Genomic DNA, 72089 nt, shown 5'->3' with positions numbered 1-72089 from the left:
GTAAGATAAGCGACCCTAGTGGCCGACACAAACACCGGGCCCATCTAGGAGTGGCACTGCAGTGTCACGCAGGATGGCCCTTCCAAAAAACCCTCCCCAAACAGCACATGACGCAAAGAAAAAAAGAGGCGCAATGAGGTAGCTGACTGTGTGAGTAAGATAAGCGACCCTAGTGGCCGACACAAACACCGGGCCCATCTAGGAGTGGCACTGCAGTGTCACGCAGGATGGCCCTTCCAAAAAACCCTCCCCAAACAGCACATGACGCAAAGAAAAATAAAAGAAAAAAGAGGTGCAAGATGGAATTGTCCTTGGGCCCTCCCACCCACCCTTATGTTGTATAAACAGGACATGCACACTTTAACCAACCCATCATTTCAGTGACAGGGTCTGCCACACGACTGTGACTGATATGACGGGTTGGTTTGGACCCCCCCCCAAAAAAAGAAGCAATTAATCTCTCCTTGCACAAACTGGCTCTACAGAGGCAAGATGTCCACCTCATCATCATCCTCCGATATATCACCGTGTACATCCCCCTCCTCACAGATTATCAATTCGTCCCCACTGGAATCCACCATCTCAGCTCCCTGTGTACTTTGTGGAGGCAATTGCTGCTGGTCAATGTCTCCGCGGAGGAATTGATTATAATTCATTTTAATGAACATCATCTTCTCCACATTTTCTGGATGTAACCTCGTACGCCGATTGCTGACAAGGTGAGCGGCGGCACTAAACACTCTTTCGGAGTACACACTTGTGGGAGGGCAACTTAGGTAGAATAAAGCCAGTTTGTGCAAGGGCCTCCAAATTGCCTCTTTTTCCTGCCAGTATAAGTACGGACTGTGTGACGTGCCTACTTGGATGCGGTCACTCATATAATCCTCCACCATTCTTTCAATGTTGAGAGAATCATATGCAGTGACAGTAGACGACATGTCCGTAATCGTTGTCAGGTCCTTCAGTCCGGACCAGATGTCAGCATCAGCAGTCGCTCCAGACTGCCCTGCATCACCGCCAGCGGGTGGGCTCGGAATTCTGAGCCTTTTCCTCGCACCCCCAGTTGCGGGAGAATGTGAAGGAGGAGATGTTGACAGGTCGCGTTCCGCTTGACTTGACAATTTTCTCACCAGCAGGTCTTTCAACCCCAGCAGACTTGTGTCTGCCGGAAAGAGAGATCCAAGGTAGGTTTTAAATCTAGGATCGAGCACGGTGGCCAAAATGTAGTGCTCTGATTTCAACAGATTGACCACCCGTGAATCCTTGTTAAGCGAATTAAGGGCTCCATCCACAAGTCCCACATGCCTAGCGGAATCGCTCCGTGTTAGCTCCTCCTTCAATGTCTCCAGCTTCTTCTGCAAAAGCCTGATGAGGGGAATGACCTGACTCAGGCTGGCAGTGTCTGAACTGACTTCACGTGTGGCAAGTTCAAAGGGCATCAGAACCTTGCACAACGTTGAAATCATTCTCCACTGCACTTGAGACAGGTGCATTCCACCTCCTATATCATGCTCAATTGTATAGGCTTGAATGGCCTTTTGCTGCTCCTCCAACCTCTGAAGCATATAGAGGGTTGAATTCCACCTCGTTACCACTTCTTGCTTCAGATGATGGCAGGGCAGGTTCAGTAGTTTTTGGTGGTGCTCCAGTCTTCTGTACGTGGTGCCTGTACGCCGAAAGTGTCCCGCAATTCTTCTGGCCACCGACAGCATCTCTTGCACGCCCCTGTCGTTTTTAAAAAAATTCTGCACCACCAAATTCAAGGTATGTGCAAAACATGGGACGTACTGGAATTTGCCCATATTTAATGCACACACAATATTGCTGGCGTTGTCCGATGCCACAAATCCACAGGAGAGTCCAATTGGGGTAAGCCATTCTGCGATGATCTTCCTCAGTTGCCGTAAGAGGTTTTTAGCTGTGTGCGTATTCTGGAAAGCGGTGATACAAAGCGTAGCCTGCCTAGGAAAGAGTTGGCGTTTGCGAGATGCTGCTACTGGTGCCGCCGCTGCTGTTCTTGCGGCGGGAGTCCATACATCTACCCAGTGGGCTGTCACAGTCATATAGTCCTGACCCTGCCCTGCTCCACTTGTCCACATGTCCGTGGTTAAGTGGACATTGGGTACAACTGCATTTTTTAGGACACTGGTGAGTCTTTTTCTGACGTCCGTGTACATTCTCGGTATCGCCTGCCTACAGAAGTGGAACCTAGATGGTATTTGGTAACGGGGGCACACTGCCTCAATAAATTGTCTAGTTCCCTGTGAACTAACGGCGGATACCGGACGCACGTCTAACACCAACATAGTTGTCAAGGCCTCAGTTATCCGCTTTGCAGCAGGATGACTGCTGTGATATTTCATCTTCCTCGCAAAGGACTGTTGGACAGTCAATTGCTTACTGGAAGTAGTACAAGTGGGCTTACGACTTCCCCTCTGGGATGACCATCGACTCCCAGCAGCAACAACAGCAGCGCCAGCAGCAGTAGGCGTTACACGCAAGGATGCATCGGAGGAATCCCAGGCAGGAGAGGACTCGTCAGAATTGCCAGTGACATGGCCTGCAGGACTATTGGCATTCCTGGGGAAGGAGGAAATTGACACTGAGGGAGTTGGTGGGGTGGTTTGCGTGAGCTTGGTTACAAGAGGAAGGGATTTACTGGTCAGTGGACTGCTTCCGCTGTCGCCCAAAGTTTTTGAACTTGTCACTGACTTATTATGAATGCGCTGCAGGTGACGTATAAGGGAGGATGTTCCGAGGTGGTTAACGTCCTTACCCCTACTTATTACAGCTTGACAAAGGGAACACACGGCTTGACAAATGTTGTCCGCATTTCTGGTGAAATACTTCCACACCGAAGAGCTGATTTTTTTGGTATTTTCACCAGGCATGTCAACGGCCATATTCCTCCCACGGACAACAGGTGTCTCCCCGGGTGCCTGACTTAAACAAACCACCTCACCATCAGAATCCTCCTGGTCAATTTCCTCCCCAGCGCCAGCAACACCCATATCCTCCTCATCCTGGTGTACTTCAACACTGACATCTTCAATCTGACTATCAGGAACTGGACTGCGGGTGCTCCTTCCAGCACTTGCAGGGGGCGTGCAAATGGTGGAAGGCGCATGCTCTTCACGTCCAGTGTTGGGAAGGTCAGGCATCGCAACCGACACAATTGGACTCTCCTTGTGGATTTGGGATTTCGAAGAACGCACAGTTCTTTGCGGTGCTTTTGCCAGCTTGAGTCTTTTCAGTTTTCTAGCGAGAGGCTGAGTGCTTCCATCCTCATGTGAAGCTGAACCACTAGCCATGAACATAGGCCAGGGCCTCAGCCGTTCCTTGCCACTCCGTGTGGTAAATGGCATATTGGCAAGTTTACGCTTCTCCTCCGACAATTTTATTTTAGGTTTTGGAGTCCTTTTTTTACTGATATTTGGTGTTTTGGATTTGACATGCTCTGTACTATGACATTGGGCATCGGCCTTGGCAGACGACGTTGCTGGCATTTCATCGTCTCGGCCATGACTAGTGGCAGCAGCTTCAGCACGAGGTGGAAGTGGATCTTGATCTTTCCCTAATTTTGGAACCTCAACATTTTTGTTCTCCATATTTTAATAGGCACAACTAAAAGGCACCTCAGGTAAACAATGGAGATGGATGGATACTAGTATACAATTATGGATGTACTGCCGAGTGCCGACACAGAGGTAGCTACAGCCGTGGACTATTGTACTGTACTGTGTCTGCTGCTAATATAGACTGGATGATAATGAGATGTAGTATGTATGTATAAAGAAGAAAGAAAAAAAAACCACGGGTAGGTGGTATACAATTATGGATGGACTGCCGAGTGCCGACACAGAGGTAGCTACAGCCGTGGACTACTGTACTGTGTCTGCTGCTAATATAGACTGGATGATAATGAGATGTAGTATGTATAAAGAAGAGAGAAAAAAAAAACACGGGTAGGTGGTATACAATTATGGATGGACTGCCGAGTGCCGACACAGAGGTAGCTACAGCCGTGGACTACCGTACTGTGTCTGCTGCTAATATAGACTGGTTGATAATGAGATGTAGTATGTATAAAGAAGAAAGAAAAAAAAACCACGGGTAGATGGTATACAATTATGGACGGACTGCCGAGTGCCGACACAGAGGTAGCTACAGCCGTGGACTACCGTACTGTGTCTGCTGCTAATATAGACTGGTTGATAATGAGATGTAGTATGTATAAAGAAGAAAGAAAAAAAAAAACCACGGGTAGGTGGTATACAATTATGGATGGACTGCCGAGTGCCGACACAGAGGTAGCTACAGCCGTGGACTACTGTACTGTGTCTGCTGCTAATATAGACTGGTTGATAAAGAGATGTAGTATGTATGTATAAAGAAGAAAGAAAAAAAAAACACGGGTAGGTGGTATACAATTATGGACGGACTGCCGAGTGCCGACACAGAGGTAGCTACAGCCGTGGACTACCGTACTGTACTGTGTCTGCTGCTAATATAGACTGGTTGATAAAGAGATGTAGTATGTATGTATAAAGAAGAAAGAAAAAAAAACCACGGGTAGGTGGTATACAATTATGGATGGACTGCCGAGTGCCGACACAGAGGTAGCTACAGCCGTGGACTACTGTACTGTGTCTGCTGCTAATATAGACTGGTTGATAAAGAGATGTAGTATGTATGTATAAAGAAGAAAGAAAAAAAAACCACGGGTAGGTGGTATACAATTATGGATGGACTGCCGAGTGCCGACACAGAGGTAGCTACAGACGTGAACTACCGTACTGTGTCTGCTGCGACTGGATGATAAATAATGATATAAAAAATATATATATATCACTACTGCAGCCGGATAGGTATATATTATATAATGACGGACCTGCTGGACACAGTCTGTCAGCAGAATGAGTTTTTTATAGAATAAAAAAAAAAACACCACACAAGTCACACGACGAGTGTTTAACTTTTTCAGGCAATCACAATATAGTATACTACTAACTATACTGGTGGTCAGTGTGGTCAGGTCACTGGTCAGTCACACTGGCAGTGGCACTCCTGCAGCAAAAGTGTGCACTGTTTAATTTTAATAATATGTACTCCTGGCTCCTGCTATAACCTATAACTGGCACTGCTCCCCAGTCTCCCCCACAATTATAAGCTGTGTGAGCACAGTCAGATATATACATAGATGATGCAGCACACTGGGCTGAGCAGTGCACACAGATATGGTATGTGACTGAGTCACTGTGTATCGTTTTTTTCAGGCAGAGTACGGATTATATTAAATAAAACTGCACTGTCTGGTGGTCACTGTGGTCAGTCACTACTAAACTCTGCACTCTCTACAGTACTCCTAAGCTCCAGTAAATCAAGTGTCTCTGTCTCAAATCAATCTCACTCTCTCTCTTCTAATCTAAATGGAGAGGACGCCAGCCACGTCCTCTCCCTATCAATCTCAATGCACGTGTGAAAATGGCGGCGACGCGCGGCTCCTTATATAGAATCCGAGTCTCGCGAGAATCCGACAGCGTCATGATGACGTTCGGGCGCGCTCGGGTTAACCGAGCAAGGCGGGAAGATCCGAGTCGCTCGGACCCGTGAAAAAAAACATGAAGTTCGGGCGGGTTCGGATTCCGAGGAACCGAACCCGCTCATCTCTAGGACATACTCGAGTTTTCCAGATGTTTCCCCTCACTGATTTTTAAAATAGATCTTACCGATTCCCCTCTGGACGGGGAGGTAGTATGCGACGCCATACAAGGGTTGGTTCAGGATCAGGACATTGTCCTGCTGTCCCTGTCATAAGAAAAAAAGAAAAAGCTGTTATTCAGGCTTTTTCGTGCTTCTGAGCCGGACAGCTTGTTTAGAACAATCCCAAAAGGATTTCTACTTAAGAAGTTGAACTACAAGATGGAATCTCTCAGGGCAGGGATCTCCAGCCTGTAAAAGAAGAAAGAGGTTTTAAATGCGGTTTCATACGCATTAAGCTTACCTGGGTTTGCTATTCAGGATTGTCATTGTCATTTCACCGGAGTGATGGCAGATTGGCAGTATGATGTTTTTTCTTCAATAGTAAGAACCATTATTTCTCTGACGTCCTAGTGGATGCTGGGAACTCCGTAAGGACCATGGGGAATAGACGGGCTCCGCAGGAGACTGGGCACTCTAAAAGAAAGATTAGGTACTATCTGGTGTGCACTGGCTCCTCCCTCTATGCCCCTCCTCCAGACCTCAGTTAGATTTCTGTGCCCGGCCGAGCTGGATGCACACTAGGGGCTCTCCTGAGCTCCTAGAAAGAGAGTATATTTTAGGTTTTTTATTTTACAGTGAGACCTGCTGGCAACAGGCTCACTGCAACGAGGGACTAAGGGGAGAAGAAGCGAACCTACCTGCTTGCAGCTAGCTTGGGCTTCTTAGGCTACTGGACACCATTAGCTCCAGAGGGATCGGCCGCAGGACCCGTCCTTGGTGTTCGTTCCCGGAGCCGCGCCGCCGTCCCCCTTACAGAGCCAGAAGCATGAAGATGGTCCGGAAAATCGGCGGCAGAAGACTTCAGTCTTCACCAAGGTAGCGCACAGCACTGCAGCTGTGCGCCATTGCTCCTCTGTACACCTCACACTCCGGTCACTGATGGGTGCAGGGCGCTGGGGGGAGGGGAGGGGGGGCGCCTGAGGCGCTGTGATGAGCGGATTCGGTTTTACTCGGTTTTACTCGGTTCTCAAAACAGAATCTTATTGGCTATCCAAAACACGTGACATCAGTGAGTCAATAAGATTCTGTTTTGAGAACCGAGTAAAACCGAGTAAAACCAAATCCGGCTGGCAAAATAATCACAATATATAGCCCCAGAGGCTATATATGTGATAATTACCCCTGCCAGAATCCATAAAAAAGCGGGAGAAAAGTCCGCCGAAAAAGGGGCGGAGCTATCTCCCTCAGTACACTGGCGCCATTTCTCCCTCACAGCTCCGCTGGAAGGAAGCTCCCTGGCTCTCCCCTGCAGTCTACACTACAGAAAGGGTAAAAAAGAGAGGGGGGACACTAAATTTAGGCGCAGTATAACTTATAGCAGCTATAAGGGGACATAATTCAGTTAGTCCCTGCATTATATAGCGCTCTGGTGTGTGCTGGCATACTCTCTCTCTGTCTCCCCAAAGGGCTTTTGTGGGGTCCTGTCTCCTGTTAAGAGCATTCCCTGTGTGTGTGCGGTGTGTCGGTACGACTGTGTCGACATGTTTGATGAGGAGGCTTATGTGGAGGCAGAGCAGATGCCTATAAATGTGATGTCACCCCCTGCGGGGCAGACACCTGAGTGGATGGACTTATGGAAGGAATTACGTGCAAGTGTCGACTCCTTACATAAAAAATTTGACGACATGCCAAATGCGGGACAGCCGGCTTCTCAGCTCGTGCTTGCCCAGACGACTCAAAGGCCATCAGGGGCTCTAAAGCGCCCACTACCTCAGATGGCAGACACAGATGTCGACACGGATACTGATACCAGTGTCGACGACGAAGAGTCTAATTTAATGTCCACTAGGGCCATTCGTTGCATGATTGAGGCAATGAAAGAGGTATTACACATTTCTGATATAAACCCAGGTGTCACAACTGAGGGCCTGAGCTGACGGGAGGCAGCCTCAGTTGTAGGGGCTGAGATGTACCGGAACCTGGGAGGTTGTATCAGACCCCTGGACATGTAAGTAACATAAATAATAACTGCCCGAAGGCGTGACCACGACAACTTGGATAAAAGTCAATGATGTTTATTATGACAACTCCGCAACACAGCAGCAGTAAAAGAAAACGTAAAAGTCAGCAAAGAATAAATACAGTTCCTGGGTACTACAGGATGGCAGGAGCCACAGGGCACTGGTAGTGTGAGATAGTTCTTATGATCTTCTAGATGGAAAGTCCTTACCAGGCCCGACTGTAGCAATGGAGATAACCCAGGATTGTGCCAGCTGGTGTTCCAGGAAAAGCTGGGTTGCTGAAGATAAAACAGCTGCTGTGGATACTGGCTGGAACCAGACTGTTGTTAGCACGGAGTGGATACTGGCTGGAACCAGTTAAATAATAAATGAACTTGGGAGCGATGAAATATGAACTGAAATGTAGAACTTGAGAGCGGAGAAATAATAATACCGGTGGAGAGTGGTAAAGTGTAGAAAGGACACCGGCCCTTTAAGGGAAGCTGTACTCTGCTGGAAGCTGAGCTGGAAGCAGGTAATGTTGTAGCTGGAAACAGATGAATCCACAATGGATTGGAGAGTCAGGCTACACCGCAGGTGGAATGCTGGTGCGGGTCTCTATGGTGGAAGTCTTGAGACAGGAGCTGGAACCTGGAAGACAATCACAGGAGAGACAAACAGGAACTAGGTTTGACAACCAAAGCACTGACGCCTTCCTTGCTCAGGCACAGTGTATTTATACCTGCAGCAAGGAAGGGATTGGCTAGGCAATTATGCAGATTATCAATACTGAGAACAGATTGGTGGAAATGATCAGCTGACAGAATCCAAGATGGCTGCGCCCATGCAGACACTTGGAGGGAAGTTTGGTTTGTAATCCATGTGGTAATGAAAACAGTAATGGCGGCGCCGGCCACCGGAGACAGGAGGCGCCAGGCTGACAGATGCACATCCAACCACGTGGACACAGCGGAGGCCGCGGCTGACGTAATCGCCACTCAGACACTCTGCATGCAGAAGTTCAGGGACGGCGGCAGAGGCCGCGGGAGACGCCATGCCAGGTGTAATATGGCGTTTACTGTGACAGCGTCCCAGAGTGACAGGAGAGGATACAGGAATGTACACATCAGGATAACAGATGGGATCCGGTCCTGGAGCGCTGAGCCAGCCTTAGGAGGCATCTGATAGGTAAGAAATGGCGTCCAGATACCCGGATCGTGACAGCACCCCCCCCTTTAGGAGTGGCCCCAGGACACTTCTTTGGCTTTTGAGGAAACTTGGAATGGAATCTCCGGACCAAGGCAGGAGCATGGACATCAGAAGCATTGGTCCATGAACGTTCCTCAGGACCATAACCCTTCCAGTCAATAAGATATTGTAGTTGACCGTAACGGTGACGTGAGTCCAGGATCTTGGCCACTTCATACTCAACGCCTCGTTGAGTTTGGACTTTCGGAGTTGGAGGAAGTGAGGAATGAAACCGATTCAAGATCAGCGGTTTCAACAGGGAAACATGGAATGTCCTGGGTATTTTTAAGAAGGGAGGCAACTGGAGTCTGTAAGCAACAGGATTGATGACTTGTTCAATCTTGAAAGGACCGATATAGCGAGGTGCAAACTTCATACTGGGAACTCTTAACCTCAAATTCTTTGTGGATAACCATACCCGATCACCCACCTTGAGAGCAGGAACTGCTCGACGCTTCTTATCCGCAAACTTCTTGTACCTGAACGATGCCTTGAGCAGAGCTGATCGTACGCTCTTCCAGATATTGGCAAACTGATGCAAGGTGATATCCACTGCGGGAACAGAAGTTGCTGGAAGCGGTTGGAACTCAGGGACTTTAGGGTGGAATCCAAAGTTAGTGAAGAATGGTGTTGAAGCAGATGAAGAATGATACTGGTTGTTATGACAGAACTCGGCCCAGGGAAGTAATTGAACCCAGTCATCTTGAGAGGAGGACACATAGATGCGGAGGAAGGCCTCCAAGTCCTGATTCACCCTCTCGGTTTGACCATTGGTCTGAGGATGGTAAGCCGTGGAAAACTTTAGCTTGACTTGGAGGACTTGACATAAACTTCGCCAGAATTTGGCTGTGAATTGAACTCCTCGATCAGAGATAATTTCTTCAGGAAGACCGTGGAGTCGGAAGATCTCTTGTATGAATACTTGAGCCAACTTGGAAGCTGACGGAAGACCGGTGAGAGGAATGAAGTGTGCCATCTTGGTGAACCGGTCAACTACCACCCAGATGGTATTGAACTTGTTGCACATGGGTAAGTCTGTAATGAAATCCATCGACAAGTGGGTCCATGGTCGACGGGGAACGGATAGTGGAACCAGTTGCCCCGCAGGCGACTGGCGGGATACTTTATGTTGGGCACACTTTGGGCAAGATGCAATAAACTCCAAGACGTCCTTTTTCAGAGTTGGCCACCAATAGGACCTAGAGATAAACTCCAGGGTTTTTTGGATACCTGTATGTCCGGCAAAACGGGAAGCATGGGCCCAATGCATGAGCTTCTTCCTTAGCATCGGCTTCACAAAACTTTTCCCTGATGGGGGCGTAGAGTCCATCCCTACCGTGGAGAATGCCAACGGACTTATAATAGGATGCTTGTCTGAAGACTCTGACTCATTTTCTTGCTCCCATGAGCGGGAAAGGGCATCGGCCTTGCGATTCTGAGAGCCCGGACAGAACTGGAGTTTAAAGTCGAACCTGGAAAAGAAAAGTGCCCATCTGGCCTGACGAGGGTTGAGACATTGTGCGCCTTTCAAATATAGAAGGTTCTTGTGGTCTGTAAGGATGGTGATTGAATGAGAAGCTCCCTCCAACAGATATCTCCACTCCTCTAGAGCGAGCTTGATGGCTAGCAACTCCTGGTCGCCAATGGCATAGTTGCGCTCCGCTGGGGAGAACTTCCGTGAGAAGAAACTGCAAGGATGTAAATGGCCATCTTTAGCCCTCTGAGATAACACCGCTCCTACTCCAACGGAGGAGGCATCCACCTCTAGGATGAAAGGAGAGTCGATGTCAGGCTGTTTCAGGACAGGCGCAGAGATGAACCTCTGTTTTAAAAGATGAAAAGCTTGCATGGCTTCTTCAGACCACTTGGACGGGTTAGCACCCTTCTTGGTGAAAGCAGTAATAGGCGCCACAATGGTGGAAAAGTCTCGTATAAACTTTCGGTAATAATTGGCGAACCCTAAGAACCTCTGGACCCCTTTGAGGGTTAAGGGTACCGGCCAATTCTGAATTGCTTGTAGTTTCTCAGGATCCATCTCTAGTCCGGAACCGGACACAATGTACCCTAGAAACGGAATGGACTTGACTTCAAAGACGCATTTCTCTAATTTGCAATAGAGATGATTGACACGGAGACGGAACAGAACCTCCTTTACCCAAAAACGATGTTCCTCTAAATTGTTGGCAAAAATGAGGATATCATCTAGATAGACCACGACATGACGGTATAGAATGTCTCTGAAGATCTCATTGACGAAATGCTGGAAGACAGCTGGAGCATTTCTCAATCCGAAGGGCATGACGAGGTACTCATAATGTCCGTCACGGGTGTTAAATGCGGTCTTCCACTCGTCACCCTCACGGATCCGGATGAGATTGTATGCACCTCGCAAGTCCAGCTTTGTAAAGATGGTAGCTCCGCTAACTCTGTCAAAGAGCTCAGTAATCAGGGGTAAAGGATAACGGTTCTTGATGGTAATGTCGTTCAAACCTCTGTAGTCGATGCACGGCCGCAGACCACCATCTTTCTTTTTTACAAAAAAGAAGCCTGCGCCGGCTGGAGAAGAAGAAGGTCGAATGAACCCCTTTGCTAGGTTCTCTTTAATATATTCCTCCATAGAATGCGTCTCAGGCAGAGACAACGGATAAGTTCGGCCTCGAGGTGGAACCTTCCCTGGAACGAGATCAATCGGACAGTCCCATTCTCTATGAGGAGGAAGGATATCAGCAGAAGCTTTACTGAACACATCCGTGAAATCTTGATATGGAGGAGGTGGAACATCAGACGACCTGGGGGAGGAAGAACAGACAGGCAATACTTTAAACAAACATGTCTCAGCACAGGAGGAACCCCATGCCAGGATTTGCGTAGTCGTCCAATCAATTGTAGGATTGTGAAGACGGAGCCATGGAAGGCCCAGGACCACAGGATGTGTGGCTCTTGGAATCACTAAAAAAGAAATAAGTTCGGAATGAAGAACTCCCACTCTCAGACGAACTGGTAGAGTCCTTAAAGAAATAACTGCATCAAAAATTTTGCTGCCATCCACGGCAGTTAAAGAAATGGACGAAGGAAGTCTCTCGGTGGGTAGGGACCACCGTTTAACATAGGCTTCGGTAATAAAGTTCCCAGCTGCTCCGGAATCAAGGAGGGCAATGACGTTCCGATAACGTTGAGCAACTTGAAGCGAGACTGGGAGATTACAATCTTGAGAAGATGGAGAGGAGATCATTACTCCTAGCCGGCCCTCTCCTTGGCGAGCTAGGATTTGGAGTTTCCCGGACGTTTGGGACAGGCATTAATGGTGTGAGACGGAGCTGCACAATAGAGACAGAGAAACTCGGAGAGACGTCTTCGGCGCTCAGCAGGAGTTAAACGGGAACGGCCAAGTTGCATGGGCTCATCTTTAGATGGTGACAGTTGACGAGGAGGAGGAGCAGAAGATTTTGGAGCAGATGATCTTCCACGCTCAGTTGCTCTCTCTCTGAAACGTAAATCAACTTTCGTGCAGAGTGAGATTAGCTCATCTAACTTAGAAGGTAAGTCTCTGGTAGCTAACTCATCTTTAATACGCTCAGATAAGCCATGCCAGAATGCAGCATACAGGGCCTCGTCGTTCCATGCCAGTTCGGACGCCAGGATCTGGAACTGTATCAGATATTGTCCTACAGTACGTGACCCCTGGCGTAAACGGAGAATCTCGGATGAAGCTGAGGTTACCCGGCCTGGCTCGTCGAAGATGCGCCTGAATGTTGACACGAAGGCAGTGTAGGAAGATAGCAGGGTGTCGGACCTCTCCCATAACGGTGATGCCCAATCAAGGGCTGAGCCACTGAGAAGAGAAATAATGTAGGCAATTTTTGTACGGTCACTGGGAAAATTGCCAGGTTGTAGCTCAAACTGAATCTCACACTGGTTGAGAAATCCCCTGCAGAATCTTGGAGATCCGTCAAATTTTGCTGGCGTTGGAAGATGAAGACGTGGAGCAGAAATGGGTAAGGTGGGTGGGGTTATAGCTGGAGTCACTGTGGTTGACGCACCAGACGCGCCTGATCCACGGAGAGTTGTCTGAATCCCATCCAGCCGAGTAGAGAGATCCTGGAGACAGCGGATGATGTGGCCCTGTGCAGCCTCCTGATGTTCTAGTCGGGCTGCCAGTTCTTGCATCGGCCTGGCCGCTTGATCCTGGTCTCCGGCTGGATTCATTAGGTCAGTGCTTACTGTCACAACTGAGGGCCTGAGCTGACGGGTGGCAGCCTCAGTTGTAGGGGCTGAGATGTACCGGAACCTGGGAGGTTGTATCAGACCCCTGGACATGTAAGTAACATAAATAATAACTGCCCGAAGGCGTGACCACGACAACTTGGATAAAAGTCAATGATGTTTATTATGACAACTCCGCAACACAGCAGCAGTAAAAGAAAACGTAAAAGTCAGCAAAGAATAAATACAGTTCCTGGGTACTACAGGATGGCAGGAGCCACAGGGCACTGGTAGTGTGAGATAGTTCTTATGATCTTCTAGATGGAAAGTCCTTACCAGGCCCGACTGTAGCAATGGAGATAACCCAGGATTGTGCCAGCTGGTGTTCCAGGAAAAGCTGGGTTGCTGAAGATAAAACAGCTGCTGTGGATACTGGCTGGAACCAGACTGTTGTTAGCACGGAGTGGATACTGGCTGGAACCAGTTAAATAATAAATGAACTTGGGAGCGATGAAATATGAACTGAAATGTAGAACTTGAGAGCGGAGAAATAATAATACCGGTGGAGAGTGGTAAAGTGTAGAAAGGACACCGGCCCTTTAAGGGAAGCTGTACTCTGCTGGAAGCTGAGCTGGAAGCAGGTAATGTTGTAGCTGGAAACAGATGAATCCACAATGGATTGGAGAGTCAGGCTACACCGCAGGTGGAATGCTGGTGCGGGTCTCTATGGTGGAAGTCTTGAGACAGGAGCTGGAACCTGGAAGACAATCACAGGAGAGAGACAAACAGGAACTAGGTTTGACAACCAAAGCACTGACGCCTTCCTTGCTCAGGCACAGTGTATTTATACCTGCAGCAAGGAAGGGATTGGCTAGGCAATTATGCAGATTATCAATACTGAGAACAGATTGGTGGAAATGATCAGCTGACAGAATCCAAGATGGCTGCGCCCATGCAGACACTTGGAGGGAAGTTTGGTTTGTAATCCATGTGGTAATGAAAACAGTAATGGCGGCGCCGGCCACCGGAGACAGGAGGCGCCAGGCTGACAGATGCACATCCAACCACGCGGACACAGCGGAGGCCGCGGCTGACGTAATCGCCACTCAGACACTCTGCATGCAGAAGTTCAGGGACGGCGGCGGAGGCCGCGGGAGACGCCATGCCAGGTGTAATATGGCGTTTACTGTGACAGCGTCCCAGAGTGACAGGAGAGGATACAGGAATGTACACATCAGGATAACAGATGGGATCCGGTCCTGGAGCGCTGAGCCAGCCTTAGGAGGCATCTGATGGGTAAGAAATGGCGTCCAGATACCCGGATCGTGACACCAGGTACCTCAAAAAAGGGTATTATGTTTGGGGAGAAAAAACTACCAATAGTTTTTCCCCCATCTGAAGAATTAAATGAAGTGTGTGAAGAAGCGTGGGCTTTCCCCGATAAAAAATTGGTAATTTCTAAAAAGTTACTAATGGCGTTCTCTTTCTCGCCAGAGGATAGGTCACGTTGGGAAACACCCCCTAGGGTGGATAAAGCGCTCACACGTTTGTCAAAAAAGGTGGCACTACCGTCTCCGGATACGGCCGCCCTAAAGGAGCCTGCTGATAGAAAGCAGGAGGCGATCCTGAAGTCTGTATATACACACTCAGGCATTATACTGAGACCAGCTATTGCTTCAGCATGGATGTGCAGTGCTGCTGCTGCATGGTCAGATTCCCTGTCGGAAAATATGACATCCTAGACAGGGACACTATATTGCTAACCGTAGAGCATATAAAAGACTCAGTCTTATACATGAGAGATGCACAGAGGGAGATCTGCCGGCTGGCATCTAGAATAAGTGCATTGACCATTTCTGCTAGGAGAGGCTTATGGACTCGGCAGTGGACAGGGGATGCAGATTCGAAAAGGCACATGGAAGTTTTGCCTTATAAGGGTGAGGAGTTATTCGGGGATGGTCTCTCAGACCTAGTTTCCACAGCAACAGCTGGGAAGTCAGCATTTTTGCCCCATGTCCCCTCACAGCCTAAGAAAGCGCCGTATTATCAGGTACAGTCCTTTCGACCCCAGAAAAACAAGCGGGGAAAAGGCGGGTCCTTTCTGTCTAGAGGCAGAGGTAGCGGAAAAAAGCTGCAACAAACAGCAGGTTCCCAGGAACAAAAGTCCTCCCCCGCTTCTTCCAAGTCCGCCGCACGACGGTGGGGCTCCACAGGCGGAGCCAGGTACGGTGGGGGGCCGCCTCAAAAATTTCAGCGATCAGTGGGCTCGCTCACAGGTGGATCCCTGGATCCTTCAAGTAGTATCTCAGAGGTACAAGCTGGAATTCGAGGCGTCTCCCCCCCGCCGTTTCCTCAAATCTGCCCTGCCGACAACTCCCTCGGGCAGGGAGGCTGTGCTAGAGGCAATTCACAAGCTGTATTCCCAGCAGGTGATAGTCAAGGTGCCCCTACTTCAACAAGGACAGGGTTACTATTCCACACTGTTTGTGGTACCGAAACCGGACGGTTCGGTGAGACCCATTTTAAATTTGAAATCCTTGAACACATACATAAAAAAATTCAAGTTCAAGATGGAATCGCTCAGGGCGGTTATTGCAAGCCTGGACGAGGGGGATTACATGGTATCCCTGGACATCAAGGATGCTTACCTGCATGTCCCCATTTACCATCCTCACCAGGAGTACCTCAGATTTGTGGTACAGGATTGCCATTACCAATTCCAGACACTGCCATTTGGACTGTCCACGGCACCGAGGGTGTTTACCAAGGTAATGGCAGAAATGATGATACTCCTTCGAAAAAAGGGAGTTTTAATTATCCCGTACTTGGACGATCTCCTTATAAAGGCGAGGTCCAAGGAGCAGTTGTTGGTCGGAGTAGCACTATCTCGGGAAGTGCTACAACAGCACGGATGGATTCTAAACATTCCAAAGTCACAGCTGGTTCCTTCCACACGCCTACTGTTCCTGGGGATGGTTCTGGACACAGAACAGAAAAAAGTGTTTCTCCCGCAGGAGAAAGCCAAGGAGCTGTCATCTCTAGTCAGAGACCTCCTGAAACCAAAACAGGTATCGGTGCATCACTGCACACGAGTCCTGGGAAAAATGGTGGCTTCATACGAAGCAATTCCATTCTGCAGGTTCCATGCAAGAACCTTCCAGTGGGACCTCTTGGACAAGTGGTCGGGATCGCATCTTCAGATGCATCGGCTGATAACCCTGTCTCCAAGGACCAGGGTGTCTCTGCTGTGGTGGCTGCAGAGTGCTCATCTTCTAGAGGGCCGCAGATTCGGCATACAGGACTGGGTCCTGGTGACCACGGATGCCAGCCTTCGAGGCTGGGGGGCAGTCACACAGGGAAGAAATTTCCAAGGACTTTGGTCAAGTCAGGAGTCGTCCCTACACATAAATATTCTGGAACTGAGGGCCATTTACAATGCCCTAAGTCAGGCAAGGCCCCTGCTTCAAAACCAGCCGGTACTGATCCAATCAGACAACATCACGGCAGTCGCCCATGTAAACCGACAGGGCGGCACAAGAAGCAGGATGGCGATGGCAGAAGCCACAAGGATTCTCCGATGGGCGGAAAATCACGTCGTAGCACTGTCAGCAGTGTTCATTCCGGGAGTGGACAACTGGGAAGCAGACTTCCTCAGCAGACACGACCTACACCCGGGAGAGTGGGGACTTCATCCAGAAGTCTTCAAACTGTTGGTAAACCGTTGGGAAAGGCCACAGGTGGACATGATGGCGTCCCGCCTCAACAAAAAGCTAAAGAGATATTGCGCCAGGTCAAGGGACCCTCAGGCGATAGCTGTGGACGCTCTAGTGACACCGTGGCTGTACCAGTCGGTTTATGTGTTCCCTCCTCTGCCTCTCATACCAAAGGTACTGAGAATAATAAGAAGGCGAGGAGTAAGAACGATACTCGTGGTTCCGGATTGGCCAAGAAGAGCTTGGTACCCAGAACTTCAAGAAATATCAGAGGACCCATGGCCTCTACCGCTCAGACAGGATCTGCTACAGCAGGGGCCCTGTCTGTTCCAAGACTTACCGCGGCTGCGTTTGACGGCATGGCGGTTGAATTCCGGATCCTAAAGGAAAAGGGCATTCCGGAGGAAGTCATTCCTATGCTGATAAAAGCCAGGAAAGAAGTAACCGCAAACCATTATCACCGTATTTGGTGAAAATATGTTGCGTGGTGTGAGGCCAGGAAGGCCCCTACAGAGGAATTTCAGCTGGGTCGTTTTCTGCACTTCCTACAGTCGGGAGTGACTATGGGCCTAAAATTAGGTTCCATTAAGGTCCAGATTTCGGCTCTGTCGATTTTCTTCCAGAAAGAACTGGCTTCAATGCCTGAAGTTCAGACATTTGTAAAGGGAGTGCTACATATTCAGCCCCCTTTTGTGCCTCCTGTGGCACCTTGGGATCTCAACGTGGTGTTGAGTTTCCTGAAATCACATTGGTTTGAGCCACTTAAAACTGTGGATCTGAAATATCTCACGTGGAAAGTGGTCATGTTATTGGTCTTGGCTTCGGCCAGGCGTGTGTCAGAATTGGCGGCTTTGTCATGTAAAAGCCCTTATCTGATTTTCAATATGGATAGGGCAGAACCAGTTTCTCCCTAAGGTGGTATCAGCTTTTCACTTGAACCAACCTATTGTAGTGCCTGCGGCTACTAGGGACTTGGAAGATTCCAAGTTACTGGACGTAGTCAGGGCCTTGAAAATTTATGTTTCCAGGACGGCTGGAGTCAGGAAAACTGACTCGTTTTTTATCCTGTATGCACCCAACAAACTAGGTGCTCCTGCTTCTAAGCAGACTATTGCTCGCTGGATTTGTAGCACAATTCAGCTGGCGCATTCTGCGGCTGGATTGCCTCATCCTAAATCAGTAAAAGCCCATTCCACGAGGAAAGTGGGCTCTTCTTGGGCGGCTGCCCGAGGGGTCTCGGCTTTACAACTTTGCCGAGTTGCAACTTGGTCAGGGGCAAACACGTTTGCTAAATTCTACAAATTTGATACCCTGGCTGAGGAGGACCTTGAGTTCTCTCATTCGGTGCTGCAGAGTCATCCGCACTCTCCCGCCCGTTTGGGAGCTTTGGTATAATCCCCATGGTCCTTACGGAGTTCCCAGCATCCACTAGGACGTCAGAGAAAATAAGATTTTACTCACCGGTAAATCTATTTCTCGTAGTCCGTAGTGGATGCTGGGCGCCCATCCCAAGTGCGGATTGTCTGCAATACTTGTATATAGTTATTGCCTAACTAAAGGGTTATTGTTGAGCCATCTGTTGAGAGGCTCAGTTATATTTCATACTGTTAACTGGGTATAGTATCACGAGTTATACGGTGTGATTGGTGTGGCTGGTATGAGTCTTACCCGGGATTCAAAATCCTTCCTTATTGTGTCAGCTCTTCCGGGCACAGTATCCTAACTGAGGTCTGGAGGAGGGGCATAGAGGGAGGAGCCAGTGCACACCAGATAGTACCTAATCTTTCTTTTAGAGTGCCCAGTCTCCTGCGGAGCCCGTCTATTCCCCATGGTCCTTACGGAGTTCCCAGCATCCACTACGGACTACGAGAAATAGATTTACCGGTGAGTAAAATCTTATTTATTCTGTAATGGGACGCTCTCCTGCCTACGGCGAGGTCAAGAAACAAGGGGTACAAATCGTTGTTTCTCTCTGAAAGTTCTTCAACACAGGAAATCGCTGTTGATCCCAACGACGCAGATGTAGGAGTTGGGAATAAGATTAGATACTGACCTGTTGAGAATTAGTTTTTTCCTGTGGAAAGAGATTTGAGGATCCAGAGTCGGATCAGATTTGCAACAGTGTTAATCCATCAATACGTTCCGTTGATGAAGAAGATGGTTGCGGCCTATGAGGCCATTCGGTGAGCAGGTCAAATACCAGAGTGGTTTGCGGGACCAGTTGGACACGTGGTCCGAGTCTCACCTGCACGTGCACCGGAAAATAATCCTATTTTCCAGGACCGGGATATCTCTCCTGTGGTGGCTTCACAGTTCTCACCTCCTAGAGGGACGAAGGTTCGGGATCCAGGATTAGATCCTGGTGTCCATGGATACAAGTCTCCGAGGCTGGGGAGCAGTTTTTCCAGGAGAAGAATTTTCAGGGGAAAAGGTCAAGCCGGGAAGCTTGTCTGCAATAAGCATTCTGGAATTAAGAGCTATTTACAACAGAACATCTTCTTCGTGATTTGCCCGTCTTAATTCTGTCGGACGACTTAACAGCGGTGGCATAAGTAAGCCGCTAGGGCGGAACGAGGAGAAAAGCGGCAATGGCAGGCAACGGAGAAATAGACTTCCTCAGCAGACACGATCTCCATCCAGGAGAGTGGGGTCTTCATCAAGAAGTTTTCACAGAAGTAACAAGTTTTTGGGGAATTCCTCAATTAAACATGATGGCGTCAGGATATTGTTCCAGGTCAAGGGACACTCAAGCAATAGCAGGGGACGCCCTTGTGACACCGTGGGTGTTTCAGTCGGTCTATGTGTTCCCTCCACTTTCACTCTTTCCGAAGGTGATAAACATAAGAAGAACAAAGGTTCAGTCGATCCTCATGGTTCCAGTCTAGCCAAAGAGAGCTTGGAATCCAGATCTCCAAGACTTACTCTTGAAAGATTCCTGGCCTCTTCCTCTACGAGAGGACCTGTTACAGCAAGGACTGGACGTGTATCAAGACTTGCCGCGGCTGCATTTGATGGCATGGCGGTTGAACGCCATATCCTAGCCCGAAAGGGTATTTCCGGTGAAGTCATTCCCACATTGCTTCAGGCTAGAAAAGGAGTAACGGCAAAGCTTTAAGGAAGTATGTGTCTTGGTGTGAATCCAAGAAGGCTCCTACGGAACAATTTCAGCTGGGTCGTTTTCTCCATTTTTTGCAAGCAGGTGTGTATGCAGGCCTAAAGTTAGGCTCCATTAAAGTGCAGATTTCGACCTTGTCAATTTTCTTTCAAAAGGAATTGGCCACCCTTTAAGAAGTTCAGACTTTTGTGAAAGGAGTGCTGCACATCCAACCTCCATTTGTGCTCCCAATGGCACCATGGGTCCTTAACGTGGTGTTGCAGTTTCTTATGTCACACTGGTTGGAACCTTTACGAAAGGTTGAGTTAAAATTTCTCACTTGGAAAGTGGTCATGCTATTGGCCCTGGCGTCCGCAAGGCGGGGAAGGAATTAGCGGCTTTGTCTCACAAGGGCCCCTATTTAATCTTCCAGGTGGATAGAGTGGAATTGAGAATTCAGCAACAATTTCTGCCAAAAGTGGTTTCTGCGTTTCACAGGAACCAACCAATTGTGGTACCTGTGCCTACTGAAGCCTTGGCTGATTCGAAGTCTCTCGATGTAGTCAGAGTTTTGAATATTTATGTCGCCTGAACGGCTCAGATTGGGGAACCAGAGGCTCTGTTTGTCCTGCATGCTCCCAACTAAATTGGGGCCCCTGCTTCTAAGCAGACGGTTGCACGCTGGTTCTGGGATACGATTCGGCGTGCTCATTCTACGGCTGGATTGCCGTTACCGAAGTCGGTGAAGGCCCATTCTACCAGGAAGGTGGGCTCTTCTTGGGCGGAGACCCGAGGAGTCTCGACGGTTCAACTTTGCCGAGCTGCTACTTGGTCGGGGTCGAACACGTTTGCTAAGTTCTACAGGTTTGATACCCTGGCTGCTGAGGACCTCATTGTTTGCTCAATCGGTGCTGCAGAGTCGTCCGCACTCTCCCGCCCGGTCTGGAGCTTTGGTATAGACCCCATGGTCCTTTTGGAGTTCCCAGCATCCTCTAGGACGTATGAGAAAAAAGGATTTTAATACCTACCGGTAAATCCTTTTCTCTTAGTCTGTAGAGGATGCTGGGCGCCTGTCCCAGTGCGTACTGGATCTGCAGCTATTGGTTGTGGTGTTTCTTTTCAGTCAAGTCTGTTGCTGACGTTATTCATGCCATGGCATGCGGTATGTTATTATTGGCCGTGTTTACACACAGGTTGTGTTACATTTTCGGTCAGCATATTGCTGTATATTTTTCATGCCGTCGGCTGGTGTTCTATTGAAGGCTACGTTTTGCGGCATGTTCGAGGTGTGAGCTGGTATGACTCTCACCGTGTTGAAACAATAAATTCTTTCCTCTTAATGTCCGTCTCCCTGGGCACAGTTCTCTAACTGGAGTCTGGAGGAGGGGCATAGAGGGAGGAGCCAGTTCACACCCATTCAAAGTCTTATAGTGTGCCCATGTCTCCTGCGGATCCCGGCTATACCCCATGGTCCTTTTGGAGTTCCCAGCTTTCTCTACGGACTAAGAGAAAAGGATTTAACGGTAGGTATTAAAATCCAATTTTTTAGCCTGATCGCTGCGCTGCGAACAAATGCAGCTAGTGATCAACTCGAAATGACCACCATTGCCAAAATAGTGAGTGATCTCCCAGACTCCTAAGAGAGTCACAGCGTCTCCCTGTAGTAGAGATGGCCATCGACCATCGATGATTTGAATTTATCAATGGTATTTGACCGATGTCGAATACTTTTACCATCAATGGGGGAGAACCAGGTGGTTTCCCACCATCAATGGTTCAGTGTTACCAAATTTTTTCCCCCCTTCAAAGTGTCAAGGCACGGAGCTTAGCCCCGCCCATTGACACATGTGAAGCCACACCTCCAGGCTCTAATTTGCCCCATAGTACATTTTACAGTAATGCAGGGGGTGACCATCGATGGGTAAAACCATTGATGGTTCCCTTATGGATGGTTTTACACCATCAAGGTTATCCATTGTTGTACCATCGATGGTGACCATCGATAGATATCCCACCGATGGCCATCCCTATCTTGTAGCTAGTCTGGAGAAATGGTGATTAAAGCCACTACAGCAGAATATTTGGTAGAACACAGGAAGAGTTGTGAGAAGAGCTGGGGCATCCGTAGCTACTTTCTTTTATCATCCAGGAGATTCCCCATGAAAGGCATGGTGTGAATTGCATCATCATATCCCCAACCCCAAAGCATAACGTCGTGGATAACAGCATTATACAGTAATGAGTGGGGACATAAAACAAGATTGAAACAAAACAGATGTATACTCTTGTGGGAGTCCAGGAGAACTCCCAATGTTCCATTGTGTGGTGCTGAATACACCCACGGATAGAATTAGACATGACCCTTGGTACCATGACACTACCCGATTGGCAGCGTTGGGTTACTTTCTCAGTTTTCCCAAAAAATCCTTTTGGCATGTACAGTGTGACGATAGCCCTATCTGAGTCTACTCATTTTTTACTTACACATTTTTTTATTTTTTTATTCAGGCCATGACTTGTCGGTGTAACTCAATGGACTTTCACATTTATTACATCTAAGTAACTTTGATCCATAATCCAGCTATAGATAGTTGAAATAGGTTAGAGTATTATACAGTAGTAATTAAACATGGCCTGTCCCTGGAGGCAAGGAAGAGGCAGGATCCTAATATATAATCAATTACTATGGCTAAAAGGTTTAATTAACGTTCTTCCCTGTGAAACAGCACACGAGACAGACATTGGTAATACACTGCAGAATGTTTATCACAGTTTAAGTGGGGCTCATTTACCAGGCACAAAACAGGGGAGCTACAGGCCAGATTCCTCACTGCAGGAGCTGTACACACACTGATCTGCACAACAAAACCAAACATGATTATTCTCTGCTCCTTAACTGTTGTGTTCTAGTAAAGGACCTCATAAGTCTCCTCTCTGTAACCAGGGACGGATTAAGCCCTGGGGGTGCCCGGGGCACTTAAGACAGGGGGGCCCCGGTGGAAGGTGGGAGATGTCTATTAGATTGTGCATACCTTCCAAGATGTCCAATTTGAGGAGAGACAAAATGCTCTCTACCTGGACTTCTCACTTAATATATGATTGGCACCACCTGTGTTGAAATATTTAATTGATAAGGAAGGTATTTCAACACAGGTGTTGTGCAATCATAAATTAAGAAGGCAGTCCAGGTAGAGAGCATTTTCTCCCTCATGGAATGGGTCATGGTGGAAGGTATAGATTGTGTATATTAAATTTAAACCAATGGTGCACATTAGTTTTAAACTAATAGTTTAATAATGCCTGGGTACTGTTTATACAGTAGCTCCACCTAATTAAATGACAACTATTTAATACAATTTTCTTGTAGTGGAACAAAGACAACTTAAACAACCTTAAAATACACATAGAAATATAAAATAATTTACCTTTTCACATGCAAGAATAGCATCAGCCTCTGTAAAACTTACACACTGGGACAGGACTCAGGAGGACTCTCTGTGTGTGTCTCTATCGCTAGACCCAAATGGTTTAGTTGCATAAAAGTTTACATAGGATTCAGACACCCAGGCAGGGATGAGGAGAAGCTGGGATCCCAGTGTCACTTACAGCTCTCTCCACCCTCCTATCTCTCTTCTGGTCAGAAAGCTCCGTCGGTAGCTCATGAAACATGATATTCCTGTGTCTCTGCCTGCACTGCCTACTGGGGTTCATTCCGACCCGATTGCTCGCTGCAGTTTATCGCAGCGATTGGGTCGGATCTGCGCATGTGACGGCGCCGCAGGACTGTAGCGATTGCCAGGCAGAGGCGGTCACTGGGCGGGCTGGACAGCGGAGCTAAGCCGCCGTTTATGGGGCGTGGTCCGGCCAACGCAGGCATGGCCTGACCATTGGGGGGGGGGGGGGCAGGCCGTGGCGGCTGTGTGACGGTGGTTGAAGAGATGAGACGTCCCATGTGCAGGCTCCATGTGGGCCCCTTCCCATCTGACAGCACATTGCTTCGTGCCAGAGTCTAATGCGCATGTGCAGATCTCTGGGAACGTGGCGTCCTGTACTGTGTTCCTGGAGATGTCCTGGGGATATCTCCACTGTATGCACATACAGTATCACTATCTCCGGGAAAATTGCAGCTGACGGGGTCTCCGGAGAGTTACAGATTGTAGGTCTCCTTTTACATGCGTAACCTGGGAACACCACACTTGCTCTTCCCATTCATTTAGCATTACAGGCCCGCTGGCTGCCACTACTCGCAGTCCAGCAAGTCATAATGTTGCCGTGATGTGCGTACATATGTGCAGGCCCATAGAGAACCACGCTGGGCCCGGTAAAAGGTGAGTATGGCTTAAAGAAAAGGGCGTGCTGATGCCCGTTGGTATTAAATTAACTATATAATAAAATAGGGATGCAATTTCAACATGGGGAAGGGGGGTTAGTAGAGGGTAGAGGACATCCGCTGCCTGCCTTACATTATCAGGAAGTTGGTCCCTCCTCTCCAGTCAGCACCATCTTCCAAGTGATATTTGGAAAGATGATGCTGGGACCACTAGAGAGCAAACATTCAGTACCAGAGTCTTTGCTTTCTATGGGGGTCAATCCGAGTTGATCACTCGCTAGCAGTTTTTAGCAGCCGTGCAAATGCATTGTCGCCGCCCACCTCCCCGGTGTATTTTCGCTTTGCAGATGTTCTAACGCCTGTGCAGCAGAGCGCCTGCAAACACATTTTGTGCAAAACAATACCAGCCCTGGACTTACTCTTCGTGTGCGTTGATTCTAACGTTGGAGGGTTGGCTTTTGACGTCACTGTTAAATCTGTTACTTATATTTCAATAAGAGTTTTTTATGTAACCAGGACACAGGGAGTGTTGCATGCTTCTTTACTGGAGGAACTATATACACCACAGTCACACACCCACCCACCCAGCGTTCGCCCAGCCACACCTGCGTTTTCCCTGGCACTCCTGTGTTTTTCTAAGCACTTCCTGAAAACGGTCAGTTGACACCCAGAAACGCCCCTTTCCTGTCAATCTTCTTGCGGCCGCCAGTGCGAATGAAAACGTTGCTAGAACCTGTGCAAAACCACAAAAGCCTTTGTACCCGTACGTCGTGCGTGCGCATTGCGGTGCCTACGCATGCACAGAAGTGCCAATTTTTAGCCTGATCGCTGCGCTGCGAACAACGGCAGCAAGCGATCAACTCGGAATGACCCCCTATGTGCGGCTCCCTCTTCCCAAAGTAAATCCCCGGGAAGATGGCCCCGCTGACACCGGCAACAGCAGAGCGGCACAGGTATACCTGGGCCCGGGTAATTTGTACCCGTCTCGACGACACTGCAATGCTATAAAAGGACACATCTGTAAGTATAATCATATGGGTGCAGGGGGTGCGGTGTGCTGTCTGTTAGCAGAGCAATCTATTGTAGCAATTGAAAACAGCCGTTTAGAATCCTAACGATGCAGCAATGGACAGTTATTATTATTATTATTATTATTATTATTATTATTATCCTTTATTTATATGGCGCCACAAGGGTTCCGCAGCGCCCAATTACAGAGTACATATGCACATAATCAAAACAGGAAATCAGTGACTTACAGTTGAAGACAATATAGGACAAGTACAGGGCAACTAAGCATAACTACACCAGTAAACATAGAGATAAGTTCCAGGTGGCCAAAAACTGCGGGATCTGGGCAGTTGAGGATTATTAAAGTAAGAAACGTATAAGCACATGAGGGAAGAGGGCCCTACTCGTGAGAGCTTACATTCTAAGGGGAGGGGTAGACAGGCAGGGGTGACACAGATGGGGTACATAGAGAGCATGGAACAGAGGGTTAGGATGAGATTTGGCTGGGTTTGGTAAAGAAATGGGTCTTAAGAGCCCGTTTGAAGTTTTGTAGAGAGGTGGAGAGTCTGAGGGGGAGAGGTAAAGAATTCCAGAGAAAGGGAGCAGCACGTGAAAAATCTTGGAGATAGGAGTGGGAGGAAGTAATCAGAAGACAGGAGAGTCGGCGTGCATTAGCAGAGCGAAGAGGACGGGTGGGAGAGTAAAGGGAGATAAGGTCAGAGATGTAGATGGGAGAGGAGTGGGTGAGAGCTTTGTAAGTGAGTGTGAGAAGTTTGAATTGGATTCTGAAAGGGAAGGGAAGCCAGTGGAGGGCCTGTAGGAGAGGGGAGGTAGACGTAGTGCGTTTGGTGAGGAAGATGAGCCGGGCAGCAGCATTGAGGATAGATTGGAGTGGAGAGAGGTAATTGTCAGGGAGGCCAGTTAGGAGGAGATTACAGTAGTCCAGTCTGGAAATAATCAGTGAGTGAATAATGATCTTAGTGGCATCCTGGGTGAGAAAAGGTCTGATTCTAGAAATGTTCTTGAGATGAAAATGACAGGTTTGTGAGAGGTGCTGAATGTGTGGTTTGAAGGAGAGGGAGGAGTCAAGGATTACGCCAAGACAGCTTACTTGGGGGCTAGGGGAGATAGTCGTGCCATCAATGGATAATGAGATTGTGGGAGGTGAGGCTGTGCGGGAGGGTGGGAAGATGATCAGCTCAGTCTTAGACATGTTGAGTTTAAGAAAGCGCTGAGACATCCAGGAAGAGATAGCAGAAAGACAGTTTGAGGTCCGAGTGAGGAGAGCCGTGGAGAGATCAGGGGAGGAGAGGTAGATTTGAGTGTCATCAGCATAGAGGTGGTATTGGAAGTTAAAAGAACTAATGAGTTCACCTAAAGAGGACGTATAGAGAGAGAAAAGGAGAGGACCAAGAACAGAGCCTTGGGGGACACCAACAGTTAGTGGAAGTGGGGGGGAGATAGCATCATGAGAGGAGACAGAGAAGGAACGATCAGAGAGGTAGGAGGACAGCCAGGAGAGGGCAGTATCACGCAGACCAAGAGAGTGAAGGATTTGCAGAAGGAGAGGGTGGTCCACAGTGTCAAAAGCAGCAGAGAGGTCAAGAAGAATAAGCAGAGAGTAGTGGCCCTTAGATTTGGCTGCATGGAGGTCATTGCAGACTTTTGTGAGGGCAGTTTCAGTGGAGTGGAGAGAACGGAAACCAGACTGGAATGGGTCAAGCACTGAGTGAGAGGAAAGAAAGGCAGTGAGGCGATTATAGACAATACGCTCAAGAAGTTTGGAGGCAAAGGGGAGGAGAGAGATGGGTCGATAGTTGGAGAGAGTGTTAGGATCAAGGGTAGGTTTTTTAAGAATAGGGGAGACAAAAGCATGCTTGAAGGCAGAGGGGACAGTGCCTGATGAAAGGGAGAGATTGAGAAGGTGGGCAAGATGGGAACAGGCAGAAGGAGAGAGGTAGCGGAGGAGGTGGGAGGGGATAGGGTCGAGCGGTGAGGTTGTGGGGGGGGAGGAACGGATGAGGGCCATGACTTCCTGGCCAGATACATGGGAGAAAGATGTCAGAGTTGGTAAGAGGGGAGGGGAAGGGTGGCAAGGGATGGGTGGTGGCTGGTTGCTGGTCTGGTGGGATGTGATATCCTGACGTATGGAGTCAATCTTGGATGTGAAATAAGTGGCAAAGTCAAGAGCAGACAATGAGGAAGGGAGAGGAGGTGGTGGTGGGCAGAGGAGGGAGTTAACAGTGGCAAAGAGGCGCCGGGGGTTGGAAGACTGGGTAGAAATGAAGATTTTGAAGTATGATTGTTTAGCAAGGGAAAGGGCAGTACTGAAGGATGAGAGCATGAATTTGAAATGGAGGAAGTCTGCTTTAGAGCGTGATTTCCTCCACTGTCGCTCGGCAGTACGTGAGCATTTTTGTAGATATCTGGTGCATTTGTTGTGCCAGGGTTGAGGTGTTGATTTGCGAGGGTGAATAGTGGTTGGCGGAGCAACAGAGTCAAGGGCAGAAGTAAGAGATGCATTGTATAGGGATGTGGCTTGTTCAGGGCATGTGAGAGAGAGAAGAGGAGAGAGAAGGGAGTCAAACAGGGAGGATAGGGATGAGGTGTCAATAGCCTCAATGTTACGCTTCGTGGTGGTAGCCTTAGGAGGGAGAGATGGGGAAGCAGAGATAGATAAGTTGAAAGAGAGCAAGTGGTGGTCAGAGAGGGGAAAAGGGGAATTGGAGAAATCAGAAATGTCACAGCGGTGAGTGAAAACCAGATCCAGTGAGCTCCCGTTCACATGGGAGGGTGAGGTGGTCCACTTGGAGAGACCAAGTGAAGAGGTGAGGTTAAGGAGTTTAGAGGCAGGTGATTTTGTGGGGTTATCGATAGGGATGTTGAAATCACCTAGAATAATGGAGGGAATGTCAGAAGAGAGGAAGTGAGGTAGCCAGGAAGCAAAGTTGTCGAGGAATTTGGAGGAAATGCCAGGTGGACGGTAAATGACAGCAACTCGAAGATTAGTAGGTTGGTAGAGGCGTATTGCATGGACCTCAAATGTAGAGAATGTAAGAGAAGGTTCTGGAGGTATAAGTTGGTATGTGTAGCTTGAGGGTAAAAGGATCCCAACACCACCCCCATGGCGACCCCCGGGTCAGGGTGTGTGTGAGAATGTGAGGCCCCCAGCAGAGAGAGCAGCAGGAGAAGTGGTGTCATGAGGAGTAATCCAGGTTTCAGTAATGGCCAGGAGGTGCAGGGAGTTGGAAATGAAAAGTTCAAAACTTTAAGAACTCTGGGGGTAATTCAGACCTGATCGCTAGGCTGCGTTTTCTCACAGCCTGCGGTCAGGTCTGAACTGCGCATACGTGTGCACCGCAATGCGCAGGCGCATCGAACGACTGCACCAGGCATCGGTGCAAAAAAAGCGATCCCACGAGCGATCACAAGGAGATTGACAGGAAGAGGGCATTTGTGGGTGGCAACTGACCATATTCAGAGAGTGATTGGAAAAACGCAAGCATGTCCATGCGTTTGAAGGGAGGGTGCCTGACGTCAATTCCGGTCCTAAACAGCCTGATGTGATCGCAGCGGCTGAGTAAGTCCAGGGCTGCGCAGAGACTGCACAAAATCAGTTTGTGCAGCTCTGCTACACATGCGTTCGCACACTTGCACAGCTAAAATACACTCTCTCAGTAGGCGGCGACTATTCGCAGGACAGCAAAAAACGCTGCCCTGCGATCATGTCTGAATTGCCCCCTCTGTTTGTGGTTAAGAGAGGAATAATGTAATTAGCCATCTCCTTCCAAATAATTGCAGCTGTTTTATCACCTCTCCAAAAGCCTTATGTGAACTATAAGTTAACAATAGCCACAATGTGTTTAGAAATTAATTAACAGTCCATGCATAAAGTCTGGTGTTAGTAGCTTCAAGTGTAAATTACAGTAATAAGCCCGCTATGTCTGATTTAGCATTTAACTCACTGATCTTATAGCTGGTCAGCGGTCATCCTGAAAGTATTCACAGCGCTTCACTTTTTCCACATTTTGTTATGTTCCATCAAAATTCTGCACACAATACCCCATAATGACAACGTGAAAAAAGTTTTTTTTAGATTTTTGCAAATTTTTACAAAATAAAAAAAACTAAGAAATCACATGTACATAAGTATTCACAGCCTTTGCCATTAAGCTCAAAATTGAGCTCGGGTGCATCTTGCTTCCACTGATCATCCTTGAGATGTTCCTACAGCTTAATTGGAGACCACCTGTGGTAAATTCGGTTGATTGGAAAGGCACATACCTGTCTATATAAGGTCCCACACTTGACAGTGCATGTCTGAGAACAAACCAAGCATAAAGTCAAAAGGAATTGTCTGTAGACTTCCGAGACAGGATTGTCTCGAGGCACAAATCTGGGGAAGGGTACAGAAAAATATCTGCTGCTTTGAAGGTCCCAATGAGCACAGTAGCCTCCATCATCCATAAATGGAATAAGTTTGGAACCACAAGCATTCTTCCTAGGGCTGGCCGGCCGTCTACACTGAGTGATCGGGGAAGAAGGCCCTTAGTCAGGGAGGTGACCAAGAAACCAATCGTCACTCTGTCAGAGCTACAGCATTTCTCTGTGGAGAGAGGAGAACCTTCCAGAAGGACAACCATCTCTGCAGCAATCCACCAATCAGGCCTGTATGGTAGAGTGGCCAGACGGAAGCCACTTCTTAGTAAAAAGCACATGGCAGCCCACCTGGAGTTTGCCAAAATGCACCTGAAGGACTCTCAGACCATGAGAAACAAAATTCTCTGGTCTGATGAGACAAAGTTTGAACTCTTTGGAGTGAATGCCAGGCATCATGTTTGGAGGAAACCAGGCACCGCTCATCACAGGCCAATACCATCCCTACAGTGAAGCATGGTGGTGGCAGCATCATGCTGTGGGGATGTTTTTCAGTGGCAGGAACTGGGAGACTAGTCAGGATAGAGGGATAGATGTATGCAGCAATGTACAGAGACATCCTGGATGAAAACCTACTGCAGAGTGTTCTTGACCTCAGACTGGGGCGACGGTTCATCTTTCAGCAGGACAATGACCATAAGCACACAGCCAAGATGTCAAAGGAGTGGCTTAAGGACAACTCTGTGAATGTCCTTGAGTGGCCCAGACTTGAATCCGTTTGAACATCTCTGGAGAGATCTGAAAATGGCTGTGCACCGACGCTTCCCATCCAACTTGATGGAGCTTGAGAGGTGCTGCAAAGAGGAATGTGCGAAACTGCCTAAAGATAGGTGTGCCAAGCTTGAGGCATCATATTTAAAAAGACTTGAGGATGTAATTGCTGCCAAAGGTGCATCAACAAAGAATTGAGCAAAGGCTGTGAATACTTATGTACATGTGATTTCTTAGTTTTTTATTTTTAATAAATTAGCAAAATTCTCAAAAACACTTTTTTCACATTGTCATTATGAGGTATTGTGTGTAGAATTTTGAGGGAAAGAATTAATTTATTCCAGTTTGGAATAAGGCTGTAACATAACAAAATGTGGAAAAAGTGAAGCGCTGTGAATACTTTCTGGATGCACTGTTTATATCCAGCGTAGATAAAGGACTGCGCTTAGCACTTTACCTGATTGGTAAGCTGCTAAGGGGGTAATAAGGGAATCCACATATCCCTTGAAGAATTAATATAAAGCAAAGAAGAAACCTCCCATCGCTAACAATTATCAGGTATTATGCTGACACTAAAGACTGTATTAATTGTACACCATTATGATAAATAGTAGAATTTATTTTATTATGAAACAAAATTTCAGATATTAAACACTCTTTCCAGCAATTAGATTAAATAAAATATATAAAGATATATAAAACAGTGATTCCTAATACCGGTATACTGACATATATCACAAAACAACATATAACATATAGATTTATAAGTGAGACGCCTGGACAAATTATTCACTTATATAGTCTATAAAATGGCAACAGCTTTTTCAATGCCAGATGATATGATTTATATCCATGCAGGGACAAAAAAGAGGTGATATAGTGTTCCAAAGTCTCGGAGTATCCCTTAGTTCTTATATAGGGTAAACTCTATTAATTGTCCTTTAGAAGTGCTTATAGCCACAAAACAGTAGTTGGGAATCACCACTTGTACTTCCTTGCACCATTAGTTAAAAGCATCGGGTGTCCGCCGGCAGACGTAGTGTGGTGCACTGCGACCTTTTAATAGAGTTTACCCTATATTTACCCTATACAGTATATGTCAGTATACTGGTATTAAGAATCACTGTGTTATATATGTTTATTTAATCTAATTGCTGGAAAGAGTGTTTCATATCTGAAATTTTGTCTCTTAATAAAATAAATACTACTATTTATCATAATGGTGTACAATTAATACAGTCTTTAGTGTCAGCATAATACCTGATCATTTTTAGCACTGGAAGGTTTCTTCTTTGTTTTATGTTTATATCCAGCAACCACTACCTCGGGGTCTTGGCAGAGTGTATATACACAGTGGCGGACCTTCATTTTTGGGACCCTGAAGCTTGAACTGTTATGGGGGCCCCTTGGCAACAAGCAACAATAGGGCAACATCCAACTTCGAGGCCCAAATGGCAGAGAATGGGGTGGAGTCCTTGAAATGGGCCAAACAGTGAAACCCTTTCCTGGTTACAGGACCCCCCACCCCACCCCGGCGGACCCTTTAATGTCAACTCAGGGTCGGGAATGAGGCTGAGAGACAGGGGGCAGCATAACTGATTTAAAATCTTTGATCCTGGCAAAACAGCATACAGAGATTTCAAATAACAGGTGTCTGATTGATTACAGCCACATAGTGCTACAAGAGGTGATCATCCCAATCGCCACTGGATACTACCATTGTGGGTCTTTTCACAGATGGAGATGAGAAGGCGTGAACGTGATGAAATGGAGCATTGGTAAATGGGGTGATAATAATAATTTGGTTTTAAATAAAACATATATCTAATTATTTACTTTAGACAGTTGGTTAGGTCTGTGTTTTTGACCTTAACTATTGACAGTTTGGAGGTAGAGAGGGTACAAGATTTTAAATGAGTGGGTACTGTTGTTTCTGAGCATCTGTCATGGAACTCTAATATTGGGTTTATGGTAAGAAAGGCGCTGTTGAGCCTTTCTTACCATAAACCCAATATTAGAGTTCCATGACAGATCCTCAGAAACTATTTTTTATTATGAGTGAATTGCATGCAGCATATTTATCAAAGGTAAATTTGATCAGGTTTTATAGCTGTGTTATTGAAAGTGTGTTATCGTACTGTATCACAGTTTGGTACGGGAATAGTACTAAGGCAGATCGCAGGCTTTTAAGGCAAGTACACACGGGGAGAAGTGATCAGAGATGTATGCTGGGCGATCTAGCAAAGACCGCTCAGCACACATCTCTCCCCCCGCTCAGCACAGCGCGATGTGTGCTGAGCAAGGAGGGGGAGCGGGGGTTCTGCTCATTTCACCCAGCGTTGAAATGAGCGATGTGCTAGACTGAGGCCAAATTTCAGGAACTGGTGCAGAATCCGGAATTGGGGATCAGGTACCAAGTGGTTGAAGTTACCCAGAATAGAGGCGCGGAGTCTAACACGCCGGTAGGTTTTCACCAGGGAACCCCACAAGGGGATATGGGTTTTGCGGCTCTCAACGTGCAGGTCGCGGCCCCCTCTCTGGGTCACTTGATACCTGAACTGGACTAGAGTTATGGTAGAGGTGTTGTATGATAGTCCAGATGTATATGACAAACCGCAGGGGTACGCAGGAACAAACAGGAACTGGAGAAGGTGGCAGGGTGCACACGGCCAGATAGTACACTGGGACCGTGGAGATGGAACAACAGCAGGAACTCTAGGAGAGACACAGGAGGTAGTGGCACACGGATGGACTGGGGTGCAGACACTTGGAGACAAGGTAACAGTAGTTGGCAGACTAGGTTCGTCAGCAAGATGGTGAAGCTAGAATTCAATACAGGAACAAGGCAAACCCACTGGACAGATGAACTGAGACCAGGGAGGAACCAGAGCGCAGAACACCTTATGGAATAGCTATAACTGGCAAGGCCTCTTGGGATTGAGAGGCTTAAAAGAACAGGCTGGGCCAATCAGCTGTGAGCACCAGACAGGCCCCCAGTAATTGATATATCATGCAGCTGCAGTGCAGACTCAGCAGGCTGACAAGCTGAATAGTAGGTTTCAGGTAACCAGCTGTAATTACAGATTGCAGACACCTGTGAAGTCAGTTGCTGAATGCAGGAGCAGAGACACTGGGAGACAACTATGCAGGAGCTAGCTGTGACCTGTAGTTCCACAAACTGAGGCAAAGGTAAATCATAAGAATAACTAGCAAAACATGAGTAATATGCCCAGAAATATAACAGTACCCCCCCCCCACCCCCCCCACCCCCTTGAAGAGGGGTTAAGAACCCCTAGAACCAGGCTTATCTGGAAATTCATAGAAGAAAGACCTCTTAGGTCTGGGTGCATGAAGAAACCGCTCTGGTACCCAGGTTCTCTCTTCCGGACCGTAACCCTTCGAATGTACGAGGAAATTAACTTGACCCCTCCTGAACTTGGAATCCAGAATCTTTTCCACAACAAACTCCTGGTGACCTTGAACCAACACAGCGGCAGGCCTTCTAGAAGGAGATCTTCTAAATCTTTGGGACACAAATGCTGGTTTCAACAAGGAACAGTGGAAAGTGTTATTGATCTTAAGTGATTTTGGTAAAAGGAGTTGAAAGGCTACTGGATTAATCTGCCTAATAATCTGGAATGGACCAATGAACCTAGGCCCAAATGTTTGAGAGGGCTGGCGTAACTTGATGTTTCGAGTGGACAGCCACACCATGGGGGTCATTCCAAGTTGTTCGCTCGGTAAATTTCATCGCATCGCAGCGATTATCCGCTTAGTGCGCATGCGCAATGTTCGCACTGCGACTGCGCCAAGTAAATTTGCTATGAAGTTAGGAATTTTACTCACGGCTTTTTCTTCGTTCAGGCGATCGTAATGTGATTGACAGGAAGTGGGTGTTTCTGGGTGGAAACAGGCCGTTTTATGGGCGTGTGGGAAAAAACGCTACAGTTTCTGGGAAAAACGCGGGAGTGGCTGGAGAAACGGAGGAGTGGCTGGGCGAACGCTGGGTGTGTTTGTGACGTCAAACCAGGAACGACAAGCACTGAACTGATCGCAGATGCCGAGTAAGTCTGGAGCTACTCAGAAACTGCACAGAGATGTCTTTTCGCAATATTGCGAATCTTTCGTTCGCAATTTTACTATGCTAAGATTCACTCCCAGTAGGCGTAGGCTTAGCGTGTGCAAAGCTGCTAAAAACGGCTTGCGAGCGAACAACTCGGAATGACCCCCCATGTCACCCACTTTAAAAGAACAAGGTCTTCGTCGTCTGTCAACAAATTTTTTGGAACGAACAGAGACTTGGTTGAGTGCTGGACATACTCTCCTCCAAATTTTCCTCAGACGAGCTACAGGATCAAGGGAAGGAGTCTGTTGCTGCAGGATGTCAAAAGCATTAGACCTAGGATGGAAACCTGAGAGACAAAAGAAGAGTGACTGGAATTATTATAGGCAAATTCAGCAAATGCCAGATGGTCCACCCAATCGTTATGGTACTTGGAAACATAACAACGGAGATACTGTTCAAGAGACTGGTTCACTCGTTCAGTCTGTCCATTGGATTGTGGATGATAACCAGAGGACAGACTAAGAATAATATCCAAGGCTGAACAGAAAGCTCACCAGAATCGAGCAATAAACTGAGTTCCTCTGTCAGAGACGATGTCCTGTGGTAATCCATGTAATTTAAATATATGTTGGATAAACAAGGTTGCCAATTCTCTGGCACTGGGGAGCTTGCGAAGAAGAACAAAGTGAGCCATCTTACTGAATCGGTCTACCACAATCCAAATGATATTGTACCCTGATGATTTAGGAGATCAACCACAAAGTCAATGGAAATGTGGGACCAAGGTCTTGAGGGAACCGCAAGAGGCAGAAGAGGCATGCACAGTATAATATGAACAGATTAACGCAGAATACAGGTTGTGTCACAACTGAGGGCCTGAGCTGACGGGAGGCAGCCTCAGTTGTAGGGGCTGAGATGTAACGGAACCTGGGAGGTTGTATCAGACCCCTAGACATGTAAGTAACATGTAGAATAACTGCCCGAAGGCGTGACCACGACAACCAGGATAAAAGTCAATGATGTTTATTATGACATACTCCGTAACACAGCAGCAAATAAGAAAACATAAAACTCAGCAGGGAAATAATACAGTTCCTGGGTACTACAGGGTGGCAAGGGCCACAGGGCTCTGGTAGTATGAGATAGTTCTTATAATCTTCTAGTTGGAAAGTCCTTACCAGGCCCGACTGTAGCAATGGAGATAGCCCAGGATCGTACCAGCTGGTGTTCCAGGAAGAGCTGGGCTGCTGTGGATAAAACGGCTGCTGTGGATACTGGCTGGAACCAGACTGATGTTGGCACGGAGTGGATACTGGCTGGAACCAGTTAAATAATAAATGTAGCTTGAGAGCGATGAAATATGAAATGATATATGGAGCTTGAGAGCGGTGAAATAATAATACCGGTGATAAATGGTAATCTGTAGAAAAGGGTACCGGCACTTTAAGAAGAGCTGATCTCTGCTGGAAGCTGATTGCTGTAAGCAGGTGGATCTATGGCTGGAAGCAGATGAATCCAAGAGGATAGGAGAGTCAGGCTACACCGCAGGTGGAATGCTGGTGCGGGTCTCTTTAGTGGAGGTTTGGAGATAGGAACTGGAACCTGGAAAACAACCACAGGAGAGAGACAAACTGGAACTAGGTTTGACAACCAAAGCACTGACGCCTTCCTTGCTCAGGCACAGATTACTTATACCTGCAGCAAGGAAGGGATTGGCTAGGCAATTATGCAGATTAACATTGCAAACAGCAGATTGGTGGAAATGAACAGATGACAGAATCCAAGATGGCTGCGCCCATGCAGACACTTGGAGGGAAGTTTGGTTTGTAATCCATGTGGGAATTAAAACAGTAATGGCGGTGCCGGCCACAGGAGACAGGAGACGCCAGACTGATAAGTGCACATTTAACCACGCGGGCACAGCGGAGGCCGCGGGAGACGCCATTCCGGATGTAACAGGCGTTGCGGTGACCGCGTCTCAGAGTGACAGGAGAGGAGGCAGGAATGTGGACATCAGTATAACAGATGGGATCCGGTCCTGGAACGCTGAGCCAGCCTTAGGAGGCATCTGAAGGGTAAGTAATGGCGTCCAGATACCCGGATCGTGACAGGTTGAACCCGATGGGCATTTTGCCTCTTTTCAACCTCACTGACTATGTAACTATGTAACAATGTAAGATGTCCCATGGGAGCTTTACGAGGAGTTTTATGTTCAGCACAGATCTCACAAGCAAGAATGAACTCTCTAACACATAGAAGGCCACCAAACTGAACGAGACAATAAATCCAGAGTCTTAGAAATTCCTGGATGCCCAGAGACTTTTTTTTTACATGAAATTCAGATAAAACTGCTGTCCTGTACTCTTTAGGGACAAAGAGGAGTCCTGAGGGATTCCCCATGGGTGCAAGAGACTGTTTGGCTTGAATCTGGGGGACTAAATCTTGAGCAAGACCAGCATGGATATTGGAAACAGGAATAATTGGTTCCGAAGAGCAGGACGAATTTTGAATTGGAAGGAAGCTTCGTGACAAGGCATCTGCTTTAAGATTCTTTGATCCTGGCCGATAGGATATCACATAGTTGAATCTAGTGAAGAATAACGCCCATAGTGCCTGTCTTGGATTCAGTCTCTTGTCTGATTCAATATAGGATAGGTTTTTATGGTCAGTGAGGATTGTAATCACGTGTCTCGCCCCTTCCAACCAATGTTTCCATTCTTCTAGAGCCCACTTGATAGCAAGCAGTTCACAATTTCCAACATCGTAGTTGGCTTCGGCAGGAGAGAACTTTCTGGACAGAAAAGAGCACGGGTGAAGTTTAGAATCTATGGGATCTTTCTGCGATAGGACTGCTCCCACTCCCACTTCAGAGGCATCCGCTTCCATAACAAAAGGCAGGTAAGGATTTGGATGACTAAGAACAGGGGCGGATATAAAGGCTTTTTTTAACTTGAGAAAAGCTTGTAGAGCTGAAGGTGACCAATGTGATGGATCCGCACCTTTCTTGGTCAAAGCAACAATAGGTGCAACAATGTCTGAAAATGAACGAATAAATCTCCTGTAATATTTAGCGAATCCAAGAAAGCGTTTTATAGCTTTGAGGTTAGTAGGTTGTGCCCAATCTTGAATTGCTTGAAGCGTACTGGGATCCATGGAGAACCCTTTAGGAGAGATGATGTAGCCTAGGAAAGCAACTTTCTTCACTCCGAATTCACATTTTTCTAACTTGGCATATAGATGGTGCTCCCGGAGCTTTTGCAATACCATCTGGACATGGACTCGATGCTGCTCAAGTGACTGTGAATATATCAGGATGTCATCCAAGTAGACCACAACAAATTTTCCCAGGAATTCTCGGAGCACATCATTGATAAAATCTTGGAAGACGGCAGGAGCATTTGACAATCCAAATGGCATAACAAGGTATTCATAATGCCCAGAATGGGTGTTGAAGGCCGTTTTCCACTCGTCACCGGCCTTAATTCGTATGAGGTTATATGCCCCCCGAAGATCAATTTTAGAGAAGATTTCCGCCATTTGGAGTTGATCAAACAATACGGAAATTAAAGGCAAAGGATAAGAGTTCTTAACAGTGATCTTGTTGAGTCCTCTATAATCAATGCATGGATGTAAGCAGCCGTCCTTCTTTGCCACAAAGAAGAATCCTGCTCCTACTGGTGATTATGAGGGACGAATAAACCCTTTGCTTAGGTTCTCCCGAATATAATCCTTCATAGCTTTGGTTTCCGGCAAAGAAAGAGCATATAATCTACCCTTAGGTAATTTATCTTCAGATACCAGACTGATGCCACAGTCATAAGGTCAATGTGGGGGAAGAGTATCCACCTCTTTCTTGGAGAAGACATCCGCAAATGAATGATATGGAGTCGGTAGCCCCTCTGGTATAACTTGAGAGCATCGCATTGGCAAGGACAGACACCTTCCCGTACATTCTGTTCCCCACTGTAAGAGTTCTCCTGTCTTCCAGCAGATGGATGGATTATGGGATTTCAACCATGGAAGCCCTAAGACTATGGAAGCCATGGGGCAATTGATCAGGAGGAAACTAATCTTCTCCGAATGCAGAAGACCGGTAGTTAAAGGAACAGGAGGAGTTTGCTGAGACACTTGCCCACTGAGGAGGGGGTTACCGTCAATTCCACAAATAATCACAGGAGGCTTCATCCTTAGTATAGAAATGTTCCAGGACCGGGCAAAAGAGATATCCATGAAGTTGGCAGCTGCACCACAATCAACGAAAGCATTGACTGCCACTTGCTGAGTAGGTAGACTAATTTGAACTGGAAGCAAGACTGAATTTTTAGGTGAGATTCCAGCCAGACCCAGGAGTAACTCCCCTTTTATCCCTGGGTCTTGTCTTTTCCCGACTTCAGGGTGCAAACATTAGCAAAATGACCCTTTGCTCCACAATATAAGCATAGGCCCATCGATCGACTACAGGATTTTTCCTGAGCAGAAAGACGAAAGGCCCCAATCTGCATGAGTTCACTGGAGTCTTCTGCTTCTTCCAAGGCTACAGCTGAGGGAGATGATGACCCTTCTCTTTTCTCCATTCTCCGTTCCCTGATCCGACGATCTACTCAAATTGCTAACTGCATGAGCTTGTCCAGGGTTTCAGGAGTAGGATACTGGACAAGGTAGTCTTTAATTTGCTCAGTGAGGCCTAAGCGGAACTGACTTCAGAGGGCTGGGTCATTCCAACCACTATCACCTGCCCATCTGCGAAACTCAGTGCAGTATACCTCGGCCGTATTTTTCCCTTGTCTCAGGACTCGTAAGTGAGCCTCTGCAGAAGCTGCTCGGTCCGGGTCATCATAAAGAATTCCAAGGGCACTGAAAAAGGCATCCACTGTGTGCAAGGCTGGATTCTCAGTTTTTAATCCGAACGCCCAGGACTGGCGTTCCCCCTGCAGAAGGGAGATGATGATACCTATTCGCTGAGCCTCAGAACCAGATGATAATGGCCAGAGTCTAAAATATAGCTTGCCGCTATCACGGAAATTCTGGAACTGTTTCCGGTCACCTGTGAACCGATTGGGAAGATGCAGCTTCGGTTCAGGCCCAAGAGCCCTTGTTGCTACAAATGACCTGCTAGTTTCTTCCTGGGTGGAAACTCTGAGTTTTAGATCTTGCAGTTGCTGCGTCAAATTTTGTATTTGACCAGCCAAGATTTGAGCCGGATTTTGCTGTGACCGGTCCATGCCCAGGAAGTGGTGGGCCAGTTATAATGTCAGGGACTGGTGCAGAATCCGGAATTGGGGATCAGGTACCAAGTGGTTGACGTTACCCAGAACAGAGGCGCGGAGTCTAACATGCCCGGAGGTTTTCACCAGGGAACCCCGCAAGCGGATATGGGCTTCGCGGCTTCCAACGTGCAGGTCGCGGCCCCCTGTCTGGGTCACTTGATACCTGAACTGGACTAGAGTTATGGTAGAGGTGTTGTATGATAGTCCAGATGTATATGACAAACCACAGGGGTACGCAGGAACAAACAGGAACTGGAGAAGGTGGCAGGGTGTGGAGATGGAACAACAGTAGGAACTCTAGGAGAGACACAGGAGGTAGCGGCACACGGACGGACTGGGGTGCAGACACTTGGAGACAAGGTAACGGTAGTTGGCAGTCTAGGTTCGTCAGCAAGATGGTGAAGCTGGAATTCAATGCAGGAACAAGGCAAACCCACTGGACAGATGAACTGAGACCAGAGAGGAACCAGAGCGCAGAACACCTTATGGAGTAGCTATAACTGGCAAGGCCTCTTGGGATTGAGAGGCTTAAAAGAACAGGCTGGACCAATCAGCTGTGAGCACCAGACAGGCCCCCAGTAATTGATATATCATGCAGCTGTAGTGCAGGCTGACAAGTTGAATAGTAGGTTTCAGGTAACCAGCTGTAATTATAGAATGCAGACACATGTGAAGTCAGTTGCTGAATGCAGGAGCAGAGGCACTGGGAGACAACTATGCAGGAGTTAGCTGTGACCTGTAGTTCCACAAACTGAGGCAAAGGTAAATCATAAGAATAACTAGCAAAACATGAGTAATATGCCCAGGATTATAACACCAATCTAGCACTGGCGATATCGCTATCGCTGTGGGGCATACACACGGAAAGATCCATGCTCAATTTCTAAGCAATCTAGTCAGATTGCTTCAAATTTAAGCATGGATCTCTCCGTGTGTACCCCCCTTTAGGGTGTGTACACACGGTGAGATCCTTGCTATGCCCGATTTTCACTTGCGATTTCCCTTGAACTCCCCGGAGCCCAGATAGCACAGATTTTGACTAACTTTTCTTGAGATATGGACTATGGGGGTAATTCCAAGTTGATCGCAGCAGGAAATTTTTTAGCAGTTGGGCAAAACCATGTGCACTGCAGAGGAGGCAGATATAACGTGTGCAGAAAGAGTTAGATTTGGGTGGGTTATTTTATTTCTGTGCAGGGTAAATACTGGCTGCTTTATTTTTTGCACTGCAAATTAGATTGCAGATTGAACACACCACACCCAAATCTAACTCTCTCTGCACATGTTATATCTGCCTCCCCTGCAGTGCACATGGTTTTGCCCAACTGCTAAAAAAATTCCTGCTGCGATCAACTTGGAATTACCCCCCATGTGTGCTTATGATTTTGGATTATGTGAGATTTTGGCTTATGTGAGATGTCATTGACATGTGAGATGAACTAGATAGTACACCGATCTAGCAAGGATTGACTGCTGACCTGGCGGGACCGCGCATCTGGATCGCAAGGTGACTTTCACCTTGCGATCTGCACTAACTTTTCTTGCGACTATATAGTCAAAATCGAAAGAAAATATCTCCCCGTGTGTACACACCCTTAGAGCGGGTTGTTAGAAAGGCAGAAAGTATTATTGGAAGTAATTTGCTCTCTATTGAGAAAATGTACATAAAAAATTGCCTTCATAAAGGAAATAGCATTGTAAAACATAGTTATCATCCTTACCATTATGTATGTTCCTTCTTCCTACCTTCTAAAAGACGGCTCAGCTGTATTAAAGCCAGAACACTGCGGTATACGTATAGCTTTTCTACATCTGTTATTGTTAGACTGAACCTGAATATTTTTTTTCTTTTCTCTAACGTCCTAGTGGATGCTGGGAACTCCGTAAGGACCATGGGGAATAGCGGGCTCCGAAGGAGGCTGGGCACTCTAGAAAGATTTATGACTACTTGGTGTGCACTGGCTCCTCCCACTATGACCCTCCTCCAAGCCTCAGTTAGATTTCGTGCCCGGCCGAGGTTGGATGCACACTAGGGGCTCTCCTGAGCCCTTAGAAAGAAAGTATAGTTTAGGTTTTTTATTTTCAGTGAGACCTGCTGGCAACAGGCTCACTGCAGCGAGGGACTAAGGGGAGAAGAAGCGAACTCGCCTGCTTGCAGCCGGATTGGGCTTCTTAGGCTACTGGACACCATTAGCTCCAGAGGGATCGACCGCAGGCCCAGCCTCGGAGCTCGGTCCCGGAGCCGCGCCGCCGTCCCCCTTACAGAGCCAGAAGCAAGAAGAGGTCCGGAAAAAACGGCGGCAGAAGACATCAGTCTTCACCAAGGTAGCGCACAGCACTGCAGCTGTGCGCCATTGCTCCTCATGCACACTTCACACTCCGGTCACTGAGGGTGCAGGGCGCTTGGGGGGGGCGCCCTGAGCAGCAATAAAAACACCTTGGCTGGCAAAAATACCACAATATATAGCCCCAGAGGCTATATATGTGGTAAATACCCCTGCCAGAATCCAGAAAAAAGCGGGAGAATAGGCCGCGGAAAAGGGGCGGAGCTATCTCCCTCAGACACACTGGCGCCATTTCTCCTTCACAGATCCGCTGGAAGGAAGCTCCCTGGCTCTCCCCTGCAGTCTACACTACGGAACAGGGTAAAAACAGAGAGGGGGGGCACTAAATTTAGGCGCAATATATATATAATATAAAAAGCAGCTATAGGGGACATAACTCAGTTAGTCCCGGCATTATATAGCGCTCTGGTGTGTGCTGGCATACTCTCACTCTGTCCCCCCAAAGGGCTTTTGTGGGTCCTGTCCTCATTCGGAGCATTCCTTGTGTGTGTGCGGTGTGTCGGTACGGCTGTGTCGACATGTTTGATGAGGATAATGATGTGGAGGCGGAGCAGATGCCTTTAGAAGGGATGTCACCCCCTGCGGGGCAGACACCTGAGTGGATGGGCTTATGGAAAGTAATGAGTGCACGTATAGACTCCTTATATAAGAAAATCGACGACATGCCAAATGTGGGACAGCCGACCTCTCAGCTCGTGCCTGCCCAGGTGTCGCATGGGTCGTCAGGGGCTCTAAAACGCCCGCTACCTCAAGCAGACCCAGATGTCGACACTGATACTGACACCAGTGTCGACGACGATGAGTCTAACCTGATGCCCACTAAGGCCATTCACTGCATGATTGAGGCAATGAAAGAGGTGTTACACATTTCTGATATAACTACAGGTACCACTAAAAAGGGTATTATGTTTGGAGAGAAAAAACTACCCGTAGTTTTTCCCCCATCAGATGAATTGAATGAAGTGTGTGAAGAAGCGTGGGCCTTTCCTGATAAAAAATTGGTAATTCCTAAGAAGGTACTAATGGCGTTCCCTTTCCCGCCAGAGGATAGGTCACGTTGGGAAACACCCCCTAGAGTGGATAAAGCGCTCACACGTTTGTCTAAAAAGGTGGCACTACCGTCCCCGGATACGGCCGCCCTCAAGGAACCTGCTGATAGAAAGCAGGAGGCGATCCTGAAGTCTGTATATACACACACAGGCATTATACTTAGGCCAGCTATTGCGTCAGCTTGGATGTGCAGTGCTGCCGCTGCGTGGTCAGATAAACTGTCAGAAAATATTGACACATTAGACAGAGACACGATCCTGTTAACCATAGACCATATAAAAGACTCAGTCTTATATATGAGAGATGCACAGAGGGAAATCTGCCGACTGGCATCTAAAGTAAGTGCATTGTCCATTTCTGCTAGGAGAGGCTTATGGACTCGCCAGTGGACAGGAGATGCAGATTCAAAAAAGCACATCGAAGTGTTACCATATAAGGGTGAGGAATTATTTGGGGATGGTCTCTCGGACCTAGTTTCCACAGCAACGTCTGGGAAGTCAGCATTTTTACCCCATGTCCCCTCACAGCCTAAGAAGGCGCCGTTTTATCAGGTTCAGTCCTTTCGGACCCAGAAAAACAGGCGTGGAAAAGGCGGGTCTTTTCTGTCCAGAGGCAGAGGTAGGGGAAAAAGGCTGCAACAAACAGCAGGTTCCCAGTAGAGATGAGCGGGTTCGGTTTCTTTGAATCCGAACCCGCACGAACTTCACTTTTTTTTTCACGGGTCCGAGCGACTCGGATCTTCCCGCCTTGCTCGGTTAACCCGAGCGCGCCCGAACGTCATCATGACGCTGTCGGATTCTCGCGAGACTCGGATTCTATATAAGGAGCCGCGCGTCGCCGCCATTTTCACACGTGCATTGAGATTGATAGGGAGAGGACGTGGCTGGCGTCCTCTCCATTTAGATTAGATTTAGAAGAGAGAGAGAGAGAGAGATTGCTGTGATACTGTAGATTAGAAGAGAGTGCAGAGTGCAGACAGAGTTTAGTGACTGACGACCACAGTGACCAGTGACCACCAGAGACAGTGCAGTTGTTTGTTTTATTTAATATATCCGTTCTCTGCCTGAAAAAAACGATACACAGTCACACAGTGACTCAGTCTGTGTGCACTGCTCAGCCCAGTGTGCTGCACATCAATGTATTGTATATAAAGCTTATAATTGTGGGGGAGACTGGGGAGCACTGCAGGTTGTTATAGCAGGAGCCAGGAGTACATGATAAATAATATTATATTAAAATTAAACAGTGCACACTTTTGCTGCAGGAGTGCCACTGCCAGTGTGACTAGTGGTGACCAGTGCCTGACCACCAGTATATTAGTAGTATTGTATACTATCTCTTTATCAACCAGTCTATATTAGCAGCAGACACAGTACAGTGCGGTAGTTCACGGCTGTGGCTACCTCTGTGTCGGCACTCGGCAGGCAGTCCGTCCATCCATAATTGTATTATATACCACCTAACCGTGTTTTTTTTTTTCTTTCTTTATACCGTCGTCATAGTCATACTAGTTGTTACGAGTATACTACTATCTCTTTATCAACCAGTGTACAGTGCGGTAGTTCACGGCTGTGGCTACCTCTGTGTCGGAACTCGGCAGGCAGTCCGTCCATCCATAATTGTATTATAATATATACCACCTAACCGTGGTTTTTTTTTCGTTCTTTTGTACCGTCGTCATACTAGTTGTTACGAGTATACTACTATCTCTTTATCAACCAGTGTACAGTGCGGTAGTTCACGGCTGTGGCTACCTCTGTGTCGGAACTCGGCAGGCAGTCCGTCCATCCATAATTGTATTATAATATATACCACCTAACCGTGGTTTTTTTTTCGTTCTTTATACCGTCGTCATACTAGTTGTTACGAGTATACTACTATCTCTTTATCAACCAGTGTACAGTGCGGTAGTTCACGGCTGTGGCTACCTCTGTGTCGGCACTCGGCAGGCAGTCCGTCCAACCATAATTGTATTATATACCACCTAACCGTGGTTTTTTTTTCATTCTTTATACCGTCGTCATACTAGTTGTTACGAGTATACTACTATCTCTTTATCAACCAGTGTACAGTGCGGTAGTTCACGGCTGTGGCTACCTCTGTGTCGGCACTCGGCAGGCAGTCCGTCCAACCATAATTGTATTATATACCACCTAACCGTGGTTTTTTTTCATTCTTTATACCGTCGTCATACTAGTTGTTACGAGTATACTACTATCTCTTTATCAACCAGTGTACAGTGCGGTAGTTCACGGCTGTGGCTACCTCTGTGTCGGCACTCGGCAGCCCGTCCATAATTGTATATACCAGTGACCTAACCGTGGTTTTTTTTTCTTTCTTTATACATACATACTAGTTACGAGTATACTATCTCTTTATCAACCAGTCTATATATTAGCAGCAGACACAGTACAGTGCGGTAGTTCACGGCTGTGGCTACCTCTGTGTCGGCACTCGGCAGCCCGTCCATAATTGTATATACCACCTAACCGTGGTTTTTTTTTCTTTCTTTATACATACATACTAGTTACGAGTATACTATCTCTTTATCAACCAGTCTATATATTAGCAGCAGACACAGTACAGTGCGGTAGTTCACGGCTGTGGCTACCTCTGTGTCGGCACTCCGCAGCCCGTCCATAATTGTATATACCAGTGACCTAACCGTGGTTTTTTTTTCTTTCTTTATACATACATACTAGTTACGAGTATACTATCTCTTTATCAACCAGTCTATATATTAGCAGCAGACACAGTACAGTGCGGTAGTTCACGGCTGTGGCTACCTCTGTGTCGGCACTCGGCAGCCCGTCCATAATTGTATATACCAGTGACCTAACCGTGGTTTTTTTTTCTTTCTTTATACATACATACTAGTTACGAGTATACTATCTCTTTATCAACCAGTCTATATATTAGCAGCAGACACAGTACAGTGCGGTAGTTCACGGCTGTGGCTACCTCTGTGTCGGCACTCGGCAGCCCGTCCATAATTGTATATACCAGTGACCTAACCGTGGTTTTTTTTTCTTTCTTTATACATACATACTAGTTACGAGTATACTATCTCTTTATCAACCAGTCTATATATTAGCAGCAGACACAGTACAGTGCGGTAGTTCACGGCTGTGGCTACCTCTGTGTCGGCACTCGGCAGCCCGTCCATAATTGTATACTAGTATCCAATCCATCCATCTGCATTGTTTACCTGAGGTGCCTTTTAGTTGTGCCTATTAAAATATGGAGAACAAAAATGTTGAGGTTCCAAAATTAGGGAAAGATCAAGATCCACTTCCACCTCGTGCTGAAGCTGCTGCCACTAGTCATGGCCGAGACGATGAAATGCCAGCAACGTCGTCTGCCAAGGCCGATGCCCAATGGCATAGTACAGAGCATGTCAAAACCAAAACACCAAATATCAGTAAAAAAAGGACTCCAAAACCTAAAATAAAATTGTCGGAGGAGAAGCGTAAACTTGCCAATATGCCATTTACCACACGGAGTGGCAAGGAACGGCTGAGGCCCTGGCCTATGTTCATGGCTAGTGGTTCAGCTTCACATGAGGATGGAAGCACTCAGCCTCTCGCTAGAAAACTGAAAAGACTCAAGCTGGCAAAAGCACCGCAAAGAACTGTGCGTTCTTTGAAATCCCAAATCCACAAGGAGAGTCCAATTGTGTCGGTTGCGATGCCTGACCTTCCCAACACTGGACGTGAAGAGCATGCGCCTTCCACCATTTGCACGCCCCCTGCAAGTGCTGGAAGGAGCACCCGCAGTCCAGTTCCTGATAGTCAGATTGAAGATGTCAGTGTTGAAGTACACCAGGATGAGGAGGATATGGGTGTTGCTGGCGCTGGGGAGGAAATTGACCAGGAGGATTCTGATGGTGAGGTGGTTTGTTTAAGTCAGGCACCCGGGGAGACACCTGTTGTCCGTGGGAGGAATATGGCCGTTGACATGCCAGGTGAAAATACCAAAAAAATCAGCTCTTCGGTGTGGAGGTATTTCACCAGAAATGCGGACAACAGGTGTCAAGCCGTGTGTTCCCTTTGTCAAGCTGTAATAAGTAGGGGTAAGGACGTTAACCACCTCGGAACATCCTCCCTTATACGTCACCTGCAGCGCATTCATAATAAGTCAGTGACAAGTTCAAAAACTTTGGGTGACAGCGGAAGCAGTCCACTGACCAGTAAATCCCTTCCTCTTGTAACCAAGCTCACGCAAACCACCCCACCAACTCCCTCAGTGTCAATTTCCTCCTTCCCCAGGAATGCCAATAGTCCTGCAGGCCATGTCACTGGCAAGTCTGACGAGTCCTCTCCTGCCTGGGATTCCTCCGATGCATCCTTGCGTGTAACGCCTACTGCTGCTGGCGCTGCTGTTGTTGCCGCTGGGAGTCGATGGTCATCCCAGAGGGGAAGTCGTAAGCCCACTTGTACTACTTCCAGTAAGCAATTGACTGTTCAACAGTCCTTTGCGAGGAAGATGAAATATCACAGCAGTCATCCTACTGCAAAGCGGATAACTGAGTCCTTGACAACTATGTTGGTGTTAGACGTGCGTCCGGTATCCGCCGTTAGTTCACAGGGAACTAGACAATTTATTGAGGCAGTGTGCCCCCGTTACCAAATACCATCTAGGTTCCACTTCTCTAGGCAGGCGATACCGAGAATGTACACGGACGTCAGAAAAAGACTCACCAGTCTCCTAAAAAATGCAGTTGTACCCAATGTCCACTTAACCACGGACATGTGGACAAGTGGAGCAGGGCAGGGTCAGGACTATATGACTGTGACAGCCCACTGGGTAGATGTATGGACTCCCGCCGCAAGAACAGCAGCGGCGGCACCAGTAGCAGCATCTCGCAAACGCCAACTCTTTCCTAGGCAGGCTACGCTTTGTATCACCGCTTTCCAGAATACGCACACAGCTGAAAACCTCTTACGGCAACTGAGGAAGATCATCGCGGAATGGCTTACCCCAATTGGACTCTCCTGTGGATTTGTGGCATCGGACAACGCCAGCAATATTGTGTGTGCATTAAATATGGGCAAATTCCAGCACGTCCCATGTTTTGCACATACCTTGAATTTGGTGGTGCAGAATTTTTTAAAAAACGACAGGGGCGTGCAAGAGATGCTGTCGGTGGCCAGAAAAATTGCGGGACACTTTCGGCGTACAGGCACCACGTACAGAAGACTGGAGCACCACCAAAAACTACTGAACCTGCCCTGCCATCATCTGAAGCAAGAAGTGGTAACGAGGTGGAATTCAACCCTCTATATGCTTCAGAGGTTGGAGGAGCAGCAAAAGGCCATTCAAGCCTATACAATTGAGCACGATATAGGAGATGGAATGCACCTGTCTCAAGTGCAGTGGAGAATGATTTCAACGTTGTGCAAGGTTCTGATGCCCTTTGAACTTGCCACACGTGAAGTCAGTTCAGACACTGCCAGCCTGAGTCAGGTCATTCCCCTCATCAGGCTTTTGCAGAAGAAGCTGGAGGCATTGAAGAAGGAGCTAAAAGGGAGCGATTCCGCTAGGCATGTGGGACTTGTGGATGCAGCCCTTAATTCGCTTAACAAGGATTCACGGGTGGTCAATCTGTTGAAATCAGAGCACTACATTTTGGCCACCGTGCTCGATCCTAGATTTAAAGCCTACCTTGGATCTCTCTTTCCGGCAGACACAGGTCTGCTGGGGTTGAAAGACCTGCTGGTGACAAAATTGTCAAGTCAAGCGGAACGCGACCTGTCAACATCTCCTCCTTCACATTCTCCCGCAACTGGGGGTGCGAGGAAAAGGCTCAGAATTCCGAGCCCACCCGCTGGCGGTGATGCAGGGCAGTCTGGAGCGACTGCTGATGCTGACATCTGGTCCGGACTGAAGGACCTGACAACGATTACGGACATGTCGTCTACTGTCACTGCATATGATTCTCTCAACATTGATAGAATGGTGGAGGATTATATGAGTGACCGCATCCAAGTAGGCACGTCACACAGTCCGTACTTATACTGGCAGGAAAAAGAGGCAATTTGGAGGCCCTTGCACAAACTGGCTTTATTCTACCTAAGTTGCCCTCCCACAAGTGTGTACTCCGAAAGAGTGTTTAGTGCCGCCGCTCACCTTGTCAGCAATCGGCGTACGAGGTTACATCCAGAAAATGTGGAGAAGATGATGTTCATTAAAATGAATTATAATCAATTCCTCCGCGGAGACATTGACCAGCAGCAATTGCCTCCACAAAGTACACAGGGAGCTGAGATGGTGGATTCCAGTGGGGACGAATTGATAATCTGTGAGGAGGGGGATGTACACGGTGATATATCGGAGGGTGAAGATGAGGTGGACATCTTGCCTCAGTAGAGCCAGTTTGTGCAAGGAGAGATTAATCGCTTCTTTTTTGGGGGGGGTCCAAACCAACCCGTCATATCAGTCACAGTCGTGTGGCAGACCCTGTCACTGAAATGATGGGTTGGTTAAAGTGTGCATGTCCTGTTTTGTTTATACAACATAAGGGTGGGTGGGAGGGCCCAAGGATAATTCCATCTTGCACCTCTTTTTTCTTTTCTTTTTCTTTGCATCATGTGCTGATTGGGGAGGGTTTTTTGGAAGGGACATCCTGCGTGACACTGCAGTGCCACTCCTAAATGGGCCCGGTGTTTGTGTCGGCCACTAGGGTCGCTAATCTTACTCACACAGTCAGCTACCTCATTGCGCCTCTTTTTTTCTTTGCGTCATGTGCTGTTTGGGGAGGGTTTTTTGGAAGGGACATCCTGCGTGACACTGCAGTGCCACTCCTAGATGGGCCCGGTGTTTGTGTCGGCCACTAGGGTCGCTAATCTTACTCACACAGCTACCTCATTGCGCCTCTTTTTTTCTTTGCGTCATGTGCTGTTTGGGGAGGGTTTTTTGGAAGGGACATCCTGCGTGACACTGCAGTGCCACTCCTAGATGGGCCCGGTGTTTGTGTCGGCCACTAGGGTCGCTAATCTTACTCACACAGTCAGCTACCTCATTGCGCCTCTTTTTTTCTTTGCGTCATGTGCTGTTTGGGGAGGGTTTTTTGGAAGGGCCATCCTGCGTGACACTGCAGTGCCACTCCTAGATGGGCCCGGTGTTTGTGTCGGCCACTAGGGTCGCTAATCTTACTCACACAGTCAGCTACCTCATTGCGCCTCTTTTTTTCTTTGCGTCATGTGCTGTTTGGGGAGGGTTTTTTGGAAGGGCCATCCTGCGTGACACTGCAGTGCCACTCCTAGATGGGCCCGGTGTTTGTGTCGGCCACTAGGGTCGCTTATCTTACTCACACAGCGACCTCGGTGCAAATTTTAGGACTAAAAATAATATTGTGAGGTGTGAGGTATTCAGAATAGACTGAAAATGAGTGTAAATTATGGTTTTTGAGGTTAATAATACTTTGGGATCAAAATGACCCCCAAATTCTATGATTTAAGCTGTTTTTTAGTGTTTTTGGAAAAAAACACCCGAATCCAAAACACACCCGAATCCGACAAAAATAATTCGGTGAGGTTTTGCCAAAACGCGTTCGAACCCAAAACACGGCCGCGGAACCGAACCCAAAACCAAAACACAAAACCCGAAAAATTTCAGGCGCTCATCTCTAGTTCCCAGGAGCAAAAGTCCTCCCCCGCTTCTTCTTCCAAGTCCGCCGCATGACGGTGGGGCTCCACAGGCGGAGCCAGGTACGGTGGGGGGTCGCCTCAAAAATTTCAGCGAGCAGTGGGTTCGCTCACAGGTGGATCCCTGGATCCTGCAAATAGTATCTCAGGGGTACAAGCTGGAATTCGAGGCGTCCCCACCCCACCGGTTCCTAAAATCTGCCTTGCCGATTGCTCCTTCAGACAGGGAGGCGGTGCTAGCGGCAATTCACAAGCTGTATTCCCAGCAGGTGATAATCAAGGTACCCCTACTTCAACAAGGCAGGGGTTATTATTCCACACTATTTGTGGTACCGAAACCGGACGGTTCGGTGAGACCCATTCTAAATTTGAAATCCTTGAACACGTACATAAAGAAATTCAAGTTCAAGATGGAATCGCTCAGGGCGGTTATTGCAAGCCTGGACGAGGGGGATTACATGGTATCCCTGGACATCAAGGATGCTTACTTGCATGTCCCCATTTACCATCCTCACCAGGAGTACCTCAGATTTGTGGTACAGGATTGCCATTACCAATTCCAGACGCTGCCGTTTGGACTGTCCACGGCACCGAGGGTATTTACCAAGGTTATGGCGGAAATGATGATACTCCTTCGAAGAAAGGGAGATTTAATTATCCCGATCTTGGACGATCTCCTATTAAAAGCGAGGTCCAAGGAACAGTTGTTGGTGGGAGTAGCACTACCTCAGGAGGTGCTGCACCAGCACGGCTGGATTCTGAATATCCCAAAGTCACAGCTGGTTCCGACGACACGGCTACTGTTCCTGGGTATGATTCTGGATACAGTCCAGAAGAAAGTGTTTCTCCCGGAGGAGAAAGCCAGGGAGTTGTCATCTCTAGTCAGAGACCTCCTGAAACCAAAACAGGTATCAGTGCATCGCTGCACATGGGTCCTGGGAAAGATGGTAGCTTCTTACGAAGCAATTCCCTTCGGCAGGTTCCATGCCAGAATCTTTCAGTGGGACCTGTTGGACCAGTGGTCCGGATCGCATCTTCAGATGCATCGCTTAATAACCCTGTCTCCAAGAACCAGGGTGTCTCTACTGTGGTGGCTGCAGAGTGCTCATCTTCTAGAGGGCCGCAGGTTCGGAATACAGGACTGGGTCCTGGTGACCACGGATGCGAGCCTTCGAGGCTGGGGGGCAGTCATACAGGGAAGAAACTTCCAAGGACTATGGTCGAGTCAGGAGACTTCCCTTCACATAAATATTCTGGAACTAAGGGCCATCTACAATGCCCTAAGTCGAGCAAAAGCCCTGCTCCTACACCAGCCGGTGCTGATCCAGTCAGACAACATCACGGCAGTCGCCCATGTAAATCGACAGGGCGGCACAAGAAGCAGGATGGCGATGGCAGAAGCCACAAAAATTCTCCGATGGGCGGAGAATCATGTAATAGCACTGTCAGCAGTGTTCATTCCGGGAGTGGACAACTGGGAAGCAGACTTCCTCAGCAGACACGACCTCCACCCGGGGGAGTGGGGACTTCACCCAGAAGTCTTCCAGATGCTGGTAAACCGTTGGGAAAAACCACAGGTGGACACAATGGCGTCCCGTCTCAACAAAAAGTTAAAAAGATATTGCGCCAGGTCAAGGGACCCTCAGGCGATAGCTGTGGACGCTCTAGTGACACCGTGGGTGTACCAGTCGGTTTATGTGTTCCCTCCTCTGCCTCTCATTCCAAAGGTATTGAGAATAATAAGAAAGCGAGGAGTAAACACAATTCTCGTGGTTCCGGATTGGTCAAGACGAGCGTGGTACCCGGAACTTCAAGAGATGCTCTCAGAGGACCCGTGGCCTCTACCGCTCAGACAGGACCTGATACAGCAGGGGCCCTGTCTGTTCCAAGACTTACCGCGGCTGCGTTTGACGGCATGGCGGTTGAACACCGGATCCTAAAGGAAAAGGGTATTTCGGAAGAAGTCATTCCTACGCTTATTAAGGCCAGGAAAGATGTTACGGCAACGCATTATCACCGCATATGGCGGAAATATGTTGCATGGTGCGAGGCCAATAAGGCCCCAACAGAGGAATTTCAACTAGGTCGATTTCTGCATTTCCTGCAAGCAGGAGTGGATATGGGCCTAAAACTAGGCTCCATTAAAGTACAGATCTCGGCTCTGTCGATTTTCTTTCAAAAAGAACTAGCTTCAGTACCTGAAGTTCAGACTTTTGTAAAAGGAGTGCTGCATATTCAGCCCCCGTTTGTGCCTCCGGTGGCACCTTGGGATCTCAACGTGATGTTGAGTTTCTTAAAATCACATTGGTTTGAGCCACTAAAAACCGTGGATCTGAAATATCTCACGTGGAAAGTGGTCATGTTATTAGCCTTGGCTTCAGCCAGGCGAGTGTCAGAATTGGCGGCTTTATCATGTAAAAGCCCTTATCTGATTTTCCATATGGATAGGGCAGAGTTGAGGACTCGTCCCCAATTTCTCCCTAAGGTGGTGTCAGCGTTTCACCTGAACCAGCCTATTGTGGTGCCGGCGGCTACTAGTGAATTGGAGGACTCCAAGTTGCTAGACGTTGTCAGGGCCCTGAAAATATATGTTTCCAGGACGGCTGGAGTCAGAAAATCTGACTCGCTGTTTATCCTGTATGCACCCAACAAGCTGGGTGCTCCTGCTTCTAAGCAGTCTATTGCTCGCTGGATTTGTAGTACAATTCAGCTTGCACATTCTGTGGCAGGCATACCACAGCCAAAATCTGTTAATGCCCATTCCACAAGGAAGGTGGGCTCATCTTTGGCGGCTGCCCGAGGGGTCTCGGCTTTACAACTTTGCCGAGCAGCTACTTGGTCAGGGGCAAACACATTTGCAAAATTCTACAAATTTGATACCCTGGCTAAGGAGGACCTGGAGTTCTCTCATTCGGTGCTACAGAGTCATCCGCACTCTCCCGCCCGTTTGGGAGCTTTGGTATAATCCCCATGGTCCTTACGGAGTTCCCAGCATCCACTAGGACGTTAGAGAAAATAAGAATTTACTCACCGGTAATTCTATTTCTCGTAGTCCGTAGTGGATGCTGGGCACCCATCCCAAGTGCGGATTGTCTGCAATACTTGTAAATAGTTATTGTTAACTAAAGGGTTATTGTTGAGCCATCTGTTAAGAGGCTCAGTTGTTTTCATACTGTCAAACTGGATATAGTATCACGAGTTGTACGGTGTGATTGGTGTGGCTGGTAAGAGTCTTACCCGGGATTCTAAATCCTTCCTTATTATGTCTGCTCGTCCGGGCACGGTGTCCTAACTGAGGCTTGGAGGAGGGTCATAGTGGGAGGAGCCAGTGCACATCAGGTAGTCATAAATCTTTCTAGAGTGCCCAGCCTCCTTCGGAGCCCGCTATTCCCCATGGTCCTTACGGAGTTCCCAGCATCCACTACGGACTACGAGAAATAGAATTACCGGTGAGTAAATTCTTATTTTTGCAAAATCTATGTCTTTTTCAATAAAATATCACAATTCACATTTGGAAAATGTAGAGGATATTGATTACAGAAGTGTGTGGACATACAAACAGACATCAACAATGAGTACAGTTGAATCAGCATGGAAACAATACCAAACCATAAGAAGTAAGCTCATGTTGCTCAATAAAAATTCAAAGAATAAACTCCCATGACAAAAAGGAAAGTGACAATGTTAATATGCGAAAAATAGAGAACACTAGAATGTGCTTTTAAGGGATAACAAATACAAAATAAAATGGGGAGGTGGAAGATGGAGGGGAAGTGTAAGCAAGGAGGACCCCCAGTGCTGAAAGTAGGGTGGTATGGAGCAACATTAAGAAATGTGGTGGTATGCAGTACCACCAGCACACCGCTGGGGCATAATTTATAAGGGGCATTTTTGTGTGTGGGATGTGAAATGATGTCAGTAGCATAACTCTGTGTGGCATAATTTGTAATAGGCATTACGGTGTGTGCTATAATATGTAAGGCATTACGTGTGTGGCATAATGTCACAACTGAGGGCCTGAGTTGACGGGAGGCAACCTCAGTTGTAGGGGCTGAGATGTAACGGAACCTGGGAGGTTGTATCAGACCCCTAGACATGTAAGTAACATGTAGAATAACTGCCCGAAGGCGTGACCACGACAACCAGGATAAAAGTCAATGATGTTTATTATGACAAACTCCGTAACACAGCAGAAAATAAGAAAACATAAAAGTCAGCAGGGCAATAATACAGTTCCTGGGTACTACAGGGTGGCAAGGGCCACAGGCACTGGTAGTGTGAGACAGTTCTAATAATCTTCTGGTTGGAAAGTCCTTACCAGGCCTGACTGTAGCAATGGAGAGAACCCAGGATCGTACCAGCTGGTGTTCCAGGAAAGGCTGGGCTGCAGAAGATAAAACGGCTGCTGTGGATACTGGCTGGAACCAGACTGTTGTTGGTACGGAGTGGATACTGGCTGGAACCAGTTAAATAATAAACGAACTTGAGAGCGATGAAATAATACCGGTGGAGAGTGGTAAACTGCAGAAAGGACACCGGCCCTTTAAGGGAAGCTGTACACTGCTGGAAGCTGGGCTGGAAGCAGGTGATTGACTTGAGAGCGATGAAATAATAATACCGGTGGAGAGTGGTAAACTGCAGAAAGGACACCGGCCCTTTAAGGGAAGCTGTACACTGCTGGAAGCTCGGCTGGAAGCAGGTGATTGCTGTAGCTGGAAACAGGTGAGTCCAGAATGGATCGGAGAGTCAGGCTACACCGCAGATGGAATGCTGGTGCGGGTCTCTATAGCAGAAGTCTGGAGACAGGAGCTGGAACCTGGAAGACAACCACAGGAGAGAGACAAACTGGAACTAGGTTAGACAACCAAAGCACTGACGCCTTCCTTGTTCAGGCACAGCTTACTTATACCTGCAGCAAGGAAGGGGTTGGCTAGGCAATTATGCAAATCAACAATACAGACAGCAGATTGGTGGAAATGATCAGATGACAAAAACCAAGATGGCTGCGCCCATGCAGACACTTGGAGGGAAGTTTGGTTTGTAATCCATGTGAGAATTGAAACAGTAATGGCGACGCCGGCCACAGGAGACAGGAGACGCCAGACTGACAAGTGCACATTTAACCACGCGGGCACAGCGGAGGCCGCGGCTGATGAAATCACCACTCTGACATTCTGCATGTGAAAACTCAGAAACAGCGGGATCCGGTCCTGGAATGCTGAGCCAGCCTTAGGAGGCATCTGAAGGGTAAGTAATGGCGTCCAGATACCCGGATCGTGACAGCACCCCCCCCTTTAGGAGTGGCCCCAGGACACTTCTTAGGCTTTAAAGGAAACTTTGCGTGGAAATTTCGGACCAAGGCAGGAGCATGGACGTCTGAGGCATTGGTCCAAGAGCGTTCTTCAGGACCATAGCCCTTCCAGTCAATGAGGTATTGTAACTGACCGTAACGGAAACGTGAGTCCAAAATCTTGGCCACCTCGTACTCGACTCCCCGTTGAGTCTGAACTTTGGGAGCTGGAGGAAGTGCGGAATGAAACCGATTCAGGATCAGCGGTTTCAACAAAGAAACATGAAATGTCCTGGGTATTTTCAAGAAGGATGGTAACTGTAACCTGTAGGCAACAGGATTGATGACTTGTTCAATCTTGAAGGGTCCGATGTAGCGAGGTGCAAATTTCATGCTGGGAACTCTCAACCTCAAATTCTTCGTGGACAACCACACACGATCACCCACCTTGAGAGCAGGAACCGCTCTACGCTTCCTATCGGCAAACTTTTTATACCTGAATGAGGCTTTAAGCAGGGCTGCGCGGACGTTCTTCCAGTTATTTGAAAACTGACGCAAGGTGACATCCACTGCTGGAACAGAAGTTGCGGGAAGCGGTTGGAATTCTGGGACTTTAGGGTGGAATCCATAATTAATGAAGAATGGTGTAGAAGAAGATGAGGAATGGTATTGATTGTTGTGGCTGAACTCGGCCCAAGGAAGGAGTTGAACCCAGTCATCTTGAGAGGAAGACACATATATACGGAGGAAGGCCTCCAAGTCCTGATTCACCCTCTCGGTTTGACCATTGGTCTGAGGATGGTAAGCCGTGGAAAACTTTAACTTGACTTGGAGGGCTTGACACAAACTTCGCCAAAATTTGGCTACAAATTGTACTCCACGATCCGAGATGATCTCTTCAGGAAGACCGTGAAGTCGGAAGATCTCTTGTATAAACACTTGAGCCAACTTGGAAGCTGACGGAAGACCGGTGAGAGGGATGAAATGTGCCATCTTGGTGAACCGGTCAACTACCACCCAGATGGTATTAAACTTGTTGCAGATAGGTAGATCGGAAACAAAGTCCATCGACAAATGGGTCCATGGTCGACGGGGAACAGATAATGGAACCAGTTGCCCCGCAGGCGACTGGCGGGAGACTTTGTGTTGGGCACACTTTGGGCAGGAGGCAATAAATTCCATAACGTCCTTCTTCAGAGTTGGCCACCAGTAGGACCTAGAAATAAATTCAAGGGTTTTCTGAATGCCTGTATGTCCAGCAAAACGGGAAGCATGGGCCCAATGCATGAGCTTCTTCCTTAGAACTGGCTTAACAAAACTTTTCCCTGGTGGAGGCGTAGAGTCCATCCCTACCGTGGAGAATGCCAACGGATTAATAATAGGATGCTTGTCTGCAGACTCGGACTCATTTTCTTGCTCCCATGAGCGGGAAAGGGCATCGGCCTTACGATTCTGAGAACCCGGACAGAACTGGAGTTTAAAGTCAAATCTGGAAAAGAAAAGTGCCCATCTGGCCTGACGAGGGTTGAGACATTGTGCGCCTTTGAGATATAAAAGATTTTTGTGGTCGGTAAGTATGGTGATTGAGTGGGAAGCTCCCTCCAACAGGTATCTCCACTCCTCCAGAGCGAGCTTGATGGCTAGCAACTCCTGATCGCCAATGGCATAGTTGCGCTCAGCTGGGGAGAACTTCCGGGAGAAGAAACTGCAAGGATGTAGATGTCCATCTTTGGCCCTCTGGGATAACACTGCTCCTACTCCAACGGAGGAGGCATCTACCTCTAAGATAAAAGGAGAGTCGGTGTCAGGCTGTTTCAGAACTGGTGCAGAGATGAACCGTTGCTTCAGAAGGTGAAAGGCCTGTGTAGCTTCCTCGGACCACTTGGACGGATTAGCACCTTTCTTGGTTAATGCAGTGATAGGCGCCACAATGGTGGAAAAGTCTCGTATAAATTTTCTATAATAATTGGCGAACCCTAAGAACCTCTGGACCCCTTTGAGGCTTAAGGGTATAGGCCAATTCTGGATTGCTTGGAGTTTCTCAGGATCCATCTCTAGTCCGGAACCGGACACAATGTAACCTAGAAACGGAATGGTTTTAACTTCAAACACACACTTCTCCAATTTACAATAGAGGTGATTGACACGGAGACGGGAAAGAACCTCTTTTACCCAGAAACGATGATCTTCGAGATTATTAGCAAAGATGAGGATGTCGTCTAGATAAACCACGACATGGCGGTACAAGATGTCCCTGAAGATCTCATTCACGAAGTGCTGGAAGACTGCTGGAGCGTTGCTCAATCCGAAGGGCATGACGAGGTACTCATAATGTCCGTCACGGGTGTTAAAGGCGGTCTTCCACTCGTCACCCTCACGGATTCGGATGAGATTGTAGGCACCCCTCAAGTCCAGCTTTGTGAAAATGGTTGCACCACTAACTCTATCAAAGAGCTCAGTAATCAGGGGTAAAGGGTATCGGTTCTTGACGGTAATGTCGTTCAGACCCCTGTAGTCGATGCACGGACGCAGACCACCGTCTTTCTTCTTAACGAAGAAGAAGCCTGCGCCGGCTGGAGAAGAAGATGGTCGGATGAAACCCTTCGCCAGGTTCTCTTTGATGTACTCTTCCATGGAGTGTGTCTCGGGCAGAGACAACGGATAAGTTCGGCCTCGCGGTGGAACCTTCCCTGGAATGAGGTCGATTGGGCAGTCCCATTCTCTATGAGGAGGAAGGATATCAGCAGAGGCTTTACTGAACACATCCGTGAAGTCTTGATATGGAGGAGGCGGAACATCAGTTGACCTGGGGAAGGAAGAACAAACAGGAAGAACTTTGGCTAAACAAGTCTCAGCACAGGAGGGACCCCATGCCAGTATTTGCGTAGTCGTCCAGTCAATTGATGGGTTGTGGAGACGGAGCCATGGAAGGCCTAAAACCACTGGATGTGTGGCTCTTGGAATCACTAAAAAAGAAATATACTCAGAATGAAGAACTCCCACTCTCAGACGAACTGGAAGAGTCCTTAAGGAAATGACTGCGTCAAAAATCTTGCTGCCATCCACGGCAGTCAAAGAGATGGACGAGGACAGTCTCTCGGTGGGTAGGGACCACCGTTTAACATAAACTTCGGTTATGAAATTCCCAGCTGCTCCGGAATCAAGGAGGGCAATGACGTTCCTGTAACGTTGAGCAATTTGGAGCGACACTGGGAGGTTACAGTCATGAGGAGATGGAGAGGAGATCATCACTCCTAGCCGGCCCTCTCCTTGGCGAGCTAGGATCTGGAGTCCCGGACGTTTGGGACAGGCATTGATAGTGTGCGACGGAGCTGCACAGTAGAGACAGAGAGACTCAGAGAGACGTTTTCGGCGCTCAGCAGGAGATAGACGGGAACGACTAATTTGCATAGGCTCATCCTTGGATGGAGATGGTTGACGAGAAGGAGGAGCAGAAGATTTAGGAGTAGATGATCTTCCTCGCTCGGTTGCTCTCTCTCTAAAACGTAGATCAACCTTCGTGCAAAGAGAAATTAGCTCATCCAACTTAGAGGGCAAGTCTCTGGTAGCTAACTCATCCTTGATGCGTTCTGATAAGCCATGCCAGAATGCAGCATACAGGGCCTCGTCGTTCCATGCCAGTTCGGATGCCAGGATTTTAAACTGTATAAGATACTGTCCCACGGTACGTGTTCCCTGGCGTAAACGAAGAATCTCAGATGAAGCAGATGTTATCCGGCCTGGCTCGTCGAAGATGCGCCTGAATGTAGCTACAAAGTCAGTATAGGAGGATAGCAGGGGATCAGACTTCTCCCATAAAGGTGATGCCCAGTCAAGGGCTGAGCCACTGAGAAGGGAGATGATATAGGCAATTTTGGTACGGTCACTGAAGAAATTGCCAGGTAGAAGCTCAAAGTGGATTTCACATTGATTGAGAAATCCCCTGCAGAACCTTGGAGATCCATCAAATTTTGCTGGCGTTGGAAGATGAAGATGTGGACTGGAAATGGGTAAGGTGGGTGGGGTTACAGCTGGTGTCACTGTAGTGGACGCACCGGACGTGCCAGGTCCACGGAGGGTCGTTTGAATCCCATCCAGCCGTGTGGAGAGATCCTGGAGACAGCGGATGATGTGGCCCTGTGCAGCCTCCTGATGTTCAAGTCGGGCTGCCAGTTCTTGCATCGGCCTGGCCGCTTGATCCTGGTCTCCGGCTGGATTCATTAGGTCAGTGCTTACTGTCACAACTGAGGGCCTGAGTTGACGGGAGGCAACCTCAGTTGTAGGGGCTGAGATGTAACGGAACCTGGGAGGTTGTATCAGACCCCTAGACATGTAAGTAACATGTAGAATAACTGCCCGAAGGCGTGACCACGACAACCAGGATAAAAGTCAATGATGTTTATTATGACAAACTCCGTAACACAGCAGAAAATAAGAAAACATAAAAGTCAGCAGGGCAATAATACAGTTCCTGGGTACTACAGGGTGGCAAGGGCCACAGGCACTGGTAGTGTGAGACAGTTCTAATAATCTTCTGGTTGGAAAGTCCTTACCAGGCCTGACTGTAGCAATGGAGAGAACCCAGGATCGTACCAGCTGGTGTTCCAGGAAAGGCTGGGCTGCAGAAGATAAAACGGCTGCTGTGGATACTGGCTGGAACCAGACTGTTGTTGGTACGGAGTGGATACTGGCTGGAACCAGTTAAATAATAAACGAACTTGAGAGCGATGAAATAATACCGGTGGAGAGTGGTAAACTGCAGAAAGGACACCGGCCCTTTAAGGGAAGCTGTACACTGCTGGAAGCTGGGCTGGAAGCAGGTGATTGACTTGAGAGCGATGAAATAATAATACCGGTGGAGAGTGGTAAACTGCAGAAAGGACACCGGCCCTTTAAGGGAAGCTGTACACTGCTGGAAGCTCGGCTGGAAGCAGGTGATTGCTGTAGCTGGAAACAGGTGAGTCCAGAATGGATCGGAGAGTCAGGCTACACCGCAGATGGAATGCTGGTGCGGGTCTCTATAGCAGAAGTCTGGAGACAGGAGCTGGAACCTGGAAGACAACCACAGGAGAGAGACAAACTGGAACTAGGTTAGACAACCAAAGCACTGACGCCTTCCTTGTTCAGGCACAGCTTACTTATACCTGCAGCAAGGAAGGGGTTGGCTAGGCAATTATGCAAATCAACAATACAGACAGCAGATTGGTGGAAATGATCAGATGACAAAAACCAAGATGGCTGCGCCCATGCAGACACTTGGAGGGAAGTTTGGTTTGTAATCCATGTGAGAATTGAAACAGTAATGGCGACGCCGGCCACAGGAGACAGGAGACGCCAGACTGACAAGTGCACATTTAACCACGCGGGCACAGCGGAGGCCGCGGCTGATGAAATCACCACTCTGACATTCTGCATGTGAAAACTCAGAAACAGCGGGATCCGGTCCTGGAATGCTGAGCCAGCCTTAGGAGGCATCTGAAGGGTAAGTAATGGCGTCCAGATACCCGGATCGTGACACATAATGGGTAATGGGTTTTACAGTGTCTGGCATAATGTGTAATCAGCATTACGTTGTGTGGCATATTGTGTAATAAGCATTACTGTCAGGAATCTGCATTTTGCATCATGTCACTTACCGGTGCTCTGATGTGCTGGCCTCCGGAGGTCACATCCTCAGCTTGGCAGCATTTTCCATTATTGCCTGCAATGTCCAGCATGTACCTCACTTGCCACACAGAGTGTACCCCGATATATTCCCACCATCTCCAGGGTATGGGTGCCGCCATGACACCTGCAATCAGCTGACTTGGTGCTATTCACTCCTGAGCACTGGAGTGCTCACATGACTTGATTCTCCAATCCCTGCTGACCAGGAGGTATATAGTCACAGTTCCTGCTCAGTCTGATTGCTTTGAACAACGCGTCACATCCTGTGAACAAGCGTCTCCTGGCTCCAGTCTCCTGTCTTCAGAGATTCCCCTGTGTCTTAGCTCTGTGGAACTGCAGGCACCAGCCATCCAGTTTGGTGCAGCTTCATCTGCATTCAGCTCCAGTATTCACTAGCAGTCTCCTGAGACTCTCCAGTGTCAGTGCTCCGTGGAACTATAGGCATCAGCCTTCCAGTTTGGTTGCAGCTTCATCTTAATTCTGTTCCAGCATTCAAGGACCCTTTCCAGGTGCTGCATTATCACTCACACCTGTGTCTAGTGTACCAACTGCCTGTGTAGTTCCAGCACCTGCTCACTATCGGCTTCCAGGCCGATCATCGATTGTTCCTGTTACCCATCGGTTCCCAGGACGATTATGATCTGCTCCTGTTTACCATCGGTTTCCAGGCCAACCATAGATTGTTCCAGTTCAACATCAGTTTCAGGCCGATCATCGATTGCTCCAGGTTACATCGGTTCCCAGACCGATAGTTGTTAAACCTCTGTTCATCATCGGTTTCTAGACCGAACATTTCCCCAGAGACTTTTCTATAACCAGAGACTCTATCAGTTTCCACGCTGATTCTTATGCACATACCACCATTATTCCAGTTGCTTTTGTTTCCTGAGTGTATTCTCAATAAATATAATTTGTGCACATGCACAGGAACTTACTCCAGTCTCCTAGTGTCCTCTATCGCACCACCACTGACCCAATAGTGCCCCCTCATGGAACAGACACAAACCCAGACCTGACACATTACAGTGTGTGGCATAATGTGTAATAAGCATTATGGTGTTTGGCATAATGTGTAATGGGCATTACGGTGTTTGGCACAATGTGTAAGGGATATTATGGTGTGTGGCCATGCCCCTATTGTCATGTAGCCACTCCCCTAGTTTTGTGTGACCATAACCCCTCATGACACATGACCATGCCCATTTTTACTATCAGTAGCACTAAGAGAAAAGTTCTACTTGCACCACTGAAGACCCCTATAGTTCCCTACATCTCAGACCTAGCTATATGAATTGTACCACCCTAATAACCCCATATACAGTATATTCAATATGTTTTTGAATGGTGATTTTTAACTGATATGTGGATGACCTAGACTGTAATTTGTAATTTGTTTACAATTGCTTGTCAGCTCTGTTTTTACATCAGGTTATACAGTGGGACAATATTGTGCCACCTTACAACTCTAAGGCAGGATGTACAAAGAAGGGCAACTAAAATGGTGCATGGCCTACATTGCAAAACTTATCCGGAAAGGCTAAAAGATCTTAACATGTATAGTTTGGAGCAGAGAAGGGAAAGGGGGACATGATAGAAACTTTCAAATATACCAAGGGTTTTAACAAAATTCAGGAGGAAAACATTCTGAAGAGAAGTATTAGAACTCAAGGACATACACTGAAATTGGAGGGAGGCAGGTTCAGGAGAAATTTAAGGAAAAATTACTGCACAGAAAGGGTAGTGGACAAGTGGAGTAGCCTCACATCAGAGGTGGTAGAGGCTAAGACTGTAGAGCAATTTAAACATGCTTGCGATAGGCATATGAATATCCTTACAAAGAATTAAGGTTCAAAAAGGGTTGAGATTACCTAAAGGATAAAAAAAAATGGTCCGACTAGATGGGCCAAGTGGTTCTTATCTGCCGTCAAATTCTATGTTTCTATGTACGCGGTTACGTCAATTCCTTTTGGGCGGGATGTACTATCCTTCGCCCCCGCGTTAAATGCTGTTTTCTCTCCATTCACAATCACGGCTCTGCTGCCCGCCACTTCCCCTTAGCTCCCCTGTCTGCTTTCTTATTTCCCTCTCCCTCCTCTTCACCGCTCCGTCCACCGAGTTCTACTATCGCAGCACTCCCCCTGGCGGTTGGCGCATGCGCACCACTTACTTTTTTTTTTTCGGGCATGCGCACATAGCCTTTCTGACCGGATCCTGGAGGCTTCCTGCGCCGCAGTTGCAGCTTCCAGCCTTGCACATGCATCAACCGCCATGGGGAATGCTGCGAGAGGAGAACTCCGTGGCCGCGGCAGTGAAGAGGAGGGAAAAGGAAATAAGAAAGCAGACGGGGGAGTTAAGGGGAAGCGGTGGGCAGCAGAGCGGTGAGTGTGAACGGAGAGAAAATGGCACTTAACGCGGGGGCGAAGGATAGTACATCCCGCCTTTAAACCCATAGTTTGAAATATTTTGATTTACTTAAGCTTTTTTACCAATTTCCAAATGTACAGTACTAAAGCCTTGACGCCGAGGCTCCAATGCAGATGGTACCCTATAGATTCCTATTGCTTCTAACTGCATCGCGCTGTGTGAGGAATCCGATCGGATCCCTCCCAGCATGCCCCCGGCCGCCACGTCCTTCTGCACATGCACAGATGGACTCCGGGTCATGAACCCGGAAGTCCAGGGAACGGAGTGCATCGCAAAGGCTCTTATAGGGAGAGCTGTCCTTTGCGATACTAATCGCATATGTTAGTGCACCACAAGATTAGTACATCCCGCCCTACATGTCTTAAATAACTTTAGTTCCACTTTTTATGAACTAGGAATTAAGCATTGCCATTCTGTAATAATACCAAACACACAGTGGTGACCTCCAGGGCTAATTATGGAGTGTTGGCAGCCACCCACTTTATTTTTTTATTTACCTAAAAGAATTAGCACAACTACAATGAAACTTGTACCCACCCAGGGATGAAATCATTTCTGTTCTTGATTGAAAATCGCCCACACTGCAGATAAACACAAGTAAGCACAAGTATGTGTATTTGTTATCGTTTACAGTGTATGTACTGTATACATAGCCCAGTTGTTCGGAAATTGTTCTACAAAGCAAATGCATAGTAGAGGTATGAACGCTCTGATTTCACACCATAAATCAATGGTTATTTTCTATTCATTAGTGAGTCATCAACTTTCCGCCTGAGGTGTACAGTCTCACCCGACCAGATAAGAAAGAGATTTATCAATTACAAGGTAAACACTAACAGTACTTTGGATAGTGGCAGTTGTCAAGGCTCAGGGCTATCTGAGAAAGATTTATAATGCAATCATAGGTCTTCCAACTCTAACATAGAGAGTCTGAAGTCCATTATCAAGGACACTTCTGAAATCTAAAACAAGACAGAAATGCTGAAATGCCATATGCAGTATTACTAGTATACATGTCTAAGTCTGTGTATTATTATACCATGACAAACACTGGTTTTGCCCTAAACTATATGTCTCCAGGGGTATTCCGAACCATTGTTCAACCCTTGCTCCAATGCATATTGCACAATATTATTATATTATGCTTCACAATTACTAGACATGTATTATTTGTTAAAATAAAGCAAACAATTCTAAATAATAATAACAATATACAATGTTTCATTTGCCATATTCATGATGGTACTAGTTAAATGTCAACTTGTTTTATCATGTTACATTAGATCTTATCTGCCTAAAATCAGCTTTTATGACTTGTAGCGACTCTGGGCCTAATTCAGATCTGATCACAGCAGCAACTTTGTTAGCAAGGGCTTAGCTACCATAGGTGCAGGCAGTGCAGCTGCTATGGGGCCCAGAGCTGAGAAGGGGCCACCTTCCCTGTCACAGTTACATGTGTTATATACATTTTCTGCCATTGGGTGGTACATTGAGGTACTTGCAGACTTTTGCTTTGGGGCCTGCAATATATCTCGGTATGCCCCTGAACCCGCTCTTTGTAATGTGGTACAAAATGAACTGGAGGGTATTATAATGTGAAATAATATGAACTGGGGGCACTGTAATGTGACATACATAATATTAATTGGGGTTACTGTATTGTATAGTGTTTACTGGCAGCCCTACACTGTGACGCAATGTGAACTAGGGCACTATTATGGAGCATAAGATGAACAACTGCTGCAGATTGGTATCTCTCTAGAGGCATTGGGACAGAGGCCGCGCAATATGTTGCTATGGGGCCCACAAAGTTCTAGCTACGCCTCTGTTTGTTAGCTAATGGGCAAAACCATGTGCACTGCGGGGGGGAGGAAGGTCAGATATAACATGTGAGGAGAGTTAGATTTGGGTGGGTTATATTGTGTTTGTACAGGGTAAATACTGGCTGCTTATTTTTACACTGCAATCTAGATTTCAGTTTGAACACACACCACCCAAATCTAACTCTCTTTGCACATGTTATATCGCCCCCCCCCCTGCAATGCACATGGTTTTGCCCAACTGCTAAAAAATTTGCTGCTGCGATCAGATCTGAATTAGCCTCAGAGTGCACTGGGCTCCGTCACATCAGAAACCATTGTGCTGTGAGCATATTTCATGTTCAGCGTAGTTCATACTTACCTACTTTGTGTCTGCTCGGAGCAGCCAGGTCACACAAGAGGGGGCGTGGAGGAGACATTACGGGGGCGCGATGACGTGTTCGCATCATCGTAGCCCCACCCCTGCTCTGTAATGCCCACATTATTGGTATTGCAGAGCGGGGGCGGGGCTACGATGACGCGATTTAGCGCGATCGCAACATCGTCACACCCCTTTTTTCTATGCAACAGTATGAAAGTGGTGGGGTGCAGCGGGAGGAGTGCGGGGTGCGGCGGTGGGGGTGGGGGGCGAGCGGGATGTGGGAGACTTGCCCCCTTCCCCGGGGGGCCGGGAGTGCCACCCTAATTATGGGAGCCTCCCGGCCTTTCCGAACGAGTGGGCAAGTATGGCGTAGTTCCTAGATCAGTTACTGCAGCATACTGTCAGGCTAGTCACATGGAGTGTCTTTAAAAATTGTCATTTCTCTAATGCCCTAGAGGATGCTGGGGACTCCGTAAGGACCATGGGGATAGACGGGCTCCGCAGGAGACATGGGCACTTTAAGAAAGAATTTAGTTCCTGGTGTGCACTGGCTCCTCCCTCTATGCCCCTCCTCCAGACCTCAGTTTGATACTGTGCCCAGACGAGCTGGGTGCTTTTTAGTGAGCTCTCCTGAGTTTACTGATAGAAAGTATTTTGTTAGGTTTTTTATTTTCAGGGAGCTCTGCTGGCAACAGACTCCCTGCATCATGGGACTGAGGGGAGAGAAGCAGCCCTACTCTCTGAAGCTAGGTCCTGCTTCTTAGGCTACTGGACACCATTAGCTCCAGAGGGATTGGTACGCAGGATCTCACCCTCGCCATCCGTCCCGGAGCCGCGCCGCCGTCCCCCTCGCAGAGCCGGAAGATAGAAGCCGGGTGAGTATGAGAAGAAAAGAAGACTTCAGAGGCGGCAGAAGACTTCATGATCTTCACTGAGGTAACGCACAGCACTGCAGCTGTGCGCCATTGCTCCCACACACCTCACATACTCCGGTCACTGTAAGGGTGCAGGGCGCAGGGGGGGGGGGGGGGGCGCCCTGGGCAGCAATATAAACCTCTTATTTGGCAAAAGGAGCATATATACAGCTGGACACTGTATATATGCATGAGCCCCCGCCAATTTTACACTTTTAGCTTGACAGAAGCCCGCCGTCGAGGGGGCGGGGCTTCTCCCTCAGCACTCACCAGCGCCATGTTTTTCTCCACAGCACCGCTGAGAGGAAGCTCCCCGGACTCTCCCCTGCTTATGCCACGGTAGAAGAGAGGGTTTTAAAGAAGAGGGGGGGCACATAATTCGGCGCAGATAATAACAGCGTGATAAAGCTGAATATTTATCGTATATAAAACCCTTTGTGAGGTCTAAGAACACTGTACGCTATTTACGTATGAAGTACCGTAAGGGTACGCTTGTTGCGTAACAATCGCTTAGCCGTGGTCGAGATGCTCAAGCGTCACGTTCGCTCACGGCCAAGAGATCACAGGCAGGCACGCTATTGGCTGCTGACTAACGTAATGGTTCACTATAGCGTAACGGACGCTGTATCGGGAGCGGGCTGCTCGAGCGATACAGACGCTCACGAGAATACGCTGTTGGTATCGGGCACACTTATAGGTGAGCGACTACCGTAATGCTACGCTATCAGCGTAGCGGACGCTCGAGACCACGAGGAGATCACGAGCGGCGCTGACGCTCACAATGTTAAACCTTTAAATCTAAACCATAAACAGTATATTATGCAGTAAAACCTTAGTGTAGTGATAGTGTGTAGATGCAACCTTGTGTAACCTGATTAACTTAAAAGCTGTTTGAGCGTCACCGACGCTCTGAGAATACTAGACACTATAAGAAATACACAGATACCTGGGCTTAGGGTCCAACGCCTAATATATATATATTATGAATGATATACTTGCAAAAGAATTAATACAAATACAAATCATACACTACAATATAACATAGTCTACCTAACCAGATAACTACACAGGAAATACAATACAATTACTATTTAAGAGAAAATAAGAGAGAAAGAGGAGGAGAGAGAGAGAGAGAGAGAAATTGGCCCACAATAACAAGAAGATCAATATAGTTGCGGAGAAACACTTACGCACAAAGGAAACGATCGCATGCGCCTCTGGACATCCAGCTCCCGATTTTCGGCAATGATAACCGTTGAAGAGTGAGCTGGATATGGTCGGCCTGCCTATTTATGCCCCACACACAATACAATTCAATGGTCCCTACAATCTCATTGTTCATTGGACACAGGAATTCGGCTTCGCATTATAACAAAAGGTCATAGGTTGATTCATACAGGTGGGCTGTGACTGCTTCCAACTGTTCAGGTGGGTGGGACACTGAGTTTCCCGCCGCATGACTAAATAAGAACAAATAATAGTAAATGGACATAAACTTCTTATGTCCATAACTATTCGCACGAGCGATTAATCCGCTCCAAACCAACACCGGAATATTGCTATTTAAATACTCTTCCGATGGGTACCAAACACCACTGTATGACCCCTGTTAGACCCTTCGTACAATACAAAGAGGGATCTCTCTGTTCAGGAACATGCTATGTTAACTAAACTTTCAGAATCTATCAAAGGGACCATGATCTACAAAATACATTATATAGTGAAAATATGTAACGATTGAGTCGCACGCTACGATCACATAAACTCTACCGTAAATACGCATACCGTGCGCCTGCGGGTGCCCGCGACTGTGAGTATGCGCACGTACGGGAGAGCGCACGCATGCGCAGCACGGACCTGTGTGAGGTGCAAATATGGTAGTGTGCATAGAGATATTTTTCTGACTTTGACAGTCCACCCTTTGGCAGTCAACAATAACTGCCACCTTCTAAAACATTTCAAAAAGAGAAAAATATATGTCAGGGGTTAATACATTTACATGGTTGGGTAGGGGAGGAGAGGAGAAGGTAGGAAAAGGGTATGACCTAGTGAGATAGCAGAAGCATGTGTGTATGAATCCGTGTTTGGGGGTCATGTATCATCATGCCGTACGTGTTTTAAATCAAGCTTCGAGGTATTGCGAAGTATACATTTGAATTCCTTCTTATCCCGTGGTACGGGTCTGTGGATGGGCTGTCAAACTTTACCGAGCTCTTTTCGGCTTTGGTTGTAACAAAATGGGGGAGCACATTTTAGTTGATGATACATGAATGGGGGAGATATGTGATTGCTGATATCTGTGCCTGTATTCCCTATCGACTATGTGTGTCATTACCTGAGGGTTGTAGAAATGAAGAAAAGACATAATTACGGTAAATGCGGTGGTATTCTATGTCAGGCAAATGTACATTCGTCGATTGAGGTCTTGTTTGGTGTCTTGTTGAATGCAGTCTTCTTTGTGCTTTTGCCCATAAGGTGCGAGCAAAAGCTGTCAATGTCCATAGATTTACAAAAGTGTTGGGCTAGCGTAATTTTAAAATTTCTAGGGAAACTGGGGATCCATGGCATAGTTCATCAAAAATCTGTGTATAAGGTTGTCAAAACTTCTTCTTTAATCCATCTGTTGTCTGTATATCGGCTCATCAAATTCCTCGTCCAAGTGGGTCTTTTTACCTTGGAGAAAAACGGAAAAACAGGTGAAAGAAACGGACCGTAGAAATCGCATTTTCATCACATTATTGTTTCTACATTTGGGTCATAAATCAAGTCCATTGGAACTACAGTTTCCTCACTCCTTAAACTCATTACCTCAGGTAGTACATTTCCAATATAACACAATCCTTCAGAGTTTGGGGCAAGCCGCTCATACGCCTTTCTCCCGCATATGAAATATGCATCATCGGGGAGAACATATGGGACGGAATATGTCATTACCATGTTACACATTTTCCATGTGAAATCTCCTAACCCTAATTCTTCCATCTGCTTAGTACACGTATCAGGTTGTACGATATGTGCACAGTATCCTGGTGATACCTCTCCAACTCTCGTAATCCTATTTCCTAAGGTATACCTATACCGGAAAGATTTTCCTCTACTGGCTATGTGGCGTATAAGCTCTGTATCTGTAGGCATTCTATCTGCTCTATGCGAAAAGGTCATGGTTTGATTACTCCATGACACTTCCCAATTTCCCGGCTTTCGGGGATTGGAGATGTTAAAGCATAATAGGGACCTATCCACATGGTATTGGTGGAGCTTCAAACTAGGAGGGCTGGAGATATTAAACCTCCTGTCCACCGGTCTCCCACCACTTAACTCAAGTACCTCCCCTAACGTTAAAGGAAATGGTACTAGCCCTGGTTTGCTATGACCTCGAGGTACTTGAGAGCATACCCAACAATCTGTTTTATTTAACACACTACCCACTAAGGAGTGATAGTCACTCAATGGATGCCGGTCCATATGGATATTAAAACTGGATTGGCATTTCTTAATGCACCCATCCTCCACTACGTTGTCACAGAGCCTACAGATACAGTTTTCTTCAACTAACAATCCTTCACAATGTTTACAAATAACATGGCTGCTAGATTGTTTCCGGTACTCGCCTTTGCTTGGTGGTTGTGTTGCTATTGGAAATTTACACCTCCGTCTCAGTCATCGGAACCTTTCTGGATCCTTTCTCGACCTCACTGGTACTCTCGCCGGAACAGACTGTTCTGGTTAACATCATGGTCAACAGGAAAATCCATATCACAGTCTCTTTGGGCAAGTCCATCTTACAGGAGGAGAAAAGAAGAAATTTGTAATGGGGGTACAGAAAAAAACAGTTTGAGGGGGAGAGAAACTTGTCACGATAATTAAGTTCTCTAGTCTTGTTGTTCTTCTTGTTCTGCTGTCATCTCAAAGGTGCTGTCTCTCAGTCTTCCAAACGAACATTCCAGTGATGCAATATTCCCTCCAAACCAGCGATCTTTCTGTAAGGAGAAAAAAAATCTTGCATTGCCATTTGTCTAACTGAGGTGTGACATACCATCTTTAAAACATGAGTGAGAAGAGGAAAAAAACAAAAGAGAGAGAGAGAACAATTCATATATGTATATATAACATAACACATCAATAAACACCAGAAAAAGAAAGAAACATTTTTCAACATAAACATTTTCTAAAACATTGTCAGATCATCAGGCTGTCATATCTACATGTCCAATGGTTTCCTTGCGCAGTCCCTCCCCCCCAGCACTTCCACATTCCATTGTCTGTATCTGGCCAGAATACACTGATGCGGATAGGTCATGCTGGGGTTTGGTAGACTTCTGCAAAGACCGAGTATATATGTAATGTTTGAATCCTACCAATAATCGTCAGAGATGGGGAGAGAGAAAAAGAAACATTTCACAGATACATTTACAACGTTTCACCCGGTCATTCCTGTGTCTTCAGGGAATGACCTCCCAATTTATTAACTATAACCTCAGGCTTACCATCAGTCCTAATGATCACCTTTCTTGATTGCACATTATGGGTGTGGCTCAAAATTCTTCCTATATGATCCCTGTTTATAATTGTGTGTGTTTTAATTTTGCTCATTTCTTGGTCTAGGGGGTCTGACTTTATGTGGGTTATTACAGTCGCTGGCATAATGCCCTTCTCTTCTACAATGATAACAAACCCTGGGTTTCCTCCAAGTGTCAATGACCTGAGGTCTTGGTTGATTTGATGCCTCCTCAAACGCTCGGATGCTCATCGCCATCAACCGTTTTCCCTGTGCTTCCCTGATTTCTTG

The sequence above is a fragment of the Pseudophryne corroboree genome, chromosome 5 (assembly GCF_028390025.1).
Source record: "Pseudophryne corroboree isolate aPseCor3 chromosome 5, aPseCor3.hap2, whole genome shotgun sequence".
Taxonomy (NCBI): Eukaryota; Metazoa; Chordata; class Amphibia; order Anura; family Myobatrachidae; genus Pseudophryne; species Pseudophryne corroboree.
Note: the sequence above shows the minus strand (reverse complement) of the source record.